Below are 72,089 nucleotides of genomic sequence, written 5' to 3'. Positions count from 1 at the left end.
GAGTTGAAAACTGTTTGATTTCAGTTTCTAATAACCTGCTAATGCTTATAATTTCAAAAATGACCATTTTTTTGGTCTTTATTAAAATGAAAAGGTTGACCGAAAAGTTTGGGGGATCTAAGAGTGTGGCAACCCAGTAGTCATGATTACTTCGAATTCTGACAATCTGAGGGTCATGTTGCAGGTAGTGCAGCAAGAAGGCACTTATGTGTCTTGCGCATCTCGGAGCCCCAAAATTATTTTCCGGGCTAGATGCAGCTACAAATTATTATTAATTTTAAATCTGGTGGAGTTTAGTATAGATGGCCTAATAGGATCAGTGCTGCACACTGCTACAAAGCCCAAATTATTTTCTAGTCAAGATACAGATAAACATGATTAGTAATTTGAAAGCTTAAAACGGTTGGTAGGGTGATTTTAACCAATCATCAAGCTTTTACTCTCCCCAGGATGACACAGGGGTAGAAAAGTCGTTTCGGATCCATGATTTGTTCATCTTTATGAACGCGAGTCTGTCTACATTATCAGTGGAGAGCCGCGTGCGCTTATCTGTCAGCACACCACCAGCAGCGCTGAACACACATTCAACAGAACGCTGGCTGCGGGGCATGACAAGATCTCCAAGGCGTAAGTGGCTAGCTCCGGCCATTTATCCAGATTGGAAGCCCAAAAAGAGCAAGGGTCCAGTGACACAGTCATGGCTTCAATGTTTACTTGGAGATACTCCTGTACCATCGTCTCTAGGCGTTGACTATGTGTCAGACTTCTTGTCTCCTGTGGCCTTGCAAAGGATGGGCTAAAAAAGTGGTGAAATGATTCCGCAAAATTGATGTTACCAGCAGATACTGTGGTTCTGTTACGGTTTGAGTGCTGAACACTTGACGGTCCCACGGTTGGCAAGTTGGAACTGTGAGATTCACTACGTGCACCACTGGTGTTTTGTGGAAAAGCACATGTAAGATTCTGCAACAGTCTCTGCTGATACTCCTGCATGCGTGCATCCCTTTCTATGGCAGGAATAATTTCTGCAAATTTACTTTTGTACCGGGGATCTAACAGTGTGGCAACCCAGTAGTCAGGATTATTTCTAATTCTCACAATTCGAGGGTCATGTTACAGGTAGTGCAGCAAGAAGGCACTCATGTGTGTTGCGCATCCAGGAGCACCAAGTCCCTGTTGTGTTGGTGGCGAGGTAACAATCATGCTTCCTTCCTCTGTCCTCTCCCCCCAACCTCGCACAAAAGAAATGTGATCAAGGTCTCCCTCATCTGATGAGTCTTCCATCAGTTCGTCCTCCACTTCTTCCTGGGCTCCCGCACCTTCCTCACTTGTTTGGCTGCTACCATGCGCCCTGGTAAAACCATCTCCCCCACCCTCACATGCCTGCCGCCTTGGTGCTGCCGACCGTCTGGACCTTGCAGATGTTAGCCCTTCCGCATACAACTCCTCCTCCTCTACTTCCTCCACCTCCTCTTGTGCCACCACCTGACTCCGAATTCTGTTTAACATGTGCTCCAGCATGTAAATCACCGGAATAGTCATGCTGATAATGGCATCGTCAGCACTAAACATCTTCGTCGCCATTTCAAAACTGTGCAGAAGGGTGCATAGGTCCCTGATCTGAGACCACTCCTCCAGCGTGATTTGCCCCACCTCCGGATCTCGTTGGCCCAGGCTATACATCAGAACGTATTGCACCAGGGCTTGTCGGTGCTGCCACAGTCGCTGCAACAGTCGCTGCAACATGTGCAGAGTTGAATTCCACCGGGTAGGCACATCGCATTTTAGCCGGTGAAGTGGCAGGCCCAACGACTTCTGTAGAGATGTAAGTCGCTGAGCTGCGGGATGCGAACAGCGGAAGTGAGCACACAGCGACCGTGCCCTCTGCAGAAGGCCATCTAGTCTGGGATAGTGGGCTAAAAATTGCTGGACAACCAGGTTCAACACGTGAGCCATACAAGGCACGTGTGTGACATTGCCCCGGCGAAGGGCCGCACCCAGGTTTGCAGCATTGTCGCACACGGCCTTCCCTGGTTTCAGGTCCAGTGGAGACAACCATTCATGAAATTGGTTCTCCAGAGCTGACCACAACTCCTCAGCTGTGTCACTCACATTTCCCAGACATTTCAAAGTAAAAACCGCCTGATGACGTTGAGCCCTACTGCCAGCATAGTAAGGAGGTGTGCAGGATCCCTTCTGCGCAGTTAGAAAGCTTGTGGCATGACCAGACAGGCTTTGGGTGCAGGTGGAAGACCGAGAGGAGGTTGAGGAGGCAGAAGCAGTGGAGGAACTTTGACATAAAGAGGATTGACGCACAACTCGTGGGGACGGCAAGACTTGGACAGCAGCCCCTTGTCCTGCTGTCACCATAGTTACCCAGTGCCCAGTCAGCGACATGTAACGCCCCTGTCCATGCCTACTCGTCCAAGTGTCTGTGGTGAAATGCACCCTGTCACACACAGAGTTTCTCAAAGAAGCGGTGATGTTGTGTGCGACATGCTGGTGGAGCGCAGGCACACCTTTCTTTGAGAAGTAGTGCCGACTGGGCATCTGGTACTGGGGCACTGCGACGGACATAAGGTCTCGAAAATCCTCTGTGTCCACCAGGCGGAAAGGCAGCATTTCTGTAGCCAAGAGCTTGCAGATGGTGAAATTCAACCTCTTAGCTTTCTCATGGCTAGGAGGAAATGGTCTTTTACTTGTCCACATCTGAGGGACCGAGGGCTGGCTATTGTGCTTAGACGGGGTTGATAAGGGTGTCCCCGGCAAACTGCCGGTCTGTGAGGAAGATGCAGGCGGACATGTTAGGTTGCCTTGATCCAAAGGTGGTGCTATCGATGTCGGACAGCGCTCAACACCAGCTGGTGTTCCCACCTCCAAAGAAAATGATGACCTGCCAATCACGCTGGCTGTTGCGGGTAAAGAGGTGGCAGGTCTGCGCCCCAAAACAGGTGTGACTGCTGTCCCCCCAGTCACAGAGGATGAAGAGGCCGCGGATGCACAAGATATGGCAGACGGTGGTTGGCCCGGCCGGCTAGGCCGCATTGTAGCACACTGAGCTTCCCACTGCAACTTATGCTTCATGTCCATGTGCCGGTTCATGCATGAAGTACTCAAACTATGTATTTTTTGGCCTCTACTTAGCTTTTGCTGACAAATGTTACAGATAACACGAGTTGGGTCATCTTTATCGATCTGAAAAAATGCCCAGGCTATGCAAGGCTTAGCACCCATGCGACCTGAAGAGCCACCACGACTTGTGGTGAGAGGCAGAGTTGTGTTTGAGGATGCAGTTGTTGACGTGCTTCCAGTACTACGTCTCTGTCCAGGAAGGCGCAACCTGACCTCGTCGTCACTAGCATCTTCCTCCACCTCCTCTGCTGACCTCATCTCTTGGCTGACTGTGGGTTGACAGTAAGTGGGATCTCCAACCTCATCATCATCACCCTGTGCGTTATCACACCCGTCGTCCTCAGAGCCAACCTGTTCCTGCCCTGACAAAAAACTAAAGTTGTCGCTCCAATCAGGTATTTGAGTCTCATCATCGTCTTCCTCATTGTCTCCACCAACAGGAGTTACAGTTTGGGAATGAGGGTCTACATTATGGTCAGAACCTTCTGCGTCTGGTCCTGGATCCGATTCATAAAGATTCTGGGCATCAGTGCAGATCATTTCCTCGTCTGGATTCACAGAAGCGCTGGAGTCAACCTCTGATTCCCAGGCTATAGTATGAGTAAACAGCTCTGCAGACTCAACCATCTGTTCTACCTCATACTCAGACGGGCAGCTGGAGATTTGGGAGCTGTGAGGAAGCAAGTGCGATTGGGGTGACACCTTTGAGGACTGGAGTATTTGTGATGTTGAAGTTGATGAGGAGGAGAGCCCACTTAAAGGAGCACTTGATATCCGTTGAAGCACCTGCTGTTTTTGTGCCTCATCTGGAATTTGTAGCGATTGGCGTGGCCGTAAGAAAGGGATCTTATCACATTGTCCGCTAAAAGAAGTAGACATTTTAGTTTGGCTGGAAGATGGTCTTTCTTCTGCAGATGTTACTGTTGCTTTAACACCTACCCCACGGACACAACCTTTTTTCCCCTTCCCAACACGCCTATTCCCCTTTCCACCAGCAGCAGGCCTTTTTCCACTCATTTTGGTGGTTAACTAATTCACAACTCTGGAGTTGTTTGCACAAAAAAACAATGGATGGGAACCGAGCAGAGCTGAGTGGCCAAACTGTGGTATTAGGCCAAAACTATTGGCTGGGTTAGATGCAGAAAAAAATTATATTCAATTTGCAACCTGATGGAGGTCAGTATAGATGGACTAATACAACAAGTCCCACACACAGCTAGAAGCCCAAATATTTTTTCAGAGGTAGATGCAGAAAAAAATTATATTCAGTTTGCAACCTGATGGAGGTCTGTATAGATGGATTAATAGAACAAGTCCCACACACAGCTAGAAGCCCAATATTTTTTCAGAGGTAGATGCAGAAAAAAAATATATTCAGTTTGCAACCTGATGGAGGTCAGTATAGATGGACTAATAGAGAAAGTCCCACACACAGCTAGAAGGCCAAATATTTTTTCAGAGCTAGATGCAGAAAAAAATTATATTCAGTTTGCAACCTGATGGAGGTCAGTATAGATGGACTAATAGAGAAAGTCCCACACACAGCTAGAAGGCCAAATATTTTTTCAGAGGTAGATGCAGAAAAAAAATATATTCAGTTTGCAACCTGATGGAGGTCTGTATAGATGGATTAATAGAACAAGTCCCACACACAGCTAGAAGCCCAATATTTTTTCAGAGGTAGATGCAGAAAAAAAATATATTCAGTTTGCAACCTGATGGAGGTCAGTATAGATGGGCTAATAGACCAAGTCCCACACACAGCTAGAAGCCCAATATTTTTTCAGAGCTAGATGCAGACAAAAAAATATTTTTAATTTGCAACCTGATGGAGGTCAGTATAGATGGACTAATAGAGAAAGTCCCACACACTGCTAGAAGGCCAAATATTTTTTCAGAGCTGGATGCAGATAAAAATTATTTATAATTTGCAACCTGATGGAGGTCAGTATAGATGGACTAATAGAGAAAGTCCCACACACTGCTAGAAGGCCAAATATTTTTTCAGAGCTAGATGCAGAAAAAAATTATATTCAGTTTGCAACCTGATGGGGGTCAGTATAGATGGACTAATAGAACAAGTCCCACACACTGCTAGAAGGCCAAATATTTTTTCAGAGCTAGATGCAGAAAAAAATTATATTCAATTTGCAGCCTGATGGAGGTCAGTATAGATGGACTAATAGAATGATGCTATGCCCAAAAGATTTTACTTCACTAGGTGCAGTAAAAAAATTGGTATTCTATACACAGGTGGTATATCTTGCAACACAGATAGGCTACTCCACTGACTAACACACTCTGCAATAGGCCAAAAAGGATTAGCTTTGCTAGATTCAGCCAAATGCTGTGAAAAAAACTTGCACAGCACTGGCACAGACCTGCCTGGCAAAAACTGATAGGAACTGATGTAACCTAGTCCTGAAAAGGACTCCAATTACAATTAGTCTTTACTCCCACAATCTATCTATTTAAGAGCACAGACCTGCCTGATAAAAGTCGTAGGAAATGCTGTAACCTAGTCCTTAAAAGGACTGCAATCACAACTATTCCCTACTCCCAAGCTATCTGTAGATTTGTGCAAAAATTGGCTTGAAATTAACAAGGTATAGCGCACACAGCAACAGCGGTGCCGTCTAACACGCAGCTGCAGCAGTGAGAAAATGGTGGCGACGGGGAAAATGGCTTGGTCTTATAGGGCAAGGACATGTGACATACACTGCCAATGACACATGCCCTTGCTTGTGTGAAAAAAAGCACTTCGCTCCGTGTGTGCGCTGCTGACAGGCTGACAGACTGCACCTCCCCACTGTAAATGCGGGAAAGAGAAAAAAAAATGGAGATCTTCATTATTCCTGCAGAGATCCATCCCCTGCCCCTCCCCCCGCCCCGCTGTACACTCAAACTGCGTATTAACATTAATTTTCATCATTGCTGAGAAAAAATCCAGTTATGATTTTGGTGCACGAACAGTTATCGAACATAACCTCGAACAGCCGAATTTTTCTCAAATCGTTCGTGTTCGCCGAACGGCTCGAACACCGCCCAAAACAGCTCGAATTTGAGATTGGCGAACAGTTCGAGTAGAACAACGCTCATCTCTAAACATTACACCAGAATGGGGGACATTATACCAGGATGGGGGACATTATACAAGGAAGGGGCCCAGGATGTGGGGCATTATTACTGGAAGGGGCCCAGGGTGGAGTGAGCGAACACGTATGTCATGATAGGATCTAGAATGCTACAATGGTCAATACATCTGTGAAACATACAGGTGGGGGCCCAGGTCCAAATTTGCACCGGTGCCCATCGGACTCTAGTTACACCACTGTCCCTGACTGTATTAATGACACCTTTTTATTTCTGATATTTCTTCTTCTCATGTCTTGTCTTTCACAAAATGTTTATTGCTCTGTAGTTAATGTTCAACCAGAGAAAAGAGCAGTCAGGGCAATTTTACAACTTTGCTTTTCCAGACAGTAATGTATGATAAGGGCAGTGATGTAAAGGTACAGACTCTGGAAAATGCAAAGGTTATCCGGTGCACGTGACATTATAACCTAACATTCTATAGTACAGGACACGTGCATGATAACTGCCAATCGTGTGCGCATATTGTAAGGTATGTGGATCACTGACACCGTTCACCACCAAGACACTACTGAGCCAACGCTAGACAACATTATTAAGGCTGCGTTTCCCAAATCAGTTTTTGATGCTGCGTATTTGTGCTACTTTGAAAACGCAGCGTCTTACAGTTCCAGCAAAGTGGATGGGATTTACTGCATATACATCTCATGCTCACTGCTCCTTTTTTTTTTTTTTTACGCAGCATAAACTGACCTGCGGTGCGTGTTTCAAATCTGCAACACGTCAATTTCTCTTGCGGAGACGCTGAGTTTTCAGTGCAGATTTCCCCCATAAACTTGTAATTAGATGCAGAAAATCCACACATGACTTTATAGAAGAAAAGTTTTGTCAAAGCTAAATACCAGAAAGTATCAAAAACAAAGCGGCTTTATATTAAACATGACATACCAAAAAGAGACAAAAGCTGCAGAGTCAAAAATCTGCAACATAAAAACGCAGTAAATACTCATTGTGTGAATGTAGCCTGATAGTCAGACACCATTAGTTACTGTCAGCTTTCACATTTCTGACAGCCATCTGTAGCTCGGTTTTGTTCAGAACAGTAATAGAACTGCATGTGGCATACTGGATCAAGGAGCACGATGATCGGGAACGAGCCTCCTGGGAACATTTATTACCGATAACGTGCGCTCCTGAAAATTGTGTAGTGTAAAAACCTTTGTTCGTCGGGTGAAATGATCTTTTCGTTTGTCTTGTGTTAAAAGGATGTGCGCTGCTGAGAAAAATAGTGCACTGTCCGATCTATTTCTGATCATTCAGGGGGCATCTGAAGCGCGGTCTGCCTGCATCAAGCTGAACTCAGTGGCGTACCGCAGACTACGCAGCTGCTATGGAGCCTGTGAGTCGGGGAGGGAGCTCGGTGCCAGCGCTGGCACCAGGCTCCCCCCCGCCCGGCAATGTACTTTCAACTGTATCCTGTTCCTGGGTGACGATACAGTTGAAAACAATGATGGCAGAGGGAGCCGTTACCTGATGCTCCCTCTCCCATCATTCCCCCTCCGCATATGAGCTCTGTGACGTCTCAACACAGAGGGCACCATGATGTCACTACAGCGCCCCCTGTGTGCTGAGCAGTTCAGAGAATCAGAAGATGCTGAGTAGACAGGAGCAGCTCGGGAACGGGGAGGAGGAGAGTATCTATTTATTTTTAATGTATGGAGAACTATATGGGGCCCATTATATTGTATGGAGGACTATGTGGTGCCAATAATACTATATGGACAACTATGTGGAGACCATAATACTGTATGGAGGACTATGTGGTGCCCATTATACTGTATGGAACACTATGTGGTGCCCATAATACTGTATGGAGAACTGTATGGGACCCATAAAACTGTATGGAGGACAATATGGGGCCCGTAATACTGTATGGAAGACTATATGTTGCCCATAAAACTGCATGGAGGATTATATGGTGCTTATAAGGAGGGCTATGTGGGGTCATTATACAATTTGGAGGGCTATTTGTGGGCCATTATACTATTTGGAGGGCTATATAGGAACCATTATACAATATTGAGGGCTATGTGGGAGCCATTATAGTATATTGAGGGCTATGTGGGGGGCTGTTTGACGGACTATATGGGGGCTGTTATACTGTATGTAGGTTTATGTGGGGGAACATTATACTGTTTGCAGGAATATGTGGGGGCCATTATACTGTTTGCAGGACTATGTGGGGGTCATTATACTGTTCGCAGGTCTATGTGGGGGGTATTATACTGTTTGCAGGAATATGTGGGGGCCATTATACTGTTTGCAGGACTATGTGGGGGTCATTATACTGTTTGCAGGTCTATGTGGGGGGTATTATACTGTTTGCAGGATTATGTGGAGGGCATTATATTGTAGTAAATACAAAGAACTGGCACATGACTTATTCCTTCCAAAGACCATACAAAGGACAGTGGGACACTCATTATGGGTGGAAGAAAGGCTATTCTGACAGTTAAACAGGAAAGAGTTCTTTACAGTTAGAGCAGTCAGACTGTTGCATGCCTGACCACAAGAGGTAGTAATGGCCGACACTATAACAGCTTTTATAAAGGGCTGGAGCTTTTCTCACAACAGATGGCATTGTGGACTATAGATAATCTAGTGATAGAGAACGTAGAACTGGTGGAGAAAGGTTGAACCTGATGAACCTTGTGCCCTTTTTCAACCTACACACGTGGTCAAAATTGTTGGTACCCCTCGTTTAATGAAAGAAAAAACCACAATGGTCACAGAAATAACTTGAATCTGACAAAAGTAATAATAAATTAAAAATCTATGAAAATGAACAAATGAAAGTCAGACATTGCTTTTCTGCTTCCACGGAATTTTTGAAGAAATTAAACTCATGAAATAGGCCTGGACAGAAATGATGGTACCCCTGAAAATAATGTGACAAAAGGGACATGTTTAATCAAGTTGTGTCCACTAATTAGCATCACAGGTGTCTACAATCTTGTAATCAGTCAGTGGGCCTGTATATAGGGCTACAGATACTCACTGTGCTGTTTAGTGACATGGTGTGTACCACACTCAACATGGACCAGAGGAAGCAAAGGAAACACAAAAGCCATTATCTCAGTAAATTAGAATACTTTATAACAACAGCTTGAAAAATGTTTTTAAAATCCAAAATGTTGTCCTACTGAAATGTCTGTTCAGTAAATGCCCTCAATACTTGGTCGGGCTCCTTTTGCATCAATTACTGCATCAATGCGGCAATGTGGCATGGAGGCGATCAGCCTGTGGCCCTGCTGAGGTGTTATGGAAGCCCAGGTTGCTTTGATAGCAGCCTTCAGCTCGTCTGCATTGTGGGGTCTGGTGTCTCTCATCTTCCTCTTGACAATACCCCATAGATTCTCTATAATAGATTCTCTATGGGGTTAAGGTCAGGCGAGTTTTCTGGCCAATCACGCACAGTGATACTGTCGTTTGTAAACCAGGTATTGGTACTTTTGGCCGTGTGGACAGGGGCCAAGTCCTGCTGGGGAATGACATTTTCATCCCCAAAAAGCTTGTCGGCAGAGGGAAGCTTGAAGTGCTCTAAAATGTCCTGGTAGACGGCTGCGCTGACTTTAGTCTTGATAAAACACAGTGGACCTACACCAGCAGATGACATGGCTCCCCAAACCATCACTGATTGTGGAGACTTCACACTAGACCTCCAGCAGCTTGGATTGTGGCCTCTCCACTCTTCCTCCAGACTCTGGGACCTTGATTTCCAAATGAAATGCAAAATTTACTTTCATCTGAAAACAACACCTTGGACCACTGAGCATCAGTCCAGGTCTTTTTCTCCTTGGCCCAGGTAAGACGCTTCTGGCGTTGTCTATTGGTCATGAGTGGCTTGACACAAGGAATGCGACACTTGTAGCCCATGTCCTGGATACGTGTAGCATCGGCGTCTCTGCCCCCTGCCAGGCAGAGACGCCATCCCCCTTACCGCCGCGGTCCTGCTCCGGTGTCTTCCGGCCTCCCTGCAGCTGCTGCTGGTGCACACAGCTTCCCTGGCTCTGTGCTTAGGGCGCGCGCGCCCACTCCCTCCTTCTTAATGGGGCCGTGCGTGCCGTCCTAAAAAGTACTTTCCCAATATAAGGCACCTCCTCCAATATGGAGGTGCCCATGCAAGGTTGTTGCTCTGTGACACTTACTTTGCTTCATCCCTCAGGTCCTCTGCAAGTCAGTCCTGTCCGCCAGTCTGACTACTTACCAGCCCGACAGTCTGCCTTCAGTCCAGTCCGCCAGTCTGACTACTTTCCAGCCCTACAGTCTGCCTACAGTCCAGTCCACCAGTCTGTCTATGGGCTCTGCCCACCTGCTTACCTGGAAGCAACTGCCTGTTACCTGCCATGCCGACTTGCCTGCCTTTACCTGCCGTGCCCACCTGCCTGCTTACCTGGAAGCTCCTGCCTGATATCTGTTGTGCTCACCAGCTTGCCTACCCGGAGCACCTGTCTGGCTATCAGCCGAATCAGCCTGCTTATCTACTCGGACCACCCGTCAGCCTGCCTGCCGTGCTCATCCGTTGTACCGGTCAGTTTCTGCCTTCTGACCCGTGGGAGTCACCTGCTCTCATACAAGGTCGGTCCCAGAGTGGCACCTTGTCCCTCTGCTCGGTTCCTCCCTGGTTCACGGAGTCGACTGAGCCGCCGTGCGACCTTGGTCAGGCCGAGTAGATACTTAGTCACGCCCCTCTGGTCCCTCCTTGCACTGCAGCACAGAGGTTCCACCACCCGGATCCATAACAATACGTCTGTGTGTGGTGGCTCTTGAAGCAATGACTCCAGCAGTAGTCCACTCCTTGTGAATCTCCCCCAAATTTTTGAATGGCCTTTTCTTAACAATCCTTTCAAGGACGCGGTTATCCCGGTTGCTTGTGCACCCTTTTCTACCACACTTTTTCCTTCCACTAAACTTAACAATAATATGCTGGGATACAGCACTCTGTGAACAGCCAGCTTCGTTAGCAATGACCTTTTGTGGCTTAACCCCCTTGTGGAGTGTGTGGATGACCGACTTCTGGACATCGGTCACAGTCAGCAGTCTTCCCCATGATTGTGAAGCCTACTGAAACAGACTAAGGGACATTTTTAAACGCTTAGGAAGCCTTTGAAGGTTTTTTTGCTAATTTAGTGAGATAATGACTTTTGTATTCTCATTGGCTATAAGCCATAATCATCAGTATTAACAGAAATAAACACTTGAAATGGATCACTCTGTTTGTAATGACTTTATATAATATAGGAGTTTCACTTTTTGTATTGAAGAACTGAAATAAATTAACCTTTTGATGATATTCTAATTTTGTATATATACACACAGGTGCTTCTCACAAAATTAGAATATATATATATATATATATATATATATATATATATATATATATATGCACACACTGTCATTTATATTTACAGCTAAGGGGCTACTATCGTCAGTAAAGTATAGCCCTAGTGCCAACCTAACGGGCGTCACACTCACTACTGGGCCCGTCACCATCGTCTTTTCTCTAAGCGTCTTGAAATGTCACACAGGCCCTAACGGGGGTCAACGATGCCACCCGCTAGGCTGCAAGTCCCAGATTGGTGAGTTACTCAGTATACTTGACACACTGGCCGTCTTCATTCCCTGAAGCATGACCCCGGTCCCCCCTCTGTACCGTACATCAACGCTGGAGGATACGGATCACAACAACATCTCTCTCTGCGGTGGTCTGGTCTGCTCCCTCTCGGATTTGACCACGCTCACTCGGCTGCGTTCTTCTCTGGTCTTTCATCTCTGGGCCTTCTCTCTCGACTCTTCCCCCTGGTATAGCCTCTCCACTCTTCCCCCTGGTATAGCCTCTCTACTCTTCCCCCTGGTATAGCCTCTCCACTCTTCCCTCTGGTATGGCCTCTCCACTCTTCCCTTTGGTATGGTGTCTTGACTCTTCCCTCTGGTATGGCCTCTTGACTCTTCCCTCTGGTATGGTCTTTCCACTCTTCCCTCTGGTATGGCCTCTTGACTCTTCCCTCTGGTATGGTCTTTCCACTCTTCCCTCTGGTATGGCCTCTCCACTCTTCCCTCTGGTATGGCCTCTCGACCCTTCCCTCTGGTATGGCCTCTCGACTCTTCCCTCTGGTATGGTCTCTCCACTCTTCCCTCTGGTATTGTCTCTCCACTCTTCCCTCTGGCATGGCCTCTCGACTCTTCCCTCTGGTATGGCCTCTCGACTCTTCCCTCTGGTATGGCCTCTCCACTCTTCCATCTGGTATGGCCTCTCCACTCTTCCCTCTGGTATGGCCTCTCCACTTTTCCCTCTGGTATGATCTCTTGCAATGGCGGCTACAGCTCTCTTACACACTTACAGCTCTCTGGCCTCTTTACCTGCCCGCCGCCGGCCTCCTGTCAGTGACTCACTGGTAACGCTCCTCTGTGACCTGCTTTCCTACCCAAGATCTTGCGCAGGTGCTGTCATTCCCAGGGGTGGCGCATGCACAGTAATGTTCTGATAATGCTGCAGGAGGCAGCAATGATCCTTAGCCAGCCGTGAGATTTGCAGGACATGTGCAGTGCACGATGAATCCGGGGAGCGATCACCCTACTTAATGTGCATTGTCAGTAAGGCAGAGATTTTTGGCACTGATGCCGGTCTTGCAAATTATGTTACTTACGTCCACAGGAGCATGATACCTTGATTAGTGGGATGACTAGTCTGTGCAAAACCACACCTCCTTGACTAGTCAGCCACTAGTTACCATATCGCCACCGCTGTTATAAAATAGATTTTTGGCCTATGCAGAAATCAATGAGATAATTAAATGTACTTGTTCTGGATAGTATAAAGGTAGCAATAAATTCATGGTGGTGGTTTGGGGGACCTGGGGTAGCTGTCAGGTTCCCTTTAAGCCGTGTCTTCATTCATACCTTGTGCATGTGTGGCACCCCTGAGGGTTCAGTCGCCACAGAGATACTGCACCTCAGCTAGAGGTGTGGTATCTCCTCTTCCAGGTAAGGAAGGAGCACTTCCCAGGACCCTACTTCACCATTCAACACTACACCACTCCTGTCCTGTAGGGGGCCTAAATGCACCAGGGTGCTGCCCCGGCCCGGGATATAGGAGATGGGGGGGAACCAAAGATAGGGGGAACCATGTAGTGGGTGAGGGTGGAGAACACACTTTTAGGTTACACTTATTCATTCATATTTAATCTACAGCCATCTTAGGTTCAAGGTCCTTTGATTGTGATCTTCACCGCTGATTGTGGCCTACTGTTAGAACCTGCAGCCTATTGAAGATACACGGTCCTCGTTCTCTGGCCTTGAGACGAGGAGCGGGTCGGAGTTAACCACTGCCTCTACCCGGTCAAGGTCCCTACCTAAGAAGGCCTGGAGGGGAGCAGAGGAGACCAGCTCCACAGGCAAAAGGATCCCAGGGGGATACGGACGGAGCGGCATACGCCACCTGTATTTGACTCGCCCCCTGGGCCTGTGTTGTGCGTGCACGTGTGTGCGGGGAATACCCGGAGCCGGATCGCTGGGGGTTGTAGTCTCCGTGGCGATGACCCGGTCCGTGCCCAGGGTGGTCAAATCAGTGGCAGGGTTATTGGTATGATGATGGTCCGACTACGCCACCCGTGGATTGCGGTCAGTGGGGACCGCCGCTGCAAGGCAGACCGCTGAGGCCGGTGTTGTGTGTGCTGCTAAGAATGGGATGACTCCCCACGGGAGAAGTATAGCCTCAGGGCAGTTGGTGTGGATGATGGGAGTGATGGTGCACGAGTGCAGCAGGAACAACTCAGAGTCTGTGCAGTGCAGTTCAGGGTCTTTACTGGTGTTATAAAGCAGACCCTCCCAGGAGTACTGGTTAGCAGTAGAGGCCTGGTCAGTCTGTGAGCAAGCAGGATCTCCCCTGGCCAGGTGGTGTTGTAGGCCTCCCCATCTATCTGCACTCTTCCTGGCTACCTTGCTGTATGCGGGTAGAAGTAGCCCACGTCCCTGAGTGTACCGTGTGGTGCTCACCCGTATGGCTGGTGACTTGGGGCCTTCTGTTAGCTTCCGCTCCACGATGGCGGTGCTGGTCCCTTGCTTGTGACCGTGCCTCCGGGCTTCTATGGCCAGAGGACCTGGAATCCCCTGCCGGTTGGATTCTGCTGCTGGACCTGGATGTCCCCACAGCCTCGGACTCCGTGTCCGGTCTTAGTGTCTTCAGCCAGGGCAAGCTATCTGGCTTCCAGCACCTGGCACTCGCTCCTGCTCCTACAGAGCTCCTGCTGTAACTTTCCCTCTCTAGGCTCTGACTGTCCTAATCCCGCCCCAGACCCAGTTTATAAGGGCAGATTCCTCCCCTCCCAGGTCTGGGCGGGCGGTGTTGCATGCTTGAGGGCTCCTGACCAGGAGACCTCCCACTTGCTCTCAGACATAATATTTCTATTACTGTGGTAACCAGACCCCTGGGGTGCCACATATTTCTTACTCTGGCCTAGTCAGAGGGACTCCTGCTGCAAGAGGGGTGACCGGCCCCCGATATCTGACTCTGTTACTTCACGTCTCAGTCAGAAAAGCCGGAGGCTTAGTGGATCCCAGGAGGGATACGGACGGAGCGGCATACGCCACCTGTACCTCTCTACCTGCGCTTATCCAGTGGGACCCGGCCTTACACCTAGTTCTAACCACACAAACAGTCAAGTGAAGACTCAGTGGGAGAACTCACCAAGGAGAGGAACACACACCAGAGGGGTCTCGACAGGTGCTCCTGATCTACCTGGAAAGTGCTGGACCCCCTTCCCGGTGGCCGCAGTACGCCGCGAGGAGGAGAGGGAAGCTTTGCGGCTAAAGTTCATCTTAATGTGAGTAAAAATCCTGGATGACTTTTCACCCCGCTTCAGCCTGTTATTTCCTGCACGGCACTGCACCCACCATTCCTCATCACACTGCCCTGAGGCCTGCTCCGCCTGCGGGGAGCTGTCCCATCTAAGGTGCCTTTAAACACCGGCCTCAGTGGACTGAAGCAGCACTGGTGCCCATCACCGGAAACCGTAGGTGGCGTAGACGGAAAATACCACTCAACCCTGAAAGCCCATTAAATCTTTTATGTGACCGCCCTGGGCACGGACCAGGTCCGGGCCACGACTGCAACCCCGAGACACCTACACTGACCCGGCTCCGAGTAACCCCATTTCTCAGGGAGGGCCCCACACATGCACTTTATTTTTCAGGTATCTGCCTATAATAGAAATGTCGTAACATACTATTGAATTACATGATGATTGAACGTGTAGTGTGAATGGACTCATATCAGGAGTCCTCATGTTTATGCTCTTTGGGCACTATCTTCATTTGTCACATTGTGCATTTACGTGTAAGAGGTTTTATATGATTTTGTATATTTGTCTTTAAGTGTTTCTCTACTTCTCTGACATAATTGATCATGTAATCGCCAGGTGAGAGCAGCGGGAGGGTCGTCTGATCTCCCATAGCTCTCCATGAGAAGGCTGCAGAGAGACAGAAACTGGCCATTGGCCATGAATAAGGCATAACCTGCCGTGCCATGTAGGCCAGCTCATGGGCTCCTGCATTTTTTGATACCTTATTTTAACCCATGATGGAATATTGGATCATTTCTGCATTCCTGGACTTTTTCTAAGTTTGGGATTGAAAAGTCTGCGGATCCAGGGAGATGTCGGTGCAAGCTGAGAGTTCCCAACACACTGCCGGTGAGCTGACTTTGCACATGTCCAATTACAAAAATTGATTTCTAACCCAAAATACAGACATTTAAGTAGGAAAAAAAGTGTTTGCCTATGGGTTATGCTGTTTGGTACTTTTATTTTCAATTGTTCAGTTTATTTTTTTTCCATTGTTTGCAGAGAACAATCCTTGGATGTTGCACTCTGGCACATTACAGTCATCTGCATAATAATTATCATGATATTTGTAATTTCCACCACACATTTATTATCTCTTATACAGGGTATATACATCATTAGTGATGAGCAAGCATACTCGCTACTGCTCGGTGCTCGCCCGAGCATCTCACTGCTCGAGATGCTCAGAGCTCGGCGAGTATTTCCAGCTTGCTCGGCGGGAGCTCGGGTCTCCTCCCTGCATGTTTGGCGCTCTTTAGAGCACCATTGAACATGCAGGGATTGCCTGCCACTCACTGTAATGCCGTAGCCATGTTGGTTGTGGCATTACAGTGACTGGCTGGCCGCACAGCGTCATCAGGTCTATATCAGACCTGGAGCCGGCCTGCTCGTCACAGTCACTCCGGATCAGACAGTGTAGGGAGAGGTGCTGCTGCTGCGTCAGGGAGAGATTTGCTTGTTTTTAGTTAGTGTAGGTATACCAAACTATATTAGAGACACATATCCATCTCAACAAACAGTCCTTCTGAAGACTAATCCATCTGCAGAAATATCAGGCAGGCAGGGTGTATAGGCAGGCAAGCAGTGTATATAGGCAGGCAGGCAGTGTATATAGCAGACTGCAGTGCACATAGCACAAGAGGCTGCATTCCAATTCTGTCTGCTGCTGCTGTTAGATATTACTAGAAATAGGCCCAGGTCTCAGGGGCCAGGAATAATTTTTTTGGGGATCTTAATCCTCATTATTTGCTTTAAAAGCAATCCAGAGAACACCGTTTTTCTGCACCATTTGCTTGTTGGCACTGCAGAATACAGTCAGGTCCTTTCCATATTAAAGCGCTAAAAATCCAGCTATTTAAAAACTGTTTTTCTCCGTCACACGGATCACATATATGTTTTCAGAAAATACTGCCATTTTGGACCTTCATTAAAAATTTGTTTCAGTGTGTCAGTGAAGCAATTGACACCAGTTTGCTGTTCAAAATAGTTACCTACAGGCAAGGTATTTAAAACTGTGGTTTCTCCGTCACACGGATCACATATAGGTTCGCTCCAAATTCAGTCATTTGTAGTGAGCGTGGAATATATTGTCCTCCATTTAAAATGGGCAAGGCACGTAGCAAGGGACGGGGAACTGTACATGATGGTGATGATGGTGCATGTGTGGCACCCCAGGGGGTCTGGTTGCCACAGTGGTAGAAATACCATGTCTGAGAGCCAGCATGGGTTTTCCTGGTCAGGAGCACTATTGCATGCAACGCCTCCTGCCCCAGTCCAGGGAGGGGAGGAACCTGCCCTTTATAAACTGGATCTGGGGCGGGGTTAGGGAGTCGAGTTCTAGTCCAGAGGAAGGGACAGAGGAGCAGCAAGGAGCTCTGTAGGAGACAGGAGGTGAAGGCCAGGGACTGTAGCTAGCAGAGCTCGTCCTGGCCGAAGAGGCAGAGAACCGGACACCGGAATCTGAGGCTGTGAGGATATCCACATCCAGCAGCAGAAACCACCTGGCAGGGGATTTCAGGTCCTCTGGCCATAGAAAGCCCGGAGGCTCAGTCACACGCAAGGGACTGGCACCGCCATCGAGGAGCGCAAGGTACCAAAGGCCCAAAGTCACCAGCCATACGGGTGAGCACCACACTGTACACTCAGGGACGTGGGCTACTACACGACTACAGCAGGGTAGCCAGGAAGAGTGCAGTCAGACGGGAAGGCCTACACTTCCACCTGGCCAGGGGGACTCTTGTTCGCTCACAGACTGACCAGGCCTCTAATGTTAGCCAGTACTCCCAGCAGGGCCTTCTTCATTACCAACAGTAAAGACCCTGAACTGCACTGCACGGACTCTGAGTCATTTCTGCTGCGCCCATACACCACAACCCTCACCATCTACACACTCTGCCCTGAGGCTATACTCCTCCCGTAGGGAGTTATACTACCCTCTGCTGCACACCCAACATCAGCCTCAGCGGTCTGCCCCGCAGCGGCGGTTCTCAGTGACCGCAATCCACGGGTGGCGTAGTTGGACATTTAAACATTAAAAACCAAATAAACAGATCCGCCACTGGTTTGACCACCCTGAGCCACGGGACCGGGTCACCGCCACAGAGACTACAACCCCTAGCATTACGCAGAGACCCGGCTACGGGTATTCCCCCACACACGGCCCAGGGGGCGCATCACATGCAGAGGCCGAGGCTGTGGGCAAGCTGAAATTGTGCCACAACAAACACCCACATCGTCTCTCTCGACCTTCCTGTCCCAATTAATAGGGGACCGCAGAACACCACTATTGAACACAGAGCAGTGTGAAAAGGTTATTGGTTGGATAGCAGATAATGCTTCCAGTCACTTAGCCACCACCAGCACCACCTTGTCTTCCACACGGTCAAGTCACAGTAGCTGTGAGTCTGAACTGCATATTCCTCACCCTGATCCTCCTTCCTCCCACCATGCCGAGTGCCCAGAGACAACTGATCCCACACTTGGACACTCTGAAGAGCTGTTCACTTTTCCATTTATAAATTCGGGCCTCTTGCCCGGTCAACTTGAAGCGGGGCAAGAGGAGATCGCATGTAGCGATGCTCAAATATTTGAACAGCCACGGTCACACGAAGACGACGGTGGGAAAGTGTCACAAGAGGTGGACGATGATGAGACACAATTGCCAGAAAGTCAGGAGGAGGACCAGAGTGCAGAAGTAGAAGACGAGGTGGTGGATAATATAGTAACTGACCCAACCTGGCAGGAGGACATGCAGAGTGAGGACAGCAGCACACAGGGGGAGGGAGGCAGAGCACCCCAACAGGCAGGAAGAAGCAGCGTGGTGGCCGCAGAAAGAAGGCAGGCAACCGTTCCCCGAAACACCAACACGAAGGAAGTTGCCAGTACAACTGTTAGGACTTCCCAAGTTGGGTTGTTTTTTAAAGACTCTGCCGATAACCCCAAAAAGGCCATTTGCACCACCTGCCAGGCCAGCATTAGCAGGGGTGGCAAAGCGACCAGCCTGACCACCACCAGAATGATCAGGCACATGGCAGCAAAGCACCTGACTTTGTGGGCCGAACCCCAGGGTCCAGGAACAGTGTCTGCGGGTGGCACCACTGCTTCTTCCGCTGTTGTGCATGCAAGTCAATCCCCTGTCCATGGTGCGTGCGAAGATGCCTCCTGCCTTGCACCTGTCATTTCACACGCTCAAGTAGCAGCATCAGGAAGCACGTCCTTGTCCCAGCGCAGCGTTCAATTGTCCATACCCCATTCCTTGGAACGCAAGTGCAAATACGCAGCCAACGCCCCACAGGCCATACTACTAAATTCCCCACATTTCGCGACTGCTTGCGCTAGAAATGTTGCCTTTTAGGCTCGTGGAGACGGAAGCATTCCGCAACCTGATGGCGGCGGCCGTTCCTTGGTACTCGGTCCCAAGCCGCCACTATAAATCCCGGTGTGCTGTCCCCGCATTACACAAGCACGTGTCCCAAAACATTAGCCGTGCCCTCAACAACGCAGTTATCAGGAAAGTCCACCTAACCACGGACACGTGGACAAGTGCTTGTGGGCAGGGACGGTACATCTCGCTGACGGCACACAGGGTTAAAATAGTGGAAGCCGGGACCCAGTCGGACCTCACGACGCCAAGGATTGCGGGCCCTAGGTCAATCAGGGTTGCCCCCACAGTCTACAGCTCCTGCACCTCATCCTCCTCCTCCTCTTCAGCCTCTATCTCCGAAATGATCACATCAGTCACAAGCTGGAAGCACTGCAGCACTGCCTCGGCCAAGCGGCAACAGGCTGTGCTGAAGCTAATATGCTTAGGTGACAAACCACACAATGCTGAAGAGTTGTGGACAGCTCTGAAAGAGCAGGCAGATCTGTAGCTCACACCGCTGAACCTACAGCCAGGCATGGTCGTGTGTGACAATGGCCGAAACCTGATGGCGGCTCTGAGGCGAGGCGAGCTCACACACGTACCATGCTTGGCCCATGTGCTTAACCTCGTGATTCAGCGGTTTCTCAAATCTTACCCAGAGCTGCCGGATCTGCTTGTTAAAGTACGCCGCCTGTGTGCCCATTTTAGAAAGTCACCTACAGCTTCCGCCGCCCTTGCCGTGTTACAGCAGCGTTTGCAGCTTCCGGCTCACTGACTGGTGTGTGATGTCCCCACGCGTTGGAACTCTACACTGCAGATATTGAGAAGGATTTGTGAGCAGAAGAGGGCAGTTGTTGAGTACCAGCATCAGCAAGGCCGTCGGTATTCAGTTCAGACTCCACACATAAGACCTCAGGAGTGGACATGGATGTCAGACATATGTACCATCCTCCAAAACTTTGAGGACTCCATCAAGATGGTGAGCAGCGATGACGCCATAATTAGCGTCACCATCCCGCTTCTCTGTCTTCTGAAATGCTCTCTGCTCACAAAGAGGATGCATTGCAGGCGGAGCACGATGAGATGGAGCAAGGAACCATACAGGGTGATTACACACAGCCCAGCCTCATCTCATCCCAACGTGGATTGGGTGACAATGAGGAAGAGGAGGAGAAGGAGGAAGAACAGGAGCTAGTTTCATGCATTATAGACGGTACTACCTGCACAACTGTCATACCGTCTGTTCAGTGTGGATGGCCAGAGGACAGAGAGGAGGAGGAGGAGGAGAGCATGGTCAGTCATCCTCTTGGTGAGGACACGGAATTCTTACCTGTTAGTAGTCTGGCATGCATGGCTGAGTTTATGCTACGCTGCCTTTCCCATGACCCTCGCGTTCTCAAAATTTTGGGTGACAGTCATTACTGGTTGGCGACACTTCAAGACCCACGCTACAAGGAGAACTTTATATCTCTAATTCCTGAGGCGGACAGGTCTACAACTCCAATCCAGCAAAGGCAGGGGAACACTGTCAGAGTTCTGGGAGAATTTTCTCAGCCCCTCCCATAGCACAGGTCCTGAGGCGTGGGGTACTCTCACAAGGAGTGCAAAGTTTGGGAAGATGCTGAGGGAGTACCTTGCCAACCGTACCAACATCCTCCGTGATTCCTCTATGACTTATAATTATTGGGTATCCAAGCTGGATACGTGGAATGAACTGGCTCTCTACGCCTTGGAGGTCCTGGCCTGCCCTGCCGCTAGCGTTTTATCAGAGCGAGTATTTAGTGCCGCTGGTGGAATTATAACTGATAAGCGAATCCGCCTGTCAACCGAAAATGCTGACAGGCTGACTCTTATAAAAATGAACAAGGGCTGGATTGAGCCAGACTTCTCAAACACCACCGAATAATAGCAGCATAGCAAACTCAAATCCAGTGTCTTTTTTTGGGACGTGTATTCCCATGCACCTCTTCACACCCACACATGGGTATACGCTTCCTGATTTTGGCTATTTGCTCTTGTCCTCCTCCTTCTCCTCATCCTCATCCTCCATCACCATATCACCAGGGTGACCGTGGTCCGTGATGCAACACCCACATAATTTTTTTAAAGGGTGTTTATGATGCCCGTAAAAATAATTTTTTATACAGTATGTTCATGTACACCCCCCAGGGGTAAATGTTTGTCAGCCCATACATTTAGTGCATGGGCATTACAAGTATAGGAGACCCGCTCCTTTCTAATGGGAACAATTTTTTATGAGGCCCTCCTCCACATCTCTTCCAAGGGGCATTGGAGTGCCTCCCAATTTTTGGCAACCCTTGCATTCACTGCATAGGCCAACACTATGGGAAACCGTCTTCGTTCTAATGGGAATTTGTCGTTACTGTGGCCCTGCCCTATGTGTCTTTAAATTCTTAGTGAGGTTTTTACTAATTGAAATTGAGGATGGCTTCGCTACTGGTACTGGGGGCAGTGCTTATACCATGGCGTCGTACCATAGTTTACTGGAAGTATTCCAGGCTGGTAGGAGGCAAGCAGATTCCCACAGAAAAGTACCAGCAGTAATGTTCAGGGACCCGTGCTTGTAGAAGGCGGAGACAACACCGGGAGAAATAGTGGCAGCTGCGGACCGAGTATGGACACGAGGCATGAGGCATGAGGTTGTGAAAAGCTTCTGCCTCCACAAGCCTAAAAGGCCACATTTCAAGTGCAAGCAGCTGCCCCGAAATCTGGCAGTTTAGTATTGCGGCCTGTGGGTAAGTGGGTGGGTGGGTGGCTGGCTGCATACTTGCGCTTGCATTCCAAGTAACAGAAAACTAAGCAGATGGTGGCCTCTATCATCATCATGGCCTTTATTATCATCATGGCCTCAACTCGACACTATGAACTCTCCCGAAGTAGAAGCCAGGGCCCACAGGAGGAACCTCCGGTTTTCTGGTGGGCCCATCCAACACTGCCGAGAAGCAGCCCTGGCTAAGAAAAGTGTGGGGGAAGGTTCCCGAACACTCTATGGCTGCTTTTTTAATGTGGATCGGACGTGCTTATGCATGTTATTTCTTAAACCGCATTACAGATCAGGCCATTGCCCAACTCTGTAGTTGTAACAAAGGTACTAGATGCAGTGACACAGAAACACAGAGCAGCCAATACAGGGTTAATAAACAGGGGAGGTTTATAATAACAGCGTCAATCTCCATGCAGGGAGTAACAGGGGAAAATATTGGGAAAAATAAGGGAAATAGCAGGTACAAGTCTATAACTGACAGTTCACAGTTTAACTACCGTATTTTTCGGACTATAAGACGCACTTTTTTCCTCCAAAATTTTGGAGGAAAATGAGGGGTGCGTCTTATAGTCTGAATGTTGGGGGGGGTGTATATATATGTGGGGTGTGGGGGGAGCGGTAGCGGTGGAGGAGAGGGGCACAGGAGGCAGCAGCCGCCCGCTGCAGCCTACACTGTCCCCGCTGCTAAAGAAAATGAATATTCCCTGCTCCCCACGTCCATGGGGCGTGGGGAGCACTGAATATTCATGCTCCTTAATAGCAGCACACAGTGTAGCTGCGCTGCGGCTCCTGCTGCTGCCGGAATCGCCTGTGCCCACTGTTAAAGGGCATGAATATTCAGCCTCTCTCCACGCCCATGGGCGTGGGGAGGGGGTGAATATTCATGCCCTTTAATAAGCAGGCACACGAGATAGCCGGAAGCAGCAGGAGCCGCAGCGCGGCTACGCTGTGTGCCGGCTATGAAGGAGAGTGAAGTCACTGCTCCCCGCGCACACAGTCCCGGCGTGGGGAGCAGTGACTTCCGGCAGCTGATCTCTCCTTGTGAGCCACGCATGGTAGTGACGCCATGTGCGGCTCACATGGAGAAATCAGTGCGGGCAGACCGGACGCAGCGCTGGAGGAGAGAAGAAAGGTGAGTAGGAGTGTTTATTTATTTTTTTATGTGCAGCATGATGGGGATTTGGGGGACCATGCATACTAGGATAAGAATGAGGGGTTCCATACATACCAGGGTAAGGATAAGGGGTACCATGCATACCAGGACAGGGATGAGGGGTGCCATGCATATCAGGACAGGGATGAGGGGTGCCATGCATACCAGGACAGGGAAGAGGGGTACCATGCATACCCGGATAGGGATTAGGAGTACCATACATACCAGGATAGGGATTAGGGGTGCCATGCATACCAGGAAGGGGATGAGGGGTACCATGCATACCAGGATAGGGATGAGGGGTGCCATGCATACCAGGATAGGGATGAGGTGTGCCATGCATACCAGGATAGGGATGAAGGATGCCATGCATACCAGCATGGGGATTAGGGGTGCCAGGCATACCAGGACAGGGATGAGGGGTGCCATGCATACCAGGACAGGGATGAGGGGTGCCACTCATATCAGGATAGGGATGAGGGGTGCCATGCATACCAGGATAGGGATGAGGGGTGCCATGCATACCAGGATGGGGATGGGCACCACGTATAAAAGGAAGGGGGGCATACATACCAGGATGGGGGATATTGTCAGAATTGGGGGACATTATCCCTATACCAGTGTCAGCAGAAGACCCCCTCCTCCTTAAAAGTGCATCATGACCACATTTTTGGCTTAAATTTTTTTATTATTATTTTCCTGCTCTAAAACCTAGGTGCGTCTTATGGTCCGGTGCATCTTATAGTCCGAAGAATACAGTAGATGTAGCAGAGTCAAACCGGTTGTAATCAACAGTTTTTACACTTAGCTGACTTTTATCCTCCACAAGGCAGTTGCCAGCTGATGCTGGTGACGCTTTCTTCAGGCTTCCCAGCCCAAACAATGCTCCATCTTCTGGCGGCAGCGGGCGGTCTCCGGTTTTACCCGCTGAGCCCCTAGTCCATAACAGTGCACCTCACGTGCTCGGCTCCATGGACCCTGCGTCTCTCTCCCTCTAGTCGGCTTGACTCCTCCGTTCTACTGCACTCGGATCTTGCTTCCAGTGCAGGAGCCAGGAGCCTGGAATCTCTCACACTGCTCTCCTGAGCAGTACTCTCTTGCCGCTTTCTCGCACAAAAGTCCTCCCCCTCTCTCTAGCCAGGCCACCAGTTTCCAGGTCACCTGACCTCCCAGCTCTCACTCTGGACACGCCCCCAGCTTCCCAGTTACCTGACTCCTGTGCTCGCGTTCTGTCTTCCCCCTGCAACCAGAGGTACGGCCCCGGCAGTTCCGGATCCCTTGCTCTGAAAGTACTTACACCCTGGTCTTCCCCCTTACAACCCCGCTCTCCTTTAACTCGACATTCCACGGGCGAGAGTTCCTTCACCAAACGTTCACATTCTTGGACTTCCTGTACGATACGGTGCCATATGAATTGATCATGTTCGTAACGGTGAGGAGGCACTCCTGCTGTTGTCCGTTCTGACCGGCGTAACTCAGTTTGACCGATGGGAGGTGCAGGGTCACTCAGATTCCCAATCTCCGCCTGCCCGGTGGCTTCAACTGATGTTGTTCCCTCGCCGCCTGCACTGGGGACTTGCGATAATCGAGTGCTGGGGCTTGGAGGTAGAATCAACAATTCTTCTTCGTCCACATCGTGGCTTGGGGCAACTGTGACAGGACCCTCTCTAGAAGCAGGTGATTCTTCTCCATCCTTTCGTCTTGCATAGCTGAGGTCATCGGATGCATACGTAACATATTCCTAACTCTCTCAATCCAGTCCCACAGCATCATATTGTCCCCGGTGAACTTTGGGAGATTGCTGAGCATGGCCCCCAGCGGCAAGCTAGATCTAGGGGCTCCCAGGATGGACTGCTCTACAGTGTCTGTGTCTAAAGACTGCATCCTGCCGACTACGCCAAATGTAACACAGGTACTTTAGATGCAGTGACACAGAAACACAGAGCAGCCAATACAGGGTTAATAAACAGGGGAGGTTTATAATAACAACGTCAGTCTCCATGCAGGGAGTAACAGGGGAAAATATGGGGAAAAATAAGGGAAATAGCAGGTACAAGTCTATAACTGACAGTTCACAGTTTAACTAGATGTAGCAGAGTCAAACTGGTTGTAATCAACAGTTTTTACACTTAGCTGACTTTTATCCTCCACAAGGCAGTTGCCAGCTGATGCTGGTGATGCTTTCTTCAGGCTTCCCCGCCCAAACAATGCTCCGTCTTCTGGCGGCAGCGGGCGGTCTCCGGTTTTACCCGCTGAGCCCCTAGTCCATAACAGTGCACCTCACATGCTCGGCTCCACGGACTCTGCGTTTCTCTCCCTCTAGTCGGCTTGACTCCTCCGGTCCACTGCACTTGGATCTTGCTCCCAGTACTGGAGCCAGGAGCCTGAACCCTCTCACACTGCTCTCCTGAGCAGAACTCTCTTGCCGCTTTCCCGCACAAAAGTCCTCGTTTCCCCCTCTCTCTAGCCACGCCACCAGTTTCCAGGTCACATGACCTCCCAGCTCTCACTCTGGACACGCCCCCTGCTTCCCAGTCACCTGACTCCTGTGCTCGCAGTCTGTCTTCCCCCTGCAACCAGAGGTACGGCCCCGGCAGTTCTGGATCCCTTGCTCTGAAAGTACTTACACCCTGGTCTTCCCCCTTACACCCCCGCTCTCCTTTAACTCGATATTCCACGGGCGAGAGTTCCTTCACCAAACGTTCACATTCTTGGACTTCCTGTACGATACGGTGCCATATGAATTGATCATGTTCGTAACGGTGAGGAGGCACTCCTGCTGTTGTCCGTTTTGACCGGCGTAACTCAGTTTGACCGATGGGAGGTGCAGGGTCACTCAGATTCCCAATCTCCGCCTGCCCGGTGGCTTCAACTGATGTTGTTCCCTCGCTGCCTGCACTGGGGACTGCAGATAATCGAGTGCTGGGGCTTGGAGGTAGAATCAACAATTCTTCTTCGTGCACATCGTGGCTTGGGGCAACTGTGACAGGACCCTCTCTAGAAGCAGGTGATTTTTCTCCATCCTTGTCATCTTTAGACAGACAGGGTCGCTGCATACTACGATGAACCACTCTGGTAGGGGCTCCTTCAGCCCTCTCGGGTTGAACTTCATACACAGGTCCTTCAGCGCCAATCCTGCGCTTCACTGGGTGCGGGGTCCATTCCCACCGCCTACTCAATTTGCCCCGGGGCCGCCTGTCCCGAATCAACACCCGCTCCCCGGGCCTCAGAGCTGTCCCTCGAAGGGGCAACATCTCATGATGTTTGAGCTCCTGAAACTTTTGTTGTACCAACCGTCGGAGGGTCTGCAGTCGATGCCGATGTTCCCAGACCCAGGAAGACATCCCCGTCCGTGGGTAGTCCTCCTTGGGGTCCAGCCTCAAATTGGTAATCTCTCGCCCCTTTCTCCCGAACAGCAAGGTATAAGGAGTGAACAGCGTCGTACTATTCACTCAGTTGTTGTAGACCCACACCAGCTCGGCCACAAACTCAGGCCATCGTACCTTCCGTTCTTCCTCCAACGTGCAGAGCAATTGGATCAGTGTCCGATTAAAGCGTTCACAGGCCCCATTTCCTTGAGGGTGGTAAGGAGTAGTCCGTGACTTCTCAATCTTGTACAACCGGTGCAGTTCTTCCATCACCCGGCCTTGGAAACAGGTGCCTTGATCGGAATGGATCCTCTTTGGGCAGCTGTACACCTGAATGAAGTCTCGGCAGATAGCCTGCACAGCTGACTCGGCGGTCTGGTCTCTGGTCGGGGTCACTACCGCAAACTTTGTGAAGTGGTCTGTCATTACCAGGCAATGTTCATACCTGAGATGCGCCGGTCCAACAGTCAAATAGTCGATCATCAGCACCTCCAAGGGGGCAGAAGTCACAATGGTTTGTATGGGGACCCGCTGTTCCGGGGGCTTAACCAGCTCACAGCTCCGACATCTTCGACAAGTGTCTTCTATTGTTGCTCGCAGTCGGGGATGATACACCAGCCTCTGCAACCACTGAAACGTCTTCTCTGGTCCGAAGTGAGCCCTTCGTTCATGAGCCTCCTTCGCCATTACTCCGACCAACTTCTCTGGGATCACCACTTGCCAGGTGGTCCCGAACTCTCGCAGTAGCTGCACCCGTCGGTACAGCAGCCCGTCTCGCAAACACAGTCTCTCCCATTGTCCCAGCATTTTCAGTGCTCCCGGGGACAGGGTACTCCTCTCTTCTCGACTGGGGACTTGCCGCAAAGCCACCCATTGACGGAATTGAGCAACTTCTCTGTCAGTCTGTTGAAGTCAGATCCAGTCATCTCTTGGCCGCCCTAGCACTTGTTCTTCCGACGTCTGTCCGATCTGTCCCTGCGCCGTGGCCAGCGGTCCCACGAAACTTCGGAAGCTAGCGGTCTCATCCGCCTCCAAATCTTCATTGCGGTCATGATCAGGCCGTTCATATGTCACTCTGGAGAGGGCGTCAGCGTGAGTATTCTCTGCCTTAAGCCGGTAGGCGATCTTATACCGGTACCTGGCCATGCGGGCCACCCACCGCTGCTCCAGGGCCCCCAATTTTGCATTCTCCATATGGGCCAGCGGGTTGTTATCTGTTCTCACCAGTACTTCGGACCCAGACAAATACTCTGCAAACTTCTCGGTCATTGCCCAAACCAGAGCCAGCAACTCTAATTTGAAAGAGCTATAATTATCTGGTTTCCTCTCGGAGTCGTGAAGGGAGCGGCTGGCGTACGCAATCACGTGCTCTTTCCCCTCCTGTACTTGGGATAACACGGCTCCCAGACCATGTAGGCTCCCATCAGTGTGGAGTATGAATGATTGGGAGAAATCCGCATTGGCAAGTATTGGGGCCTCGGTCAGGGCCATTTTTAGGGCACGGAAGGCCTCCTCCTGGCTGCTTCCCCACCGAATCGCATGATTCTTGGAGCCCGCCTGCACTCCCTTAAGTAGCTCCAGCAATGGGTTGGCTATGCAGGTGAAGTTCTTCACGAATCTTGGTTAGTACCCGGCAAGTCCCAGGAAGGCCCGAACGTCCTTCACTGTCTTCGGGGTAGGCCACTCCTGTACGGCGGCCACCTTTTCCTGGGTGGGCCTGACTCCTTCACCGGACACAGTATGACCGAGATATTCGATCTGTTTGCGGAACAGGTGGCACTTCTGGGGCTTCACCTTTAGGCCATGACTCTGTAGGCGATTCAGTACTTGCTCCAGTCGCTGTAGGTGCTCCTCGAAGGTGGCGGCATAGACAATTATGTTGTCAAGGTAAATCAGTGTCGCCTCAAAGTTCAAATCGCCAAGGCACCTCTCCATCAGACGCTGGAACGTCCCGGGGGTGTTAGTCAGGCCGAAGGGCATCCGATTGAACTCGAACAGTCCCATGGGTAATATGAACGCTGTCTTCGCACGGTCATGTTCGGCCACGGGCACCTGCCAGTACCCACTGGCCAGATCCAAGGAGGAAAAGTATCTTGCCTTCCCTAATGCCGACAGGGACTCTTCGATTCGGGGTAGTGGGTAACAGTCCCGTACTGTACAGGCATTCAGTCGTCTATAGTCCACACAGAACTGCAGAGTCCCATCTTTCTTCCGGACCAGGACAATCGGTGCTGCCCACGGACTCTGACTCTCCGGTATCACACCATTCTGTAACATATGGGCTAGCATCTCCTTAACCTCTTTATACATCTGGGGAGGTATCTGCCGGTATCTCTCCCGCACTGGGGCAGCGCTCCCCGTGGGAATCTCGTGGGTAATGGCTTCGGTGCAACCAAAATCATCCTTATTGCGAGCAAAGACTTCCTGGTACCGCTCCATTACCTCCTCAACCTGTTGCTCCTGTCGAGGTGTAAGTCCCGTCAATTCAGCCCGCATTTGTTTTAGGATTCTTCGTCCCTCCTTCGCACTAGCCCAGTAGGATTCCGGCGGCACGGTGACCACCAGAGTCCAGGGGTCTCCTCGTACAGCGGACAGTTGTACCACATCAGGTCGCACCAACTTCTCTCGCATTCCCAGAATCTGGGCTATTTCCGCCCTGGGAGGGAGTGTGAGATCATCTTCGCCCAGATTAACACACCGCACTATAACATTGCCACCCTGGACAGTGGCCAGTGTCCGAGCCACCAAGAGTCCGGGGGGTACTTTGTCCATCAATGTTGGTTCTATCTGAACTTCGACCCCCTCAAGAGGTGTGCAGGCCCATGCGGATAATGTAAGTACAGTTTGTCTGGGCGGTAAGGTCAGCGCTGTAGCTGCTGGCACTATTATTTTCCCCAGGACTTTCCCTCCACTCGACGTCTCCTGAGCCTGGGCAGCTCGGATTAGTTGTTGAAAGGCCCTCCTTTGGGGGGTTCGTGGGTCCCACTGGTCTAGAGGAATCTCCTTCGGCTCACTAATCAGGATTTGCCCGATCTCTCTCAGCACATTTATTCCGAGGGTCACCGGGGGTCCACTTCCTGTTCCCCCTGCGACCAGGACGACTCCTTTTTCTCCCACATCTTTTCCACACACTCGGATCTTCATCCACACCACCCCTGCGACCGGGATGGGTAATTGATTAGCTGCCGTGAGTCTAATTACTGGTCCCCATTCAGGCCGTGCTATCTCTGGAAATCGCTGTTGAAAGTAGGCTTCCGTCATCGTAGTCACCTGGGATCTCGTGTCAATTAGGCAGTAAACAGCCCGACCGCTTATTTCGACCCAGACAGTCGGGCTGGTGGAAACCAGGTCCTTGGGACTTCCTCTTTTTCTTTCCCGTTCCTCAGGCTCAGGGTTGTGTCCCCCAAACACGGAGCCTGCCAGTTTAACGGCTGCCGCGACAGGGGCCACCCTCGGCTAGCACAGCCCCTGGCGTAATGTCCTGCGCCTCTGCACTTCCAGCAGGTCAAGTCTCTGTCTGTGTAGGGCTGTCTCACTCCTTTATGGAACTCTCCTGCAGGGGGGAGCCTGAATTCAATTCTTTCCATAACTGGGGCAATCGATCTGGGTATCTCTGGTGTCGGGGCAGGGGTCTTCTTGAGACTGGACCATTCATCCCGCATCTCCTGTATCTCCTTTCGCATCTCTCGAGCCCATTCTGGTTCAGTTGCAGGCGGGGTGGGTACCTCGTTACTCCGGACCATCCCTGCCAGGGCCGTCACCCCCCATCTCCTGGTCTCTCTCACACGTGCCTCCGCCCCCACTTCTAGAAAAGTCATACGTGAGTTGGCACGCAGGCGCTCCTGCAAGGCCTGCTTCAGCTGCACATCCCTGAGGCCTGCCACAAACTGGTCCCTTAAGATCACGTCAGGGGGCCCAATTCCCAAATTCCCCATGTCGTATTTTCTAGTAATATAGGCATGCACCCTCTGTAAGGCATTAACATACTGCGTCACAGTCTCCCCCTCCTGCTGCACTTGGTGAAACAGCCGTATCCTCAGCTCTCCTACATTGGTGGGATCCCCATGCATCTCCTCCAGTATCCGCACCACTTTTTCTACAGTATCCGGGTCATGAGGAGAGCGGTACATCACAGATTGTCGGGCCTCGCCGTCCAGGGCCAGTAAGGCTATTTCGGCTTGCATAGCTGAGGTCATCGGATGCATACGTAACATATTCCTAACTCTCTCAATCCAGTCCCACAGCATCATATTGTCCCCGGTGAACTTTGGGAGATTGCTGAGCATGGCCCCCAGCGGCAAGCTAGATCTAGGGGCTCCCAGGATGAACTGCTCTACAGTGTCTGTGTCTAAAGACTGCATCCTGCCGACTACGCCAAATGTAACACAGGTACTTTAGATGCAGTGACACAGAAACACAGAGCAGCCAATACAGGGTTAATAAACAGGGGAGGTTTATAATAACCGCGTCAATCTCCATGCAGGGAGTAACAGGGGAAAATATGGGGAAAAATAAGGGAAATAGCAGGTACAAGTCTATAACTGACAGTTCACAGTTTAACTAGATGTAGCAGAGTCAAACTGGTTGTAATCAACAGTTTTTACACTTAGCTAACTTTTATCCTCCACAAGGCAGTTGCCAGATGATGCTGGTGATGCTTTCTTCAGGCTTCCCCGCCCAAACAATGCTCCGTCTTCTGGCGACAGCAGGCGGTCTCCGGTTTTACCCGCTGAGCCCCTAGTCCATAACAGTGCACCTCACGTGCTCGGCTCCACGGACCCTGCGTTTCTCTCCCTCTAGTCGGCTTGACTCCTCCGGTCCACTGCACTTGGATCTTGCTCCCAGTACTGGAGCCAGGAGTCTTCCCCCTGCAACCAGAGGTACAGCCCCGGCAGTTCTGGATCCCTTGCTCTGAAAGTAACTTACACCCCGGTCTACCCCCTTACACCGTCAAGAAATTAAATGCGCAAAGAAAGATGTTTGTGTGTCAAAGCACCACCGACAAGTGCGAGTTGATGTTGGACGGGCTGCCATTGCTTCTGCAATAAGCCCGAGTTTCCCTCTATGCCAGTCCTTTCATCGAGCTAAAGAATATGGCTGTGGTGAAATACAACTCTCAGCAAAAAAAGTTGGGGACTGGCTCCGTACTGCCCCTGGCCACATTCACCTGTCCACGTGTTTGTGGGTAGGTGGTCCTTCCCAGTAAGTGCACTGGGGAGGGAACGGGTAATGTTGTGGGACCCGTGCTTGTGGAAGGCGGAGACGATACCGGGAGAAATAGTGGCAGCTGGGGACCGAGTATGCACACCCGGCCGCTGCCTGCATTAGGTTATGAAAAGCTTCCGCCTTTTCGAGCCTAAAAGGCCACATTTCAAGAGAAAGCAGCTTTAGAGGACTTCCTGGGGGAAATGACAGCTGGAGTAGATATGGTTTCCTGGGAGTCAGAGATGCTTCCAAAGGTCTTCCCCATGCTGTTCCCATGACTTTTCAGCACTGTATGCATGTGTCTGATGATGTGTCACACACCACATGGCCAGATAAGGTTGTAAAATGTTAAAATGACATTTCCCAGTGAATGCATTTGTCTTGGTTGAAAGCAATGCAAAAATGCATTTAAAACGCTATGCGTGAACATAGCCCAAGGTGTAGAGGAGTATTTTTGGTTTTGGTTATTTATTTTGCATTATATACAAGTCATTACCCTGGAAAGGATGTTCCTTAACATATTTCCCAGGAAAATCCATTTTGGATTAGTTTTTGTATGTTTTATTGTGAGTCCGTAAAAGTGGCGTAATACCTCTGACAACATTGTTAACAGTAGTGACCTGGGAGTCAGAAATGCTTCCAGGTGTCTCCGCATGCTGTTCGTATGTCATTTGAGCACTGTTCCCATCAATTTGGGCAATTTTTATGCCCTCTGCAGACTGCCAGGAGGAGCCGCCTGAAAAATGCTTGAGTTTCCCATAGACTTCATTGGGCTCGTTGCTTGGGTCGAGCACCCTAGTATTCCAATTTGCTCGACCCGAGCATCGAGCACCCGAGCATTTTAGTGCTCGCCCATCACAACACATCATATAATACACTGAGCCACAATTATATAGTTGTTCCTGCCCAGAGCCATAATGATTGTGGTTGCAGAAGGTGCGACCACGACCAGGCCCTTTCCGGAAGGGGGCCCACCAAAGCCAATTTCACCTGGATGTGCATCCTCAGAAGCATATTCACGTGAAATGTATTGCGGCGCAGAGACCCGCCGGCTACCTGTGATGCAATACATCATTGGCCAATCAGAGACCGGCAGCTGATGTCGGCTTGCCAGTGATGGTGCATAGCAGTGACGCCTGTAGTGGCACGCCGACGTCAGCTGCAGGCTCCTGCACCGGCTACAGAAGAGGAAGCTGCACGGCGTGGGAGTGGAAGAAGGTGAGTACAATCGTTTGTTTCTTTTTACAATGTGCTGGAGAAGAACGGAAGGTGCCAGGATGGAGGACATTATACCAAGATGGGGGACATTATACCATGACAGGGGACATTATACCAGATTGGGAGACATTATACCAGAAGGGTGACATTATACCAGCAGGGGGACATTATACCAGGATATGGGACATTATACCAGATTGCGAGACATTCTACCAGGATGGGGACAAAATGAAGGACATTATACCAAGATGGGGGACATTATACCATGACGGGGAACATTACACCAGATTGGGAGACATTATACCAGGATGAGGACATTATACCAGAATGGCGGGACATTATACCAGAAGGGGGACATTATACCAGGATATGGGACATTATACCAGATTGCGAGACATTCTACCAGGATGGGGACATTATATCAGAATGGGGGACATTAGATCAGATCGGGGGACATTATACCAGAATGGGGGACATTATACCAAGCTATGGGACATTATGCCAAAATGGGATATTATACCAGAATGGGGCACATTATACCAGAATGGGGACATTATACGAGAATGTGGGACATTATACCAGGAAGGTGAGAAAATGTTATAGCATGGGGCTTAGGATGTGGGGCATTACTATTGGAAGATGCCCAGGATGGGCTAGATTATTCCAAGAAGGAGACAGGATGGGGGATATTATTACATGGGGGGCAGAACACGTATGTCCTTATAGGATCTAGAATGCTACAATGGTCCATACATCTGACGAATATGCAGGTGGGGGCCCAGGTCCAAATTTGCATAGGGTACTATCAGCCTCTAGTTACGCAACTGTCTCTGAAAATGTTCATTGGTCTGTACATAATGTTCAACCAGAGCAAACAGCAGTCAGAGCAACTTTGCTTTTCCAGCCAGAAATGTATGATAAGGGCAGTGATGTAAAGGTACAGACTCTGGAAAATGCAAAGGTTGTCCGGTGCACATGAGATTGCAACCTAACATTCTATAGTACAGTACACATGCTTTATACCTCTTATCATGTGCGCGTCTTGTAAGGTAAGTGGTTCATCGAGACCGTTCACCACCAAGGCACCATTGAGCCAACACTGGACAATATCATCCTTACGGGCCTCCTTCACGCGTCCTGATATTTCCGGTACTGGAAAAAACAGTACCGGAGATATCCGTGGTCCATGTGTGTGATGCGTGTGACATATTTGTGCAGCACCAGTATCATATGTACCTGACGCGCCCCTGGGCCTGTGCTGAGTAGCGTTGCGCACGCGGGGGCCTACCCGGAGCCGGATCTGAGAGGGGTAGTAGTTTCGTGGCGGTGACCCGGTCCGTGCCCAGGGAGTCAAACTGAGCGGCAGTATTTAGCAGTAGATGTTAGAATGTTCGACTACGCCACCCGTTGAATGCGGTCATGAGACCGCCGCTGCAGGGCAGACCGCTGAGGCCGGTGATACGGTTGTGCAGCGGGGATGGTATAACCCCCAACGGGAGGGGTATGGCCTCAGGGCGGCGGACGTGGATGATGAAACACTCGGAGACGGTGCGGTGTAGTTCAGGGTCTTTACTGGTGGCAAAGGTAGACCCTCCCGGAGTACTGGCTAGCGATCGGGGCCTGGTCAGTCCGCGAGCAGATGGGATCTCCCCTGGCCAGGCGGAGTTGTAGGCCTCCCGAACTAATCGTACTCTTCTGGCTACCTTGCTAGAGGCTGGTAAAAGTAGCCCACGTCCCTGAGTGTACCGTGTGGTGCTCACCCGTATGGCCGGTGACTCGGGGCCTTTTGGTAGCTTCCGCTCCACGTCGCGGTGCTGGTCCCTTGCGTGTGACCGTGCCTTCGGGTTTCTTGGCCAGAGGACCTGAAATCCCCTGCCGGGCGGTTTCTGCTGCGGGGTAAGGATTAGTCCCCACAGCCTCGGACTCCGGGTCCGGTAAGAACTCTTCAATCAGGGTGAGCTCTACAGCTTCCAGCCCCTGATCTCTTTTTAGCACTGCTCCCACTGAGCTCCTGATCTTTCTTTTTCCTAAAGCTGCTCCACTCCAGACCAGACTGTGTCTCTGTCTGTGTTCTCTGCTCTTTCTCTCTAACCCTGCCTCAGCCCCAGCTTTATATAGGGGAAGTTCTTCCCCTCCCAGGACTGGGCAGGAGGTGTGGCATGCATAGGATGTCTGACCAGGAAACCTCCCACCTGCTCACAGACGTAATATTGCTATTACTGTGGGAACCAGACCCCTGGGGTGCCACATACCGGCGCCTGGGAGTAAGCGGTACATTTCGAGCTGTTCCCTGGGTGTTGAACGCTGCCTAATGATTGTTGGAGACAATGCTGGGAGTTGTGTTCAGCACCTGCTTTGTAAAATTAAGAATTGAATAAAAAAAAACAGAGTGGGCTCCCACTGATTATTTATAACCAGCAGAGAGAAAACCGACCACTGGGGTCTGATATTACTAGCCAAGGAATGGGGCCATTAGCCAAAGATGTTCCCAGGCTATTAATAACAGCTCACAGCTATTTGATTAGGATTAGTGATGAGCAAGCATACTAGTTACTCGAGTTTTCCGAGTATCTTCAGCGTGCTCGTATATTATGTTCGAGTCCCTGCGTCTGCATGATTTACGGCTGTTAGACAGCCTGAATACATGCAGGGATTGCCTATTTGTTAAGGAATCCTCACATGTATTGAGGCTGTCTAACAGCCGAAAATCATGCAGACGCAGGGACTCGAACATAATATACGAGCACGCCGAAGATACTCTGATAACACTCGAGCATGCTCGGAAAAATCGAGTAACGAGCATTCTCACTTATCACTAATTAGGATATGGGACATTACAGCTGCTAAAACAAGGCTGACATGAACCCCAACCCCATTACCCCACTTGCCACCGCCACAGGTCAAGTGGGAAGAGTGGGGCTGCTGAGAGCCGATGTTATTAGTCTCGGAGGGAGCCAGGATCCATGGCCCCTTCTCTAGCTTTTAATATCAGCCCGCAGCTGTCTGCCTAGCCTATGCTGGTTATAATTTATAGGGGGGGGGGCACGTCAATTTTTTTCTGGGGTCCCCCTGTAATCTAGCCAATAAACGCTAACCAAACAGCTTTGAGCTGTTATTAATAGCCAGGGAACATCTTTGGCTAGTGGCCCTTTCCCTGGCTAGAAATATCAGCCCCCAGTCGTTGACTTTCCCTCTGCTGGTTATAAATAATCAGTGGGAGCCCACATCATTTTTTTTTTTTTAATTCTTAATTTTACACACAAAGTACACAGCGGGTGCAGAATACAACTCCCATCATTGTTTCCTGCTTGCACTGATCTCAGTGAGAGCTGCCTACAATGATGAGAGCAGATTTCAGCACCCAGCGCAGAGGAACAGCGCAAACTGTACTACTGATTCCCAGGCGCCGGTATGTGTCAGGCTGATGACACACGGATTTCATCCGTGTGCCATCAGAGTTCACGTGTTCGGGCTGTTTTGTGGCCCATGCTGCGTACAAAAACGGATGCGCCAGTGTATTTTGCCCTCCGACACCCGGTCCATGAAAACACACTGACATGTGCGCAGCAACACAGATTTCAATGTGTCTACCTGTCTAAGTGTCTCCAGTACATGAGAAAACTGTCACCACATGTACTGGAAACACTGACATGTGAAAGAGCCCTACAGCTGCGTTCCCACAATCAGTTTTTGACACTGCACATTTTCGCTGCTTTTAAAACGCAGCAAAGTGGATGGGATTTACTGTATAGAAATCTCACACTCACTGTGCTTTTTCATTACTCAGCACAAACTGACCTGCGGTGTGTGTTTCAAATCTGCAACATGTCAATTTTTCTTCCGGGGGAAATGAGTTTTCTGTGCAGATTTTCCCCATAGATACAGAAAATCCACACATAATTTTATCATAAAAGTTTTGTTAAAGCTAAATACCAGGAAGTATCAAAAAACAAAGCAGCTTTATATAAAACTTGACACCAAAAAGAGACAAAAGTCGCAGCGTCAAAAAGCGATAATGCAATGAAAAAAAACGCACACAAAAAAAGCAATAAAAACGCAAGTAACATAATAGCAAAAATGCAGAAAATCTGCAACATCAAAAACTCATCAAATACTCGTTGTGTGAATGCAGCCTAATAGTCAGACACCACTAGTTGCTGCCAGCTTTCACATTTCTGACAGCCATTAGTTCTTATGTTGGATGCTGCCCTGTGCGGTAACCCTCCATGTGACGTACCGTTCGGGTACAAATATCTAAACCATTATAACGATCGTTCATGATGGTGATGAAATAACAGTGCAAAAATAGAATAGTGTCCAAAGAATAAGGGCACGCAATGCCATACAGTGCTCATATAAGAGGGGCTCCCCTAAGGAGGACACAGACCTTTGTGGTTGATTCTGGGACAGTGGCGGCACACTTTACCGAGAGTTAAACCTACCGGTTCTCTGGTTTGGTGGTAAATTTGAAAATGACCCCGGTCATTTATCGGTGTATATCAGCTCAGTGCTGATGTCTGTTTATGAACCGGATGAAGGTTCGTGTATCAGAGCCGAAACGCATTGTGTCCATTGCTTTTTAGAAATAATTGCGACGTGTCGTGTGACAATGAAATCGCAGCGACACAATACAACATTGGATGCAATGATTTCCTATGATGTTAAGTTGCGTCCTGCAACGTAATGCGATAGCAACACAGAGTCATATATGTTTCAAACTGTGTTGGATTTTCGGTCGTTGGTTGCGATCCACTTACCATAGACTTCAATGGAATTCACAAACAACAAGGGACTTGTCTGCAACTTGCATGTTTTATTTACAGCAAAAACAAAGATCTAAAATAGTCGCGCTGTCGAACAAAAGTTTCACAACTTTTTCGAGAATTGCTGTCAAGCGACACATGTTGCTGTTTAACCCTGGACTAATCCTATTTTGGTTACTTTCCCTGACTTTCTGGAAAACCACAAGAAAGTGATGCTACTATTACACCTTGTGAGGCTGTAACCAAAGGATTTACATTTCAGTGGTCTCTCTAGTCCCCCTGTTCCCCAAGTCCAACGCAAAGTCTCTGGGTCTGTTATTTATTGTCTGCAGCGCTGACGTCACATCGACAGTGCTGCAGCCAAACAGTGAGCTCAGCGGCTCATGCCGTCTACTTGGACAGAGTTGCTGAGCTCAGTGATTGCCTGCAGCGCTTTGGACGTGATGTAAGTGTTGTAGACAATAACATACACCAGAAGCGGTGCGGCGGTGTAGAGTCAGCACTGGATCCGGGGAGGCTGAGTAAAGCAGTTTGTTTGTTTTTTTAAATAAACTGCATCCGGGGATGAAGAGTTTTCCAAAACTGGGAAACCCCTTTAAGTTCATGGGTCAGGTCACTCTTCCTCGGGCTTACCCTTCCTAATTCATAGATGTTTAGAACAAAGTGCAATGCCCGGGTATCCGGATGTTTAAGACTTTGAATATAGGATTCCTTTATCGTGGCATTTTATAGTAAAATTGGTGCCAGGGCAGTTTCTACCACCAGACTAGTGGCGCTCGCTCATGTGAAAGGGGAAAAGAGGCCACTGTATTTAGCAACTATTAATTAGGGTGTCATCAATTACTGCACCCAATAAAGTAAAAAAAAAGCTAATGAGAAAAAAAAGCAAAACCGAAAACTAGGAAAAAATTACTTTGTTCCCCATACTAAGGTTTCAATGTGTAATACCTTATTTTCACCACTAGGTGTCGGTATTCTGCTGCCATGAAATACAGTCCAAGCCATTATGATCTTTATGTTGTACTGTAGGAGTTAGTAACCAAACTGCTCATTTTATTTCTACCTCTTGGTAACATATTCGCTCAGATGGTTTTTTTTTTCCTAAATGAGGATCATGTGTAAATAATAGTGGAAAAGAAGCACGGATCCCGTTGAGATGAGTGGGATGTATTGGCTACTGTCCATCATGTTCTGCAACTTTCTGAAATAATTTGTGTTTTCTCACCAATTTTTAAAAATTGATCCAATTCTTTCATTGCCTTCTATGCCAAGTGGGCACTAAACATCTATAGTCTATGTGTAAGCCAGATCTAACATGCAGAGGCAGAGTTCCCATAGGTTTTCATTGCAGACCTCAGTGTGCCGCCATATGGTGCACCGGATATGCTGTTTTCTGCCCTAGAACTAGTGTTTCCAATAGAGAACACTGCTATAACATGGAGCCACGTACAAAAAGTCTACTATGGACCTCTTCGACTAATTGAGTGTCATTACTTTTAATATCAGTACATGTCACGGGTGTATCAGGTTTGACAGACATTTGTTCTGGATCTGGCTGTAGATGGTTGCAGCACTTGGCTTTGCAGACACCATCTTGATCCTTTCATTTCTGTAGTGTAGTGGTATCCTTCTCTTTCTAGGACCCAGCACTGATCTCCACCTTCTGCTACTGATTGACACACCCTTGCTTGATATTTAAAAACCCTCAGTGTCTCCAAAGAGTCGCCAGTGATAGAAGTATTTTCCCCTGCTCAGGCCTTGAGTGCTAGCAGTCGGCTAGTTTCTTCTTGGAGTTTCTTGGTGGATTGTTGTCGTCTTTTCTCTGGTGTCTTCTCAAAGCTAAGTATATCCCCTTGTCTCTTTTGTTTGCCTTTAGTTGCAGTGGGGGCTGACTAGTGCTCACCCCTTCCCCTCCCTACCTAGGGCCCAGCTCTAGGATCAGTTCGGGATTAGGTATCCTGCTTGGTGATAGGTGCGGAACCTATTTAGGGACGGTAGGGGAGTCAGGGTGTTGTTTGATCTGCCTAGGGGTCTGCACTCTTCCTTTTCCCTAGTTGCTGGACTCCCCCCCCCCCCCTTTTCCCATCGTCGTACACTTGGTCCTTCTCTTACATAGCGTGACAGTACGTGAGCATTATGAGTAACATGGATACCTGATCCAAATGGTAAAAATATATGGATTGTGGGAAGAGTTACCTTTATGGGTGTGGTCACTTGGACAAAACTCACCGGCCCTCTTTTTTTTTCACAGTCATGTGGTCATTGGCCTGCCACGGTTGGGTGGAGTGTCATCCTAATGGTCAAATACAAAGAGAGAGAGAGCGCAAAGCCCAATAGGGTTACACCTGTAGACATAGGGAATAATAGTAAAAAGGTGGTTCTCACCTGGTTAGGTTGTGTGAGGACACAACTACCATAACATATAAAAGGCAGCTGCAGCGGATCTCCAATAGTTGTCCCACAGGACCAGAATAAATCCAAAGGCGGTGAAGGTAGAGATATACGTCCGCGCCGCTGAAAAATCCTCAAATCAGGAACATATAAGGGCATCTGTTGGTGCCCCGATGAAGGGGTGTGGAACACCCAGAAACGCGTAGGCACTTACCAATAAACAAGGATTTGATTATATGTTCCTGATTTGAGGATTTTTCAGCGGGGTGGACGTATATCTCTATCTTCACCGCCTTTGGATTTATCCTAATGGTCAACCGCACCGCAAGTCCTGAGCTCAGTACGTCTTTAAATTATAAATTGATAAAAGAACCAAAAAAATTGGAGCATTTATGTTTATTAGAAAAAAAAATTATCAAAATTAAGAGATCATAAACAAATCCAAATGTACAGATATAAAAAGAAGTTTTAACTTTTACCATCAATATACATGAAAATTACGGGAAATATATATATATATATATATATATATATATATATATATATATATATATATATATATATATATATATATATATATATATATATATATATATTTTTTTTTACTAAATTTATAGAAAGTGCCGGATTTAAAGAGTTTCCTTATTTAAAGAGAATTTGTCACTTACAATAAATTAGATTTTTTTTTTAATCTGATGTAAATGCGGCTGTTCTCCTGAATCCGTCGTTATTTTTCTTTTCTTTCTGCTCCTCTCCGTTCCTGAGATATGACCACTTCTTCCCCTGTATATAAATCTAGTCTTGTTAGCCAAGGAGGCGGCAACCTCAAGGAGACAAGAAAAGAGCTGAGGACCAAGCCCCTTTTGTTAACAAGACTAAACTTATATACATGGAAAAGGGGGTCATATCTCAGGAACAGAGCGGCACAGGAACATAAGAAAAACATCACCGGATTCAGGAAAACAGCGGCATTCACACCAGGAAAAAAATATTTATGGCAAGTGATAGGGCCTCCTTAAAGGAACACTTCATGGAAAAAGTGATACACTTTGTTATGTCTAGTCAGGAAATGAGGGGGTAAAAGAATGATATGGAGATTGAAAAAGTATAAAAAAAACTCCCTACAAAATATGAAGATTAAAGTAAAAAATTAGTGTCATATAATTTTATTTTTTTTAATACACCTGCCAATCAGAATGAAGCTTTTCTTAGAGTGGAGGAGTAAGTACAAGAGCCTGAGGGACATTTCTGTATATACTGCTGATTGGTGCTGAGATTTCCCGCTTCGAGAGAGAAAGCGAGAGCTGCTTCTTTCAATGTTTGGACACAGAGCTCATCACAGTCACTGAAGTGCTGATAAAAAATAAATTAAAAAACGAGTGTGAATGTTTTTAAACCTTTTTCAATTGTAATAATGTTTTGCTGATTTTAGAGCCGATCTACAAAATAGCTGCTTTTCCCGCGACAGTAGACTGATTCCCATTTAAAAGGGGTACAAATGTGTAGTTCTAATCAACATAACCGGCTTCATTTATCAAGAATATCTAACAGAAAAAAAACTGCCCTCCCAACCAATTAGAGCTCTGATTTTCGGCTATGGGCAAAACAATGATTAACAAGATTAGTTTATATACAGTAAAATAATTGGTGATAATTTGGCGTAATCAAAAAGACGAAGTTCTACCGGTGTATTCCAAAAAATTCTGACATTTAGAATTCCCTTTAAAAATAAAATTGGTCTAATTTTGGCTTTGATGTATCAGGAGGCCACATTCCGATTTGGGTAATGCTGCGGAATGTGAAACCTTTAAAGTCATCAACTTTCGGCATATTCTGTGTGGCTACATATAACTCCGGCATCCTCCTGGTGATTGCAGTTGTGTTTGCCGATCTCCTTGTGCTTGCAGTCCAGAAGAGTCTTCTCTTTTCCAGTGCAGTCGACATCATCAAGGAGGATGCGGAGGTTCCGTCCTTCCCCAAACTCGCCCTGTTTAGCGGCTTTTATAACATATGGGAAACCCAGCTGACGACACACCACGCTTCCGGCCTTAGTGTTCCACAAGTCGTCACATACCGTTCCCCATTCTCCATTGATGTAGATTTCCACCCGTCCGCGGTCCGGCCTCTGGCTGTTTGCCAAGCGTACTGCGCCGTTACGTAGCTCAATAGAGGACGCTTTGGAATCGGCGCCACTTTGTGCTTTATTTTTCTTCCTGTGGCCTCTCCTTTCGTGGCTCTTACCACCTTTCTTTGGTTTTGGTGGTCTCGTTGTGGCTGGTCTGGCCGTGGTGGAGGTTGGAGTCTTTGGTTTATCTCCCGCACTTTGCATCAGTTTTAGGAGTTGCTCCACCCAATCGGGTGTTGAATTGACGGGAGGTTGTGCGGTGACCTTGGTCTTCCCAGAGGCTTTGGATGAGGTTTTCACCTTCGGCCGTTTTGTTGGAGTTGTTTTTATGATCAACTCTGTGAAAGAAAAAAAAAAATACAGCTGAAAATATATGAATATATATGACTTGATAACATCATGTGCTGCTGGTATCATGAGTGTGAAGTGTTTTTATTTCAAGAATTTAATATTGAAAACCAGTCCCTGGGACCAATGGGAGTTGGGCCACACCGTTGAAATTTTGACATGTCCTAAGTAAAGACAAAGAATACTAAAGTTCCAGGAAACAAATTTTATCTCTCGTCTTGATAGAATTCTACTGTTTTGTGTCTACAGATTCTATTTGTGTCTCCATGACTACAGACTACAAACAAAGCCTGTGTAGTCTGATCCCACAGTCGTGAGAAACAATGTCCATGTTTCCCATACAATAAGGAACAAGCAGATGGTAAGGAATTATTTGTAATCATAGGATCAGACTACACAGTTTTTGTATTCTGTAGCCAGGGAAACATACAGAACCAGTGTTAGTGGAATAGGAGGTAAACTGTGCAAATAACCAAGGCCTACTTCCCCAAAGGGAATCATACTCAGCTGCAGTTTTGGTGGGCCTCCTGCCTGCAAAAAATACAAATTGGCCTGATAATGCCAGCCCTGCATTGTCAGTGCAGTTTCCAAGGACCTTTGGAGATTTCATGGTCACATGACCAACGGTCCTTAATCCATCACAAAAATCATCAGCGGTAAAGGTTATCCGCAGCATATCGCCTGTGTAAACCGAGGATGTACTGCCGATAACTTGCACAGTACAGGGAGGACAGAACAGTCATATTATCAATAGTTCTCTTCCCATCACTGCTCGTCCTCCTGTGTGAACAGTGCTGTAAACGAGAGATTATAAACTTGTACACAGACGTTCAGCCCTCATTTAGCGGCCTAATAATGGCAGTGTAAATGCAACCTAAATATTCCAGTATGCAGATGCAACACCTTAGCAATTGGGACCTCACCTTTAATTTTTCCCAGGGCCACACTTTGTCTTACACCAGCCCTGGAGACCTATAGGTCCTCATAGGAGCTGTTACGCACCAATAATACAATATTTGTAATCAAGACTTTTTTGCAAAGTTGTAAATCTTTTCTCCCCTCGTAGATGATTTGTAGCAAAAAAACCAAACAAATTACAGAGTGAAACATTTCACGTGCAGACCCCTTCCTGGCCGACCTCCGCTATCTGTGCACTTCATGTACTGTTAATAGGGTCTATGATGAGTGTGATGATGAGAGGGCCGATGTGAGGGCCGACCTGCGTCACAGTCTCACAGAAGACGCTGATGGGGTTTTGTGCATGTAGATGACTTGTGGAGAGACCGTTCCATGGAAAAGATCTTTGTTGCCAAGACAACCAACCCAGCTGAAGTACTATTCTCCGAGCGGCGCTGACCTACATACGCCGGCGGCAAGAGGAGCAGCGCCACATCCTCTGAACAAAAGTCTGCAGGGCTGTCATAGAACTAAAACCTGACCGAGGGAGCGGGCACAATTCACATTAAACAATCTACACACACAAATATAATACTGATATCTGACAGACAACATACATTATATCACTCCTCTATTCTTCTGGTGTGTATATACATTATGTCCTCCTCCTATGATCCTGAGTTACATACAGTATTATACTCCAGAGCTGCACTCACTATTCTGCTGGTGCAGTCACTGTGTACATACATTACATTACTGATCCTGTACTAATCCTGAGTTACATCCTGTATTATACTCCAGAGCTGCACTCACTATTCTGCTGGTGCAGTCACTGTGTACATACATTACATTACTGATCCTGAGTTACATCCTGTATTATACTCCAGAGCTGCACTCACTATTCCGCTGGTGCAGTCACTGTGTACATACATTACATTACTGATCCTGAGTTACCTCCTGTATTATACTCCAGAGCTGCACTCACTATTCTGCTGGTGCAGTCGCTGTGTACATACATTACATTACTGATCCTGTACTGATCCTGAGTTACATCCTGTATTATACTCCAGAGCTGCACTCACTATTCCGCTGGTGCAGTCACTGTGTACATACATTACATTACTGATCCTGAGTTACATCCTGTATTATACTCCAGAGCTGCACTCACTATTCTGCTGGTGCAGTCACTGTGTACATACATTACATTACTGATCCTGAGTTACATCCTGTATTATACTCCAGAGCTGCACTCACTATTCTGCTGGTGCAGTCGCTGTGTACATACATTACATTACTGATCCTGTACTGATCCTGAGTTACATCCTGTACTATACTCCAGAGCTGCACTCACTATTCTGCTGGTGCAGTCACTGTGTACATACATTACATTACTGATCCTGAGTTACATCCTGTATTATACTCCAGAGCTGCACTCACTATTCTGCTGGTGCAGGCACTGTGTACATACATTACTGATCCTGAGTTACATCCTGTATTATCCTCCAGAGCTGCACTCACTATTCTGCTGGTGCATTCACTGTGTACATACAATACATTACTGATCCTGAGTTACATCCTGTACTATACTCCAGAGCTGCACTCACTATTCTGCTGGTGCATTCACTGTGTACATACAATACATTACATTACTGATCCTGAGTTACATCCTGTACTATACTCCAGAGCTGCACTCACTATTCTGCTGGTGCATTCACTGTGTACATACAATACATTACTGATCCTGAGTTACATCCTGTATTATACTCCAGAGCTGGACTCACTATTTCCCATCTCAGCCTATCTTTTGTAAAAATTAAGCAGAGAGTTTCTGAACTTACTTTCTTTTGGTACAAGGGGTATAGCTGCACTTCTCGTCTTCACTGGTATGGGATGAGAGCTGCATTTGCCTGGCGGGGCCCTCCTGTGGCAATACAGAGAACTTATTAAGCAGTGAAATTCAGAGGCTAGGATTGAGCTTCCAGCTGCCGTATGCAGCAATCCGGGGCCCTGAGAGACGGCGCACGAGAATTATCCATCTGATCTCTATCCCTAATTACAAGATATTAATGATTCATATCAACGGAAAATATAAGAGATAGATTCACCAGCCGGCGAGCTGAAGAGGGAACTGTGAGGTTTGATCGCAACCCGGCACATATGTGTGCACCAGCCAATATCAGTGTGAGCATTACCGGGGGGCCGAACACATCAGGAGCCATGTCCCTGTGTAACGAGATGGCGCATTAGGTATTTTAATGCAGCAGTCGTCACCACCTTAATGAGATCATTAGCCAAGTTCATCAGCACATAGAACACGTTGGCATTTTGTAACCTTCAGAATGTTCTTGTAGCTTTGGTTTGGCCGGTGTATGTCGTTATACTGCTAAACAAAGGGATGTGACAGTGTAGCAGACTAAGTTTTTACACGCTGCAGAATCCAGTAAAAGAAACATCTGTCAAATTTATTCATTCATTTTTTTTTTTTTTAAATGGAAGTCAATGAGTATGGCATCCATCACAGGCTTCACTTTATGGGATACATCATGGGCTTTTCGATAACCGTTAAGTGGATGCTCTTATAACCTATGGGTGAAACGCATTCATACACTACAAGCTCAATGTATACGCCTCCAAAAAACGGTATTCAGAAGTATATGGCGTCATAGCCATGGACTAAAATGCGCAAGACATAGTAAAAAAAAAAAAAAAAAAAAAAAAAAAATATTTTGACTGTTTTGTCAGGTTTACATCGTATTGGTTGCTGTTTTTTTAACGCACACTAAAGTGTAGTTTGCGTCACTTTTTTTGTCCCCCAAATTCCCCCTCCCCAAACAAAGTATGAATATTCATATAAGATGTAAAACTGTACATTTCAATTTTGATGAATTTGGTGGGGAAAAAAAAGGTTTACTCTCGAAACACATCCATAGCACCTCCCACTCTGAAATCCTGGGGGTGGTGGGCCAGTTTAAACAAGTAAAACTAGTTGAAAAGTAAAAAAAGCCATTTAAAAAAAAAAAAAAAAAGTATGCAGGCGTAGGTGAGCGTGTTATATACGTATAAGAGAACAAGTCAGCATGATGTTGTAGCGTTATAAGCAGACATGACTGTAATGGCGCAGTAATACAGATTACATTGATACCTTTGGTGAAGAAATCCGCTTTGTGGTTCTTCTTTAATCATCATAAGAAGTTTTCTGCTTCGGTGCACAGAGGCCGGACTGTGCACTGAATCTTCTCCTCCCTGTCTGTGATTCGCCTCCGTCAGTCTCCGGTCTGTGAATGATCTGCCTCCTCTGTTTGAAATCTCAGCAGCGACCTGTCAATCACAGACCGGACGCAGGAGGGGCTGGGGAATCACAGCCAGGGAGGAGAAGACCCAGTGCACAGTCCGGCCCCTGTGCACCGAAATCAAATCATAGGAAAACTTCAAATGGCGATTAAAGAAGAACCACAAAGCGGATTTCTTCACCAAAGGTATCAATGTAATCTGTATTACAACCATGTCTTTACTTTACATTACAAAATCATGCTGACAGGTTCTCTTTAAACATACACATCAAAATATAGGCAGACTTAGGTTGGTGTACGGCACAGGTGGGGTCCCCAGCAATCTAACATTTATCCCTTTATCCTTTGGGTGGGACACTCCATGTAGGCTGCATTGCAAGACCAACTCCCTGCGCAGTGTACACTATTGGCTTTTTTTTCCCGCTGTATTTTTTTATTTCATCTTTTTTGTGGGGAAAATGTGATAGTTCAAGCAAGTAGATATGATTTCACGAAAACTCCTGCCCTCTGTGCATTCAGAAACTCTGCGGTTCTATTGGTGCACTTTTTTTCCCTATAGATTTCTATGGGGAGCCTGAAAATAAATGCATGTAAAAAACGTTAATTTTATAGAATTCCAGCATTTCTGCACTAAACAAAGATGCATAGTATGCATAATCATAGTACATTACTACTGCATATTTTGGTGCCATCATCTGCAGAAAAAAAGTATTTCTACACCTGGGAACATGGCATAAAAGTTATGCAACTTCTAACATATTTTGCAATCTTACTTTCAATGAATGGGAAGATTCTTGTTTACATCACATCGGAAAGTGTTACAATGTTACCCAGAGCGGGCAATCATCTGTGAGCTCAACACATCAGCAGCACGGATCTTTTTTCCTTCTAGTTTGCTACAATGTATCAGCTCACATCATATATATGTTTATTTATTACCGGTTTAGGTCACAGAAACCTGCAAAAAATAAGTATTGACTTTCTTGTTTATTTGGTGCTGAACTACCAGACTTTGTCTTTGGATTCTGATTTAACAGCATACATTTTAATAAATTCAGGATAGTTTCACCTTGATGTATCTATGATCTTGTACACGACACCGGTGGGGGATGTGGCACTGGGTATACCGGTAGACATGAAGTACAGTTCTCCTGAAAGAAAACAAGGAATGAGGGTAAGGGTCTTACATAGGAGTTTTTGTGGGCAGGTGGGCTCAGGTGCACAGTACATAGGAAGGGTACGTTGCAATTTGCTAAATGAATGTGCCGTTTTTTGGAAGTTTAGGCTCTATGAAACCAATCAGAGCTCAGCTTTCATTCCTTAAAGGGGTAGTTACAGCAGGCAACCCCCTGTCATGAAGCCCCTTTAATGTGCACAGACTTATAAAGAGCCTCAACCTTCAAAGAAAGAGAATTCATTTAGCAACTTGCCAGATCTGGACATCTGATAGACACAAATGTGAAAGGCTGTCAATAGTGGATTTTTTTTTTAATAAGACCTGAGAGGACACTGTAATGTGTCAACTAGAAACTGTATGAAGCAGAACAAAGCCCCGGCAGAATTATCTGTCACTTAGTGTCTTATAGTATGAATTCAGATGGCACAGACAGAATAAGCTTCACAGAGTCACTAACAGGGCAGAAATGCAATAAAAGATGTGGATTTTTCTGGCTGAAAAATCCAAGTCCAAAAATTAAGGGATTTTTTTTGTACTGTCAATCATTTAGTAGACAAATGGAGTGTCCAAAATCCCATTCACATGCAATTTCCAAGTAGATGTTTGGTGTCTCCACAGAAAAAAAAATCTCTGGCTGAAATTTAGTATCATGCCACTTATTCATAAAGAAAAGCCAAGGATCAGCCCTACTGAAAAATTGACTATGGGGCAAATGCTCAACAGGATCTGTGGCAGGTGAAACTTTCATGGTATCTGAAGGTCTTCTGTAATAACAGGAACGCTAACAAGGATAGAGCTGTGCCTGGTAGGCAACGATGGGGACCCTTAAGTCAAAACTGATATTGAAGACCGAGCCTAAGGATAGACTATCAATACTGTAATTCTGTAAAACATATTCAGGTCAAAACGTAGATAATTTCCTGTAGCACGTGCTGAAAAAAAAAGAGTGGACAACCCAATTCTTCTCCGAGGACTGTCACTTGCCCTTTATCATCCTTCTCTATAGCCATAGAGCTATCCAGAGAATTATTTTATCCCATTTACCTGCTTCATCCTCCGCAAAAGAGATGATGTACTGGTAATAGTTATTGATGAGGCCAGGAAACATGCAAGTCTGCCCCATCCCCATGCAAATTTCATGGTACTGCCATTCCCCCGTATTCTGATCTTCCTTCAAGGCCATCAATCTTCTGTTGTTATGAAAAAAAAAAAAAAAAAAAAAAGGAAATACAATGCAAAAAAATATTTTACCAATGCATATTATATTTGCAAAATTCAGACACAACTCCAAAATTCTGGAAATCTATTCTATTGCTTTCAGCATCCTAGAGACGTACATGACTGCCTGCCTCCACCACTGAAACACACATTTCTAGGTAAGAAACTTTTACTTCCATTCATTTATATATTTTTTTGTTTAATTCATTTTTTGTCTTTTCTTGCCCAGGTGTATTTTGTGCCAAATGTATCATAATGGTGCACATTATTAGATGAATATTGTGCAAACTCAAAGAAGTTTTTTTTTTTTTACTCTTTTTGTGCCTTTTTTGAGTTAAAAATTACACAACCTTCTAAAATGCCATGTGTTAGTCGTCAACTGCATGAAAAAAATTATATTTGTGCAACAAAAAAAGATTTAAAGTTGCAAATTTATGAATTGGGAGAAAACATCTGGAACTGGTTACTGAAGACCGAAAAAAGTGATAGAGCTTTAAAAGCCAGAAAAATATGCAAAGCAGATAATAAATGATGCATTAAAAATGCTGGAAAAAAGGTACAAATTCACTGATGATTTGGCCCCCTTCTTTTTATAAAGGGTATTCACATCTTATAAATAATTTTCCGATTGGTCAAGGCCTGAAATCATGGACCCCCAATGATTCTGAGATGCGGCACTGGGCTTTCCTTGCACCGTGCATATCCTGGCAGTGCAGGAAACACGCCGCTGGTACCGGTCACTTTAATGGGACTTTAACACTTTTCCCTGCACTGCCGTGCTATACTGGGAAAAACAGTGAAAACAGCATCCCCTCGATTTTCAGATTTGATGGGGGTCCGAGAGGTTAGACCCAACCACCAATTACAAACCTAGTGATAAAGTAGAGTGGAGACCCCAGAGCAATGGCTCTTACTTGGTCTGTCTATATGTTGAAGGATTATTCCCATATTTAGACGTTTAATTTGCTGATCAGTGGGGGTCCGACCACAAGGACCTCTACCAATCCTGAGCACAGTACTTAGCAATCGGCAGTCCCATAGAGCGTGAATGGAGAGGGGGGTGTGCGTATCCGGCCTCCACTTAATTCATTCTCAGCAGCGGTCAGACCCCAACAGCCCAGCAAGTTATCACCTCTCTAATGGATAGGTGATAACTTTTAAAATGGGAATAACCCCTTAAATAGATGGCCACTGATCTTAATAGCCAAAATGTAACGGCAGGTGCAGACGGCCATAGATTGAGAGAATCGGGCGGATTATGCTAATGACACTCTGATCAGAGTGTGAGCACAGTCTGCTCCTATTAGCTTGGACAAGGAGAAGATGGCAAAAAATGTCTCCATCTTCTCCATTGTGTGAGTGCGCGGAAATCGGACTGCACTCAGGTGTCATCCGAGTGCAGTCTGATGTTTCCTGCGCACTCATTGACTTGCGTGGCTGAGTGCGATCCGAACATTGGATCAAACTTGGGCATGCAGCAATTTTTTCTTCAGGCCAGCTCTGTCCGTGGAAAAAAATCGGACATGTGCACGGCCCCCACACTGGTCCGAGTGCGATCTGATGTTTTCTCGGATCGCACTTGGGCCGAAAATAAGCTCGTCTGCACCTGCCCTAATACAGCATTTCCCAATCGTCCCCAATCAGCTGATCACCATAGTGGATCGCAAATAAAAAAGGGGGTCCGTGTGATAAGACGACCCATTTACATCTGCTACTATCACTGATTTTCTCCAAAGAAATCTCCTTATTAATAATCTCCCGTTTTTGGTCTTGTGAGACCCCACATTATTCGGAAGTTGTACAGAGGATGAGACTTTTCGGATTATTGTAAAGCAGATTACACGCAGCATTACTGAAGCTTAGAGCACTTGATAAGGGGAAAAAAAAACATACCCACTCATAAAATCTCCAAATATATAAATTCCATTTAAGTTTGGATACTCGCAGCCTCGGTACACGTATCCGCCGGTGACGGATTTTCCAACTTTATGAGGGTAGGCAAAAATCGGAAGGACGTCATCTGCACAAAAACATATTCGGTAATTAAAAAATATATATAAACTAGTAAAAAAACTTCAAATATGGTTTAGTTATTGAATTTCAGTCTCATTCTCATTGCTCCGCAGGGGGTCCTGCAGACATAATACAGTCTAACAGAACAATTGCCTATGTTGCCCAAGGCAACCAATCACCGCCCAGCTTTCATTTGAAATTCTGCTCATAAAAAATGAAAGTGACACTGTGATTGGTTGCTATGGGCTAAAATGTAGCCCACATTGCAGCAGTCTGAATGAGGCTTTATGGTTACCAAATATAACATACACGTAATAAAATAAAGCACGTTAAATATTAGGATTCCCCTTTTAACATGCTTTATTTATAATATTTAGATTTGGTAACCACTAAGTCTCATTCAAAATGGCAGCAATGGGAGCTGCATTATTGTATCTGTGTTGTCCATAGCAACCAATCATAGCACAACTTTCATTTTTCAAGAGCAGAATATGAAATGAAAGCTGCACTGTGATTGGTTGCTATGTGAAATGAGCACCTTATAATGTAGCCCCCGTTGCTGCCGTCTGAATAAGGCCTAATGGTTACCAAATCTAATGTACTAAGTACCTACACACAAAATTATAAACCAAAGCATCTTAAAGGGGAAGTCTGTATTAAACATCCAATGTGCTGTGTGCTTTTAGGGCATCGGTAGCAAATATAGACTCAACCACTCGAGTCTCCTAAACGACCACTATAGCGATATTCTGCCTCTTCCCTGCATTTTTAACATTCCTATGATCAACTTTTATAACAGTCGTGAACATTAACAGAGGCTTATTAGAAATGAAGAAATGGGGGCATAATATCGTCATGTTGATAGTTTGGGAAGCTTAGAGCATGAGACAGGTTACCTTAAAGAGGGTCCATCACTTGCCATAAATAGGTATTTTTTTAACCTGGTGTGAATGCCGCTGTTCTCCTGAATTCGGAGATGTTTTTCTTTTGTTCCTGCGCCTCCCTGTTCCTGAGATATCTCCCCTTCTTCTCTGCATACAAATCTAGTCTTGTTAGGCAATTGGGCGTGGCACACAAAGAAGACCCTGACCACTTGGCTAAGATTAGATTTACATACAAGGAAGAGGAAGCCATATCTCAGGTACGGAAAGGCGTAGAAACGAAAGAAAAACAACGCCGGATTCAAGAGAACAGCGGTATTTACACTTGGTGTAAAAAATAATGTATTTATGGCAAGTAACAGGTCCTATTTAAATTGAAATTTACCCCAATCATACTGCACATTCTAAAAACAAAAAGTAAATCCTGTCTCCAATCAAATCCCATAAAGGGGAAGATTTTGGCCATGTGGGCTTAGCAGACCCATAATGACCTTGGGGCTTCGGTTGAAAATCTAGCAGTAAACTGCTGTGCTTTGCATGCATATTCCAAGATGTAACCTCAGAATCTCACAGAAATGGTGGAAGTTGCTAAGGAGTGTTCAAGACACAGACCATGGAATCTGCAGATTTCTTAAAGAGCATCCGTCACGGCCTGACATGAATAAAACATTCCACAATGTGAATGCGAGGCTGCGGCTTCTAGTAAACTTTCCACCCCATGTACTGTGCCATCTACTCTGTTTTTACAATGGGACCTGATGGGTGATTTATGCCACTATATGGTTTACAGTGTTATATATCAGAGCTTTTTATCGGAGGTGTATGTCAGTAGCCAGACTCTTTAACCCCCTTCCCGACAAATTTTAATTTTTTTTTTGCGTTTTCGATTTCTTCCAAGAAACATAACTTTTTGTTTTGTTCTGTCGACAATTTTTTTCTTTTCTTACAAGAAAAGTTGTAATTTTGAATGACACAATTCATTTTATCATATAATGTACTGAAATACAGAAAAAAAAATTCCAAGAGCAGTAAAGTTTTGAAACCCACTCCACCCCAAAATACGCAATTCCGCCGTGGAGTTTATTCTGCGGTAAAAATTACCTAGAAAAATGATTCTCCATATCAGTCTGGCTGTACTGATAGCAAACTTGTACTTTTTTTTTTTCAGTGGTAAAAAAAAAATATTTAGACTGCTTTCTATTGCATTTTTTTTTGGGGGGGGGGGGGGAGCGGCAAAGGAAAAACAAAAATTCTGGTGTTTCGATAATATTTTTTAGGACATTTAACCTATGGTTAAATAATTGTAAATTTCAATAGATTGGAAGTTTGCAGGCGTGGAAAAACTGAATATGCTTTTCATTATTTTTTTAAATTCTGTTTTTAATTGGGAAAGTCGGGTGATACCACTTTTTTAATGTTTTTATATATTTAAAACTGTTTTATACCTAACATGGCAGCGCCGTTTTAGTTAAAAGCATGAGATCTTGCGCTTTGCCAATCAGGGGGGCAGCGGAGGGTCCTGGGATTACGCTCTGCATGCCTGAATCTGTAATTCGGAGGTTTGGACCTGACTTTTGCTATAAAGTAGGGTCCGTTAGGTTGGCATTAGGGGCACTTTTGGGAATTTTTTCTCATTTTATTTATTAAGGAAGGTATCCTGCTTTAATTAGTGAGGAAACTGGAAACCAGGCAGAAAGAGTTAAATTCCCCTGCAGCGCCCCCACAGGAACAAATTAAGCATTGCACAGTTCCTAGCAAAATCCTATTTACATGGAGCCAAGAAGCTTCTAAAACGTCAAAGTAAAACCTTTTGTGAACTTTTTATTGGATTTCCCCTATAAATAACGATCATATAGTCATGATTGGAAGAAATGCGGCCACACAATCGGCAGTCATTACCTAGAGAAGAATTGGCGCACAGCTTTTTATCATAGCAGCTGAAGCCTTCCCTGGCTCTCCAGCCATAATTTTTTCCTTTCTCTACAATGTCGACTTCTTCGAATTTATTCTGTCCTACATCTCCACAGAACAGGCGTCCTTTCCCTTCCTTTGTATGGGGGTCTCCCCTATCAAATGAGCAGCGCCACATGTTCCTCACCCCATATGCATAAATTTCGGGCCTGGCCAATGGGTCATTGACAAACGGGTTGTCTGGTGGGATTCGGTAAAGAGGTCCGTGGTTGTTATGATTCACGTCAATACGGAGGACTTTGCCTAATAATGTCGATCTGGAAACGAGAGGAGAAAAAAAACATGACGCAATAAAAAATAAGAAATATCCAGGCAAAATAAATAGCATTTATACATTGCTCACAATCTTACTTACCTGTCTTGGGTTTTGATATGTGAAGCCATCCATGTTCTCTCTACCAGGGCATTTGACTAAGAAATATTTTACCTTTAAGCCCTTGTTCACACGAGCGCAAGTCTCGGCCTGTATTCAGAACACAATGCCCAATCTGGGGCAATGGCTCTTCGAACCCAAAGTTACAGCCTTGTATTTGTCTATGAGGCTGTAAGTTTGTGTCGGGAGACCCAAGTTTAGTCCGTTTCGTTAAATACGCACGTGTGAACCTGGCCTAAAGGATTTTCCGAGAAAAAAAAAACATGGCTGCCTTATTCCAAAAATGGCTTGTTGTGCCTCAGTTTAACTTCTTTGCATCCCTTACGTAACTGCACATCAGGGTCAGTGTGTGGTTGTATGGAGAGGGTTCAGGAGGAGACAAAAAAAAAAAAAGTAAAAATGTAAAAAAAAATGGTTTAAAAATTATTTAAAAAAATCCCAAAAGGTTTAAAAAAAAAACCTTCTCCCATTGAAAAATAAAGAAATATAAAAAAAATAACAATATTTAGTATTGCTGTCTATAATCTGATCAAAATGTTAAATTATTTAACCCATAAGTTAAAAGCCAAAAAGAAAAAGTGCCAGAATTGCCGTTTTTTTGGTCACTGCACTTCCCGCAAAAATAAGGAATCAAAATGTTGACTGTAAGCCAAAATGGTACCAAAGACTAGAGCTCAGCGTGCAAAAAAAAAGCCCTCCAACAGCACTATCAAATGAAAATTTTAAAAAAAGAAGACACAACCCAGTTTCATTTTTTTGTGCAAAGTTCTGAATTTTTTAACCACTAAAATAAATATAAAAAATATATATGCAGATTTGGAGAATCACTTTACCAGGTCATTTTTACCACAAATTGAACGTCATAAAAAAATGTCGAAATTAAAAAATTATGGCTCTTGGTAGAAGCAGAGGGGGGAAAAATAAAATAGCAAAAATGAAAAATGGCCCAGTCCTGAAGGAGTTAATGGAGCTGAGATGCAATCCATAGACAATTGTGGTGCTGTTTTTTTAAGATAAAAGTAGTCAAACTTTTCTAAACCAGTTTACTGGACCAAGCAAGAGAATGTGAATAGCTTGGGTGGCTTTTGATAATGGTGATTGGTTCGTGTCCTCCAGAAGGCTCAATGCAAGCAAGGCTTTGGGGAACGGGACTAAGGATGGGAGCGATATTTGCACAAAAAGTAAAAAAAAAAAAAAAAAACTCTACTAGAGTCTGAAAAAAAAAGAAACAAAATATTTAATAATAAGTAAAGCTGAATATACTGTATCTTGATCTCCAGGTTCTTCTGAATATATTATGTATCTGGAGGACACATAGCTAGTAAATGATTAGAAACAGAACACAACTCAAATTCCCCCAGGATATATGTGAATGTTCTTACTTGTTCTGAGCATTTCCAAACTTTCCGAACGGATCTCCAGCCATGCCTCCATCTCCAATAAATATGTAGAGGTAGCCGTCATCTCCAAAGAGCACCTCACCGCCATTGTGATTGGAGGCCGGTTCCTCCACTTCCAAGATTATCCTAATAATATGAGCAAAAATTAAGTTATTCAAATGTTTATTCTTATTACTTACAATCAAATGCTCAGACTGGCCTATAAGAGCGCAAGATGATCCTCAAGTGGACCCAGACTCTGACACCTTAGTGGACCCAAGGGTCCAGCAGAAGATAAGAAGATGACATTAGAGCCAATCTTGTCACCAAGGTCTAATTCTTACAGGATGATTCACAAATAATCTACATGTCCTGGGTATACAGTGATCGTGGACATACACAGCGTCTATATAGATCAAGAGGGTCCATCAGAATAATTTCCTCTGGTGGACCCAAGGAATCACGGATGGCCACTGTCTGAAAACCATTGCTGTTCCTCACACAAGATCTCTCCTGACCCAGCCCATGCGGAACATTACTTAAGTGTATTTCTTAAAGGGGTAGTCCTACAATTGAAAGTTATCCTCTGTCCACAAGATAGGGGATGGCTTACTGAACTCTTAAGAGTCCAACTGCTGGTATTCCCACCGATCCTGAGGACATGGCTCTACAACCAGTAATGGGTGGAGGTGAGCATAGTAACTATGTATAGAACTGAGAGAAATATTGGAGCCCTATACTTGACTTTTTTTTCCAGTCCCATAAACAATAAATGGAGTGAAGTTATACCATGGGGACCTCTGTCCCATTCAAAACGAAGCTCTTCAGAGCCATGTTCTTGAAATCGCTGGGGGAGGTCTCAAAGGTCGAACCCCCAGTGATCAATACGTTAGTCCCTCTCCTATGGATAGGAAATGGCTTTCAATTGTGGGAATATACTTGTAAAGTAACATACAGTCTGTCATCTTTTTCTGCAGTGTACCCCTTGATAACGCTGATTTCTAATCTGAAGGGCCATTTTGTCTCTTTCCTAAATATCTATGTTTGATTTTTTTATATGCTCTTATATTTAGAGGAGGAACATCAGGATCATATGGTAAACTCTTCTACACAAAATGAACACACACAGAGTCTTGTAATTAAAAAGAAACAATTACTCCCCCCAAAAATCGCATATCCATTATTTTCCTGGCATGACATTTATGTAAAGGGAGGGGTCCTCTAAAAAATGGCAGCAAAATTCTATGTTTTTATTATGCTGCGGAGGATCCAGACAAGTGGCGCTGTGCCCAGAGGAGCAGCGCTCGTTAATAACTGAAAGAGCCGCACACCAGGCTGGTGAACGCTTGCGGAAAATTACCTCTCTGAGCTGTGATCGACCATGTTCATGTCATGAGCGGAAACTCTGAACTCGCTGATTCGTATGATCTCATCAAAGTCAATTTCCACCGAGTAATAAATATAGACTTTGCCGTTATGTCTGAAGTTTGGATGGAAAACAATTCCTAGAAAACCTCGCTCGTCGCCTTCCCAGGGAGAAGTCAGGACGGCTTGGGAGATATTTAAAAACGGCTTTTCTAGTCTGGAACGATCCGGGAGATAGGTCCAAACTAGACCGACCTGCTCGGCCACAAAGAAGCGATGTGTGCCATCGTTGGCGTGGACCATGGCCACGGGATTCTGGAGACCATTCGCCACTTCTTCCAGACATAGCTGCAGACAGCCCTCTGAGTCAGCCGTCACCAAGCCCAAGTTCTGGTTGAGTTTCGTGTTCACTAACAAACGAGGAAAACAGTAATCGGTGTCATCTAGAGCCAAGTGGCGGCAGAATTTGGCCATGTTCCCTTCCAAGGCCAATAACTCTTTGTCAGGCGTCATGTATCTGAAAAGCGATCTGCATTTTTTCCAGACATCCGCGCAATAATCCTCACAGAGGCCAGCCACGGAGCGCATGGGTGTGCTGGGGTCTTCAGCATCGTATAAGTGTGCGGCGTACGGCGAGCACTCCTATAATGGTAGAAAAATAAAAGGAGAAATAAGCTGCGCCATTTTTTAGACAGATAATTTTGTATAATACAGAGATGAGCAATGGATCCTACATACTTGAGTAGTGTAAGGTTATTCAGGCAAATTAGTCTGAAAAGTTATGTGGATGGCCATGGGCGGTTATGTGGATGGCCATGGGCGCTTATGTGAACGGCCATGGGCGGTTATGTGAACGGCCATGGGCGGTTATGTGAATGGCCATGGGCGGTTATGTGAATGGCCATGGGCGGTTATGTGGATGCCGATGACCATGGGTGGTTATGTGGATGGCTTAGGTAAATGACCTAGGGCATCCAAGTTAATCCATTAGAGTTACTTACATATCATGTAAAAAAATATATATATATATCTACAGCCCACAATTTAACCAGAGGCTACAGTGAGTCTTTCCTAGAAAACTGTGGTGGCTTCTGTCTTGTTCCATTGACATTTTCATCAATCAATGTGACACAGTGGTCCGGCCAGATGTGCAAGTTACAAGCAGAAGTACAACGTCCCATAGGGCATTTTCTAGTGACAAAAGGGGTGGTGGTAATTCCTTCATTAGGACCCAGGACTGTTAGATAGAGGGGATGATGGTTTTGATGTGTCTTTTATTCTGGAGGACCCCATTTTTAGGGGTATCAATGAGTCCTTTATTTGCATAGCAATCAAGGGAATTTTTGAATTAGAAAATGGGTGAAGGGTAATTCCCACAGCATGGCCCACAATAGCTAGAGCAGATTATGGCTATGAAGTTTATATTTTGTTTTGGAGGACCCCATTTTGTTGTGTATGATGTAATACTTGCATCCTCCTGTGGAGGCACTGCAGAGAAAATAAAAACCTCCTGCTAGGTTTCCCTATAGCTATTATTTATTTTTGAAATTCCAAGCAGCCTCTGCCAGGTTTCCCTACAGATTATTCCTGGGGCTCCAAGCAGCCTCTGCCAGGTTTCCCTATAGATAATTCCTCGGGATCCAAGCAGCCTCTGCCAGGTTTCTCTATAGATTATTCCTGGGGCTCCAAGCAGCCTCTGCCAGGTTTCCCTACAGATAATTCCTGGGGCTCCAAGCAACCTCTGCCAGGTTTCCCTATAGATAATTCCTCGGGATCCAAGCAGCCTCTGCCAGGTTTCTCTATAGATTATTCCTGGGGCTCCAAGCAGCCTCTGCCAGGTTTCTCTATAGATTATTCCTGGGGCTCCAAGCAGCCTCTGCCAGGTTTCTCTATAGATTATTCCTGGGGCTCCAAGCAGCCTCTGCCAGGTTTCTCTATAGATTATTCCTGGGGCTCCAAGCAGCCTCTGCCAGGTTTCTCTATAGATTATTCCTGGGGCTCCAAGCAGCCTCTGCCAGGTTTCTCTATAGATTATTCCTGGGGCTCCAAGCAGCCTCTGCCAGGTTTCTCTATAGATTATTCCTGGGGCTCCAAGCAGCCTCTGCCAGGTTTCCCTACAGATTATTCCAGGGGCTCCAAGCAGCCTCTGCCAGGTTTCCCTACAGATTATTCCAGGGGCTCCAAGCAGCCTCTGCCAGGTTTCCCTACAGATTATTCCTGGGGCTCCAAGCAGCCTCTGCCAGGTTTCTCTATAGATTATTCCTGGGGCTCAAAGCAGCCACTGCCAGGTTTTTCTATAGATTATTCCTGGGGCTCCAAGCAGTCTCTGCCAGGTTTCCCTGCAGATTATTCCTGGGGCTCCAAGCAGCCTCTGCCAGGTTTCCCTACAGATAATTCCTGGGGCTCCAAGCAGCCTCTGCCAGGTTCCCCTATAGATTATTCCTGGGGCTCCAAGCAGCTTCTGCCAGGTTTCTCTATAGATTATTCCTGGGGCTCCAAGCAGCCTCTGCCAGGTTTCTCTATAGATTATTCCTGGGGCTCCAAGCAGCCTCTGCCAGGTTTCTCTATAGATTATTCCTGGGGCTCCAAGCAGCCTCTGCCAGGTTTCTCTATAGATTATTCCTGGGGCTCCAAGCAGCCTCTGCCAGGTTTCTCTATAGATTATTCCTGGGGCTCCAAGCAGCCTCTGCCAGGTTTCTCTATAGATTATTCCTGGGGCTCCAAGCAGCCTCTGCCAGGTTTCCCTACAGATTATTCCAGGGGCTCCAAGCAGCCTCTGCCAGGTTTCCCTACAGATTATTCCTGGGGCTCAAAGCAGCCTCTGCCAGGTTTTTCTATAGATTATTCCTGGGGCTCCAAGCAGTCTCTGCCAGGTTTCCCTGCAGATTATTCCTGGGGCTCCAAGCAGCCTCTGCCAGGTTTCCCTACAGATAATTCCTGGGGCTCCAAGCAGCCTCTGCCAGGTTTCCCTATAGATTATTCCTGGGGCTCCAAGCAGCTTCTGCCAGGTTTCTCTATAGATTATTCCTGGGGCTCCAAGCAGCCACTGCCAGGTTTCCCTATAGATTATTCCTGGGGCTCCAAGCAGCCTCTGCCAGGTTTCTCTATAGATTATTCCTGGGGCTCCAAGCAGTCTCTGCCAGGTTTCCCTGCAGATTATTCCTGGGGCTCCAAGCAGCCTCTGCCAGGTTTTTCTATAGATAATTCCTGGGGCTCCAAGCAGTCTCTGCCAGGTTTCCCTATAGATTATTCCTGGGGCTCCAAGCAGCCTCTGCCAGGTTTCCCTACAGATAATTCCTGGGGCTCCAAGCAGCCTCTGCCAGGTTTCCCTATAGATTATTCCTGGGGCTCCAAGCAGCTTCTGCCAGGTTTCTCTATAGATTATTCCTGGGGCTCCAAGCAGCCTCTGCCAGGTTTCCCTATAGATTATTCCTGGGGCTCCAAGCAGCCTCTGCCAGGTTTCTCTATAGATTATTCCTGGGGCTCCAAGCAGCCTCTGCCAGGTTTCTCTATAGATTATTCCTGGGGCTCCAAGCAGCCTCTGCCAGGTTTCCCTATAGATTATTCCTGGGGCTCCAAGCAGCCTCTGCCAGGTTTCCCTACAGATTATTCCTGGGGCTCCAAGCAGCCTCAGCCAGGTTTCCCTACAGATTATTCCTGGGGCTCCAAGCAGCCTCAGCCAGGTTTCCCTACAGATTATTCCTGGGGCTCCAAGCAGCCTCTACGAATGGTTGATTGCATCTTCTGACATATAAAATAGTGAATTCCTATTTAATCCCTCAGACTCCTCCTGTTACATTTTATCAACCATCCATCAAATTATGCTTCTCTCATCTGTTAGAACATTTTATCCGATGACTATAAATTATACTTGATTTTTAACTCCTTTAAACCTGGAACATAACGTGATCTCCCGGGATGTTCTCCTAAGATTGTAGATATCTCTCACTTGGTAACCACCTCCGGCAACATATGAGTCACATGGTAATACCTGATAACTTTCCTGTAATCCTTCACCTGGCCGGGCCCTATCTGCAGTGCTGCGGTTACAGTCCTGTATATCCGCACTCGCTGCCTCTCGCTGTGAGCATTCAAGCGTTTTTCAATGGGAAGAGGGAAGTTGTTGTCAGACCTTTCTGCTTATCTAAATTGGCACTAAAGGATGAGGCATATTGAAATGCAACATGTGCGATCCTTGTCTTTCTGAACATCTATCACTGAGGAACCCACTAATACTTTAGAGAATTGGCTTATCTTGCCAAGAATGGACAATTACATAGCAGTTTTCAAAATTTTGGAGGCAATGGGTATTATTAACATCATATCGGACATTACAGCTAGAAGATGCTCCATACGAACCTAAACCTGTCCCATTACATAGACTTCAGTATGGCATTTCTTTAACTTGGTATTTGCCCATTGTCCCAAGTAAATGTCCTATTACCCATCGTCCATCACGTAAAGATTCTGCAGGACATATCCATCATATTCCCTTAAACTATCACCTGGCAGAGATTACGTGACCCCCATATCCTCTATCACCGGGTAGAGATCACGTGACCCCATATCCACTATCACCTGGCAGAGATCACGTGGCCAGCATATCCAGTATCACCTGGCAGACATCACGTGACCCCATAACCAGTATCACCTGGCAGACATCACGTGACCCCATAACCAGTATCACCTGGCAGACATCACGTGACCCCATATCCACTATCACCTGGCAGAGATCATGTGACCCCATAACCAGTATCACCTGGCAGACATCACGTGACCCCATATCCAGTATCACCTGGCAGAGATCACGTGACCCCTAAATCCAGTATCACCTGGCAGAGACCACGTTACCCTCATATCCAGTGTCACCTGGCAGAGACCACGTTACCCCCATATCCAGTATCACCTGGCAGAGATCACGTGACCCCCATATCCAGTATCACCTGGCAGAGACCACGTGACCCCCATATACAGTATCACCTGGCAGAGACCACGTGACCCCCATATACAGTATCACCTGGCAGAAATCACGTGGACCCCTATATCCTCTATCACCTGGCAGAGACCACGTGACCCCCATATCCAGTATCACCTGGCAGAGATCACGTGGACCCCTATATCCTCTATCACCTGGCAGAGATCACGTGACCCCCATATCCAGTATCACCTGGCAGAGACCACGTGACCCCCATATACAGTATCACCTGGTAGAAATCACATGACCTATCCTCTATCACCTGGCAGAGATCACGTGACCCCATATCCAGTGTCACCTGGAATAAATGAAGTGACTCCCAGCCCTGGCAGTTCTTGGGCTTTGGTTGCAGCTGCGGTGTGAAAGATCTGATGCCCAGGATGTGGGCACTCACCTGGCACAGGATGTCCTGCACATGGGCAGCGCACAGCTCGTAGCCTGCCTCATCTATGTGCCCCATCACCCGGTAGAAGGTCTCCATGATCTCCCTGTCCCGGGAGGCGTCGCAGCAGCCGAAGTCCCTGTACTGCACACAGAAGGTGAGCGCCTGCGGCGGCCGGAACGGGGGCTTGAAGTCCAGACACTGCGGGTGACAGACGGCCCGGTGCAGGAGAGCCGGGAGCAGCAGCCAAGCAGCCCATGGCAGCCCCATCCTGACAGCCCCAACACTGGGACTCGATCCGGTTCATTCAGCTCGTCCCTCCCCAGTGATCTGCGGCAGCTGCACATTGTCCCTGTTATGCAATAAGACCTGCCCCTGGGCTGAGCAGCTCGTGCACGGTGGTACCCCCCCCAGCTCGTGCACGGTGGTACCCCCCCAGCTCGTGCACTGTGGAACCCCCCTCCAGCTCGTGCACTGTGGACCCCCCCAGCTCGTGCACTGTGGACCCCCCCCAGCTCGTGCACTGTGGACCCCCCCCCAGCTCGTGCACTGTGGACCCCCCCCAGCTCGTGCACTGTGGACCCCCCCAGCTCGTGCACTGTGGACCCCCCCCCAGCTCGTGCACTGTGGACCCCCCCCAGCTCGTGCACTGTGGACCCCCCCCCAGCTCGTGCACTGTGGACCCCCCCCAGCTCGTGCACTGTGGACCCCCCCCTAGCTCGTGCACTGTGGACCCCCCCTCCCAGCTCGTGCACTGTGGACCCCCCCCCCAGCTCGTGCACTGTGGACCCCCCCCAGCTCGTGCACTGTGGACCCCCCCCAGCTCGTGCACTGTGGACCCCCCCCAGCTCGTGCACTGTGGACCCCCCCCAGCTCGTGCACTGTGGACCCCCCCCAGCTCGTGCACTGTGGACCCCCCCCAGCTCGTGCACTGTGGACCCCCCCCCCAGCTCGTGCACTGTGGACCCCCCCCCCAGCTCGTGCACTGTGGACCCCCCCCAGCTCGTGCACTGTGGACCCCCCCCCAGCTCGTGCACTGTGGACCCCCCCCAGCTCGTGCACTGTGGACCCCCCCCCCAGCTCGTGCACTGTGGAGCCCCCCCCCAGCTCGTGCACTGTGGACCCCCCCCCAGCTCGTGCACTGTGGACCCCCCCCCCAGCTCGTGCACTGTGGACCCCCCCCCAGCTCGTGCACTGTGGACCCCCCCCCAGCTCGTGCACTGTGGACCCCCCCCCCAGCTCGTGCACTGTGGACCCCCCCCCCAGCTCGTGCACTGTGGACCCCCCCCCAGCTCGTGCACTGTGGACCCCCCCCCAGCTCGTGCACTGTGGACCCCCCCCCAGCTCGTGCACTGTGGACCCCCCCCCAGCTCGTGCACTGTGGACCCCCCCCCCCAGCTCGTGCACTGTGGACCCCCCCCCCCAGCTCGTGCACTGTGGACCCCCCCCCCCAGCTCGTGCACTGTGGACCCCCCCCCCAGCTCGTGCACTGTGGACCCCCCCCCCAGCTCGTGCACTGTGGACCCCCCCCAGCTCGTGCACTGTGGCCCCCCCCCAGCTCGTGCACTGTGGCCCCCCCCCAGCTCGTGCACTGTGGCCCCCCCCCAGCTCGTGCACTGTGGACCCCCCCCCAGCTCGTGCACTGTGGACCCCCCCCCCAGCTCGTGCACTGTGGACCCCCCCCAGCTCGTGCACTGTGGACCCCCCCCCAGCTCGTGCACTGTGGACCCCCCCCCCAGCTCGTGCACTGTGGACCCCCCCCCCCAGCTCGTGCACTGTGGACCCCCCCCCCAGCTCGTGCACTGTGGACCCCCCCCCAGCTCGTGCACTGTGGACCCCCCCCCAGCTCGTGCACTGTGGACCCCCCCCCCAGCTCGTGCACTGTGGACCCCCCCCCAGCTCGTGCACTGTGGACCCCCCCCCAGCTCGTGCACTGTGGACCCCCCCCCAGCTCGTGCACTGTGGACCCCCCCCCAGCTCGTGCACTGTGGACCCCCCCCCAGCTCGTGCACTGTGGACCCCCCCCCAGCTCGTGCACTGTGGACCCCCCCCCAGCTCGTGCACTGTGGACCCCCCCCCAGCTCGTGCACTGTGGACCCCCCCAGCTCGTGCACTGTGGACCCCCCCCCAGCTCGTGCACTGTGGACCCCCCCCCAGCTCGTGCACTGTGGACCCCCCCCCAGCTCGTGCACTGTGGACCCCCCCCCAGCTCGTGCACTGTGGACCCCCCCCCCAGCTCGTGCACTGTGGACCCCCCCCCAGCTCGTGCACTGTGGACCCCCCCCCAGCTCGTGCACTGTGGACCCCCCCCAGCTCGTGCACTGTGGACCCCCCCCCAGCTCGTGCACTGTGGACCCCCCCCAGCTCGTGCACTGTGGACCCCCCCCCAGCTCGTGCACTGTGGACCCCCCCCCAGCTCGTGCACTGTGGACCCCCCCCAGCTCGTGCACTGTGGACCCCCCCCAGCTCGTGCACTGTGGACCCCCCCCCAGCTCGTGCACTGTGGACCCCCCCCCAGCTCGTGCACTGTGGACCCCCCCCCAGCTCGTGCACTGTGGACCCCCCCCAGCTCGTGCACTGTGGACCCCCCCCAGCTCGTGCACTGTGGACCCCCCCCAGCTCGTGCACTGTGGACCCCCCCCAGCTCGTGCACTGTGGACCCCCCCCAGCTCGTGCACTGTGGACCCCCCCCAGCTCGTGCACTGTGGACCCCCCCCCAGCTCGTGCACTGTGGACCCCCCCCAGCTCGTGCACTGTGGACCCCCCCCCAGCTCGTGCACTGTGGACCCCCCCCAGCTCGTGCACTGTGGACCCCCCCCAGCTCGTGCACTGTGGACCCCCCCAGCTCGTGCACTGTGGACCCCCCCCAGCTCGTGCACTGTGGACCCCCCCCAGCTCGTGCACTGTGGACCCCCCTCCCCCCCAGCTCGTGCACGGTGCAACCCCCTCCCCCCCAGCTCGTGCACGGTGCAACCCCCTCCCCCCCAGCTCGTGCACGGTGCAACCCCCTCCCCCCCAGCTCGTGCACTGTGGACCCCCCCCAGCTCGTGCACTGTGGACCCCCCCCCAGCTCGTGCACTGTGGACCCCCCCAGCTCGTGTACTGTGGACCCCCCCCCCAGCTCGTGCACTGTGGACCCCCCCCAGCTCGTGCACTGTGGACCCCCCCCCAGCAAGTGCACTGTGGACCCCCCCCCAGCTCGTGCACTGTGGACCCCCCCCCAGCTCGTGCACTGTGGACCCCCCCCCCAGCTCGTGCACTGTGGACCCCCCCCCAGCTCGTGCACTGTGGACCCCCCCCCAGCTCGTGCACTGTGGACCCCCCCCCAGCTCGTGCACTGTGGACCCCCCCCCCAGCTCGTGCACTGTGGACCCCCCCCAGCTCGTGCACTGTGGACCCCCCTCCCCCCCAGCTCGTGCACGGTGCAACCCCCTCCCCCCCAGCTCGTGCACGGTGCAACCCCCTCCCCCCCAGCTTGTGCACGGTGCAACCCCCTCCCCCCCAGCTTGTGCACGGTGCAACCCCCTCCCCCCCCAGCTTGTGCACGGTGCAACCCCCTCCCCCCCAGCTTGTGCACGGTGCAACCCCCTCCCCCCCAGCTTGTGCACGGTGCAACCCCCTCCCCCCCAGCTTGTGCACGGTGCAACCCCCTCCCCCCCAGCTCGTGCACTGTGGAACCCCCCCCAGCTCGTGCACAGTGCCCCTCCAAGTCCTCTACATGCCCCCCCCCCCAGCTCCTGCACTGTGCACCTCCATGTAATGTATGCACTTCCAATCATCTATGTGCACTTGAACAATGCACCCCAACTCCTGCACCTCCAAATCAGCGTGCACCCCAGCATTTATACTATGCACATCGAAATCATAAGTGTGCACCTCTGCACTGTGCAATACCAAATCATCACTCTGCACCCGAGCCAATGACCTGCGCACCCTCTCTGCGGCACTGTGTACTTTCACCTTTAGTATTATGTGCTTCAAAATCCTCATGTGAACACCCAGCTCCTGTACTTTGCACCCCTGTGTGCAGTCTTTGGACTTCTACCTCAACACCAGGGATCTCAAACTCAAACACACAGAGGGCCAAAATTAAAAACTTGGACAAAGTCGCGGGCCAACCAATATATAGTATGATGGGCCCCACATATTCCTCTATACAGAATAATGGGCCCCACATAGTCCTCCATACAATATAATGGGCCCATATAGTCCTCCATTCAGAATAATGGCCCACATAGTCCTCCATACAGAATAATGGCTCCACATAGTCCTCCATACAGAATAATGGTCCCACATAGTGCTCCATACAGAATAATGGCCCCACATAGTCCTCCATACAGAATAATGGCCCCACATAGTCCTCCATACAGTATAATGGCTCCATACAAAATAATGGCACCACATAGTCCTCCATACAAAATAATGGCCCCACATAGTCCTCCATACAGAATAATGGGCCCCACATAGTCCTCCATACAGAATAATGGGCCCCACATAGTCCTCCATACAGAATAATGGGCATCACTAATTCCTCCATACAGAATAATGGGCCCCACATAGTCCTCCATACAGAATAATGGGCCCCACATAGTCCTCCATACAGAATAATGGCCCCACATATGGGGTGGTGTTTCTGGTGTCACGGGCCAAATAAAACCACACTGTGGGCCAGAGTTTGAAGTGTATGCTCTACACCATGCACCTATATATACACCATGCACTATACGCCTACAAATCAACACCTCCCACTGACAGCTGGGCTCCTTTTGGTTTTTTTTTTCCTCCAGACTGTCCCTTGTGTCCAGTGGTTATTTACCACTATCTATCTCACCCTTAGCTACACCCCTGTGACTGCCCATATAATATGAAGAAAATATATATTTTTTCACACTTGCTGCAGAATGTCAGCACAGTGGACAACAAATACCCTCAAGTCTTGACCCGTCCTGATCGGCTAATTACAAATTCATCCTTTTCATCTCTAAACTTCTGGAACGCTGGGTCTAGTCCATTATCATTCTGCTCTCTTATTAAAAGGCATCTGTCAGTATGATCAACCCTTCTAAGTCTATATGGACATGAAAGTCATAGGAGCTGAATAAAATGATACCATGATATCTGTGATTCAACGTCTTATTCTAGAGAAATCTACATTTTTCTTCATATGTAAATGAGCTGGTAAGATCTAGGAATATCATCAAAAAGATAATTTATTTCAGTTCTTCAATACAAAAAGTGAAACTCCTATATTATATAGAGTCATTACACACAGAGGGATCTATTTCTAGTGTTTATTTCTGTTAATGTTGATGATTATGGCTTACAGCCAATGAAAACACAAAAGTCATTATCTCAGTAAATTAGAATACTTTATAACAACAGCTTGAAAAATGTTTTTAAAATCTGAAATGTTCCCCTACTGAAATGTCTGTTCAGTAAATGCCCTCAATACTTGGTCGGGCTCCTTGTGCATCAATTACTGCATCAATGCGGCAATGTGGCATGGAGGCGATCAGCCTGTGGCCCTGCTGAGGTGTTATGGAAGCCCAGGTGGCTTTGATAGCAGCCTTCAGCTCGTCTGCATTGTTGGGTCTGGTGTCTCTCATCTTCCTCTTGACAATACCCCATAGATTCTCTATAATAGATTCTCTATGGGGTTAAGGTCAGGCGAGTTTGCTGCCAATCAAGCACAGTGATACTGTTGTGTGTAAACCAGGTATTGGTACTTTTGGCAGTGTGGACAGGGGCCAAGTCCTGCTGGAGAATGACATTTCCATCCCCAAAAAGCTTGTCGGCAGAGGGAAGCATGAAAAGCTCTAAAATGTCCTGGTAGACGGCTGCGCTGACTTTGGTCTTGATAAAACACAGTAGACCTACACCAGCAGATGACATGGCCCCCCAAACCATCACTGATTGTGGAAACTTCACACTAGACCTCCAGCTGCTTGGATTGTGGCCTCTCCACTCTTCCTCCAGACTCTGGGACCTTGATTTCCAAATGAAATGCAAAATTTACTTTCATCTGAAAACAACACTTTGGACCACTGAGCATCAGTCCAGGTCTTTTTCTCCTTGGCCCAGGTAAGACGCTTCTGGCGTTGTCTATTGGTCATGAGTGGCTTGACACAAGGAATGCGACACTTGTAGCCCATGTCCTGGATACGTCTGTGTGTGGTGGCTCTTGAAGCAATGACTCCAGCAGCAGTCCACTCCTTGTGAATCTCCCCCAAATTATTGAATGGCCTTTTCTTTACAATCCTGTCAAGGCTGCGGTTATCCCGGTTGCTTGTGCACCTTTTTCTACCACACATTTTCCTTCCACTCCACTTTCCATTAATATTCTTGGATACAGCACTCTGTGAACAGCCAGCTGCTTTAGCAATGACCTTTTGTGGCTTACCCTCCTTGTGGAGTGTGTCTATGACTGCCTTCTGGACATCTGTCAAGTCAGCAGTCTTCCCCATGATTGTGGAGCCTACTGAAACAGACTAAGGTACCTTTTTTAAACTCATCGGAAGCCTTTGTGTTTTTTGTTAATTATTCTAATTTACTGAGATAATGACTTTTGTGTTTTCATTGGCTGTAAGCCATAATCATCAACATTAACAGAAATAAACACTTGAAATAGATCACTCTGTCTGTAATGACTCTATATGAGTTTCACTTTTTGTATTGCAGAACTGAAATAAATAAACTTTTTGATGATATTCTAATTTAGTGAGAAACACTTGTAGATTCCCCTGAGAATCTGTCTCCAAAGCTTATTTTAAATGTAAGGAGGCGTTACCAGTGTGAGACATGTAATGACTGACAGTCTGCTCTCCTGACCTACATGTCTCACACTGGTAATGTCCTCTTATTAGCTGATATTTCCATTTGTGGTTCTACCTCCCACTGTCTTGGGGTTATAGTTGACTCAGATCTTTTCATTTCCCATATACAATCACTCACTCACATCATCTGCACCTGAAAAACCTCTTAAAGGGGTTGTCCGATCAAAAGTGATAAGTCTGCAGTCACTCTGTATGAATCTCCGCAGCGCAGGCACTGTGTGCTGCTAGGATTCACCGGTATGAGACCCAGTAACGGAGGGTATAGATGTGTTATACATACCCCCAGCCAGTGGGTGCGGCCTTGCTCTCCATACACTTGGAAGGCCGCGCCTTCTAGCCGAACGTGCCCACTGGCCGTCCACCTCACTAGACGGGGCATGGCCTCGCTCTATACTAGACAGGTGTGGCGCTGATTAAATAGTCGTTTTGATTTATTCTTGTATCGATTACTGCAACTTGCTGCTAATCAGTTTTCCACTGCACTGCCCTACATCTCCTTTCTCATCTGTCTACTACCCTACTTGTCCTCTCCACAGTGCTGCACCACCCTACATCTCCTCTCTCATGTACCACCTTACTCCTCCTCTCCACAGTGCTGTACCACTCTACATCTCCTCTCTCATCTACCACCTTACTCCTCCTCTCCACAGTGCTGCACCGCTTTACATCTCCTCTCTCATCTACCACCTTATTCATCCTCTCCACAGTGCTTCACCACTCTACATCTCCTCCTCACCTCTGTGTACCACCCTATTCTTCTCCACAGTGCTCCACCGCTCTACATCTCCTCCTCGCCTCTGTGTACCACCCTATTCTTCTCCACAGTGCTCCACCGCTCTACATCTCCTCCTCGCCTCTGTGTACCACCCTATTCTTCTCCACAGTGCTTCACCGCTCTACATCTCCTCCTCACCTCTGTGTACCACCCTATTCTTCTCCACAGTGCTCCACCGCTCTACATCTCCTCCTCACCTCTGTGTACCACCTTATTCTTCTCCACAGTGCTCCACCGCTCTACATCTCCTCCTCACCTCTGTGTACCACCCTATTCTTCTCCACAGTGCTCCACCGCTCTACATCTCCTCCTCACCTCTGTGTACCACCCTATTCCTCTCCACAGTGCTTCACCGCTCTACATCTCCTCCTCACCTCTGTGTACCACCCTATTCCTCTCCACAGTGCTACATTGCTCTACATCTCCTCCTCACCTCTGTGTACCACCCTATTCCTCTCCACAGTGCTACATTGCTCTACATCTCCTTCCTCATCTGTCTACCACCCTACTCGTCCTCTCCACTGTGCTGCACCACTCTACATCTCCAACTTCAACTCTACCTGTACTCCACATAGTGTTGTACCATCCTACATCTCCTCCTCATATGTCTTTTCCACTGTGCTGCACCACCCTACATCTTCTTTCTTTTCTCTGTCTACCATACTACCGGCTATCCAGTCCTGCCCCTCCTTGCGTCCCCTCCTTATCTCTGCCTACCACTCTACCGTGCTCTCCACAGTGCTGCACCACCCTACACCTTCTCCCTTCTTACTGTCTACCACTCTATCCGTGCTCTCCATGCATCTAATGGCCGAAGACTAAAATTCTTCATCATCCGAACCTCCCACTCCAAGTCTTCCAAGAACCTCTACAAATCTTCACTCGTATTGCACCAGCTACCTCAGACAATCAGGTTAATTCTCAATGTCTACAGTTTTAAGCGTGCCCTAACACCACATCTCTTTAGGCAATCCTATCACATCATTAATCTAACTCTTCTCACTTCCTAATATTTCATCCAAATCTGATAATTAAAGGGCATTTACTCCAGAAAAGCTGTTATATTCTCATGATCACTACTATGTAAATAACATTGCTTGTACTGCCTGAACCTAGATAAGCGGGAGTGTCACACTACTACTAGCAACTGACACAATGCCCTCAGTGTTTATAAGCTGATGACACTTATAATATCCCATCTGTACTCGGCTGTTTTCAGTGTCCACAGCCAGAACGACTTTCCTGGATCATGCAGGATTTACTACGAGAACATCAGCCAGCTCTGAACATTGGCAAGAAGATGGAGATTTTCGAAAAAGTAAATGGCGTCCAAGTTTGTAGCGTGGAAATAAACATCCCAGTGATCCCCTGTAGCTTGGACACATTGCACACGGAGCTCATCTCTGCAGCAAATGATGGAGATTATTGGTAACGAGCTCATACAGATCATCCGGAACTTCACGTTCACCTAAAACAACAACGTTACGATATAGTTATTATTTGTTGTATCTCCTTTTTACCAAGATTAAAGCGGTTGTCCAGTCTGGACAAACCCAAAATCGAATGATCTGCTGGGAACCTGGCTGGAAGAGTTTCCTTTCCCTGCAGCGCCACCACAGGAGAAGTAATGCATTACACCATGCACATTAAAATCAATGGCCTGTACAGTTCTTTCTAGCTTTGGTAGCACATGTTATGGATACCTCAAAATTAAAG

The 72,089-nt window shown here is 48.0% G+C and overlaps 1 protein-coding gene across 1 annotated transcript; it reads right to left on the bottom strand.

Moving 5' to 3' along the window:
* Window positions 1-40,960: 40,960 nt before the first annotated feature.
* HHIPL1 (HHIP like 1) lies at window positions 40,961-63,112 on the bottom strand. The gene is given in 10 exon segments (XM_073638535.1): window positions 40,961-42,834; window positions 45,580-45,662; window positions 48,101-48,182; window positions 49,253-49,398; window positions 51,320-51,446; window positions 54,220-54,548; window positions 56,047-56,190; window positions 57,404-58,050; window positions 62,778-63,065; window positions 63,068-63,112. Coding segments are annotated over 10 exon segments (2,538 nt in total). The 3' UTR covers window positions 40,961-42,187.
* Between the last annotated feature and the right edge of the window lie 8,977 nt (window positions 63,113-72,089).

This window comes from Phyllobates terribilis, unplaced genomic scaffold (genome assembly GCF_046119375.1).
Source record: "Phyllobates terribilis strain yellow unplaced genomic scaffold, ASM4611937v1 Scaffold_7__3_contigs__length_470593459, whole genome shotgun sequence".
In the NCBI taxonomy this organism is placed as follows: Eukaryota; Metazoa; Chordata; class Amphibia; order Anura; family Dendrobatidae; genus Phyllobates; species Phyllobates terribilis.
This window is presented reverse-complemented; position numbering and strand designations above follow the sequence as displayed.